The sequence below is a fragment of the Perognathus longimembris genome, chromosome 5 (genome assembly GCF_023159225.1).
Source record: "Perognathus longimembris pacificus isolate PPM17 chromosome 5, ASM2315922v1, whole genome shotgun sequence".
NCBI lineage: Eukaryota > Metazoa > Chordata > Mammalia > Rodentia > Heteromyidae > Perognathus > Perognathus longimembris.
This window is the reverse complement of record NC_063165.1, coordinates 61,205,808-61,273,675: the sequence shown is the minus strand read 5'-3', so window position 1 is coordinate 61,273,675 and position 67,868 is coordinate 61,205,808. Positions and strand designations below refer to the sequence as shown.

At 41.2% G+C, this 67,868-nt stretch overlaps 1 protein-coding gene across 3 annotated transcripts; it reads left to right on the top strand.

The window, feature by feature from the left end:
• The first annotated feature begins 23,264 nt into the window (after window positions 1–23,264).
• Senp2 (SUMO specific peptidase 2) lies at window positions 23,265–66,049 on the top strand. Of its 3 annotated transcripts, XM_048347007.1 has the most exons (17): window positions 23,265–23,561; window positions 26,126–26,181; window positions 32,696–32,829; window positions 33,337–33,403; window positions 34,442–34,532; window positions 40,860–41,025; window positions 43,018–43,121; window positions 44,580–44,674; window positions 45,531–45,582; window positions 46,162–46,225; window positions 47,075–47,251; window positions 48,965–49,096; window positions 50,975–51,178; window positions 51,859–51,938; window positions 59,683–59,767; window positions 62,617–62,712; window positions 64,758–66,049. In XM_048347007.1, exons 1-17 carry the CDS (start codon window positions 23,461–23,463, stop codon window positions 64,818–64,820), a joined length of 1,767 nt encoding a protein of 588 aa, XP_048202964.1. In that variant the 5' UTR covers window positions 23,265–23,460; the 3' UTR covers window positions 64,821–66,049. The 3 variants fall into 3 exon arrangements, with proteins under 3 accessions (XP_048202964.1, XP_048202965.1, XP_048202967.1); XM_048347008.1 differs by lacking the exon at window positions 64,758–66,049 and having other exon boundaries at window positions 59,687–59,767; XM_048347010.1 differs by lacking the exon at window positions 26,126–26,181 and having other exon boundaries at window positions 23,338–23,561.
• Window positions 66,050–67,868: the final 1,819 nt, after the last annotated feature.

Here is a 67,868-nt window from a genome sequence, read left to right as displayed (position 1 = left end):
GCCACAGCGCCACTTCTGTATATGTGGTGCTGGGGAATCGAACCCAGGGCCTCATGTATACGAGGCAAGCTCTCTTGCCACTAGGCCATATCCCCAGCCCTACAAAACCACTTTTTATGTTAATTTATAGAGGGTAGCCCTAGATTTTTATTAAAAGTATTTCATTATGCCTAATTATACTTGCAAAATATATCTATGCTTCAGATTAAAAAAAAACTTTTTTACAAGTGATATTAGTTTGTCTTTCCTTTTTCATTTCCTTCTTTTCTCTTTCTTTTCTTTCTTCTTTTTGTTCCCTCCCTCCCTCCCTTCCTTCCTTCCCTCTCTCCTTTCTCTCCTCCTACTCCTCTTTCTCTTCCTCACACATCACAAGGGTTGTTAAGTAGACTAAATGAGAAAATATAGCTGAATCCTTAGTTTCACACATACTATCAAGGTAAGGCCTCACAACCACAATATCCCCTCCTCTCAGAAGGCAGGCATCTGAGGATTGAAGCTCAAACCCAGCCTTAGCAGACAAATCTGAGAGACACACGGTCAATAGCTATGGAAAAATAACAACAAAGCAGGAATAGATGGCCCTGAGTTCATGTCTCAGAATACACATGCACAACACACAACTCTCCCCCTACTCTCTCTCTCACACACACACACATGGGCGCGCGCACACACACACACACACACACACACACACACACACACACGGCAGGCAGGCAGGTGACAATGTTGATAGGAGGGCTTCAGATTGGGTTTGAGGATTCCTTGAAGTTAGGATGTTTCAGGTGAGAGACTTTGGTCTACCTTTGGTTTTGTGTGTTGTTTTTGTTTTTGTTTTTGTTTGGAGAAATTAAGGGAATGTAAATAGGAAACTCAAATCCATACTTTGCCAAGCTTTTTTTATTGCTAGATGGGCTAAACCTTACTGATTTGAAACAACCCTCTGATTCAAATGAAAACTTGTTTCACATTCCTCTTAGGGAGTTGTAATGGACTACATTGCTTCCTGTTTGTCAGTGTACTTATCTGACAAATATTTGTTGAATTCCCATCAGTTTTTACTACCATATCAAGTGCTTATTGTAATAGGGAGGTCAGATCTGGCCAGTGCCATCATTAACTGTGGAGGAACTTCAGATGACTCCAGTTCAGCTTAGAGCAGAAGCCAACTCCATCTTCACTAAGATCTCCCCCACCCTATCCAGGGAAGTTCCCCTTTTCTGTGATAAGATTGTGTAAACTGCTTGACCACCTGAAGCTTGGGACGTTCAAGGTTAAACCTGTGCCCTCCCATGAGTAGGCGTAACCTGCATCATGTGAGCCCCGCCAAATCCATGACCCAATTCTAACTAGAATGATAGGTTGGTTCAAATAGATACTATGAGACAGACTGTAACTCTATTGGCCACGTGGGTGCGGCCTAGCATGCTTTGTAAGTATTGTATCTTCATTGGTCACCTGCATGTGGCAAGTTTGGCTGTGATGTTTGCCTTATAACCAGGCTGGAAGGCCACATGGGCACGCGGTTCCAGTTCCGAGTCTGGGCTGCGATCAAGACCGGTCGGTTCACTTTTTGTTCACTTTTTACTTCCCCAATAAATCTGTCTTTTTGTCATCTTGTAGCTGGAGACTGTGTGGTGAACTCTTGGGGGAACTAGGAATCCCCTCCCTTGGCGAACCCCCACTCTACTTCACTTATCTAGACAGAACCAATGACCTTTCTTCCTTCCTTCCTACCTTCCTTCCTTCCTTTCTCTTATTTTCTTTCCCTCCTCTTTCTTTCCCTCTCTTTCTTTCTTTCTCCCTTTCTCTTTTTCTCTCTTTCTTTCTCTCTCTCTTTCTTTCTTTCTTTCTTTCTTTCTTTCTTTCTTTCTAGCCAGACTAAAGCCATTTTGAAGTCAGGCCCCACTTTACCACACGAACCTGAGATAAGCAGGCCCTGTGAGCAAACCCAGGACAAACCTATTAGGGCCCAGCCGGCCAAGAACTCTAACCACCTGGGAATGCTTAACTCTAACCTCCCCCAGAATGCCTCGAGTCCTGAGCCAATCAGATTAGGACACGGGTACAAATTTGTACCCGTGTCCTAATCTTGCTTGCTTGAACACCTGATTGCTGTAACTTTGTTTTTTGTCTTGCTTGAACACCTGATGGCTGTAACTTTGTTTTTTGCCTTTATAAGCCCTGTGCAATCGCAGCTCGGGGCGCAGCTCGGGGCTTCCTCCTAACCTCCGCTGTGTCGGTGGGAAGGACAAGGCCCAAGTTGCAGCTTGCCTGAATAAAGCCTTGCTTTTGCATTTCAGAACGTCTGAGTCTCGGTGGCCTTCTTGGTGGTCTTCGTGTGACTTGGCATAACTCTTTCCTTTCCATCCTTCCTTCCTTCCTTCCTTTTCTTTTGGTGGGGGGAAACCAGCCAGAATAAGAATCACAGTCAGATGCCAAAGGCTGAAATCTGAGGATCTTAGTTTGAAACTAGCCCTGGCAGAAAAGTCCATGAGACCCTTATCTCCAATTAATCAGCAAAAAGCCAGAAGTGAAATGGTGGCTCAAGTAGCAGAGCCACCAGCTTTGAGCAGAAAAGCTAAGAGAAAATGCTCAGGCACTGAGTTCAAGCCCCAGTACTGGCACACACACACAAAAAAGAATGACTCATTCCTGTTTGGAGGTCTCTTCATGCTAAAAATTAATGGCCAGTGCACACACATTATCCAAACCTTCTTGCTGTGTGCTTCTTTCTTCTTCCAATGTGCACAAAAACAGCATAGAAATTAGGGACAGAACCTTTCCCTTCTCATTTCCATTAGTGGAAATAGTATTTATTCTTAAAATAAATATAAGAAAAAAAATTCGCAAAGGGAGAGGGGAAAAGAAGAATGGTTCTGACTGTAAAGGATTAACACAAAGAACTAGGTGCTAGTGGCTTTTGCTATAATCCTAGCTACTCAGGAGGCTGAGATCAGAGGATCAGGGAGGAAAGTTTGTGAGACTCTTAGCTCCAATTAACAACCAAAAGCCAGAAGGGGAACTGTGGTTCAAGAGACAGAACATCTAGCCTTGAACAAAAAAGCAAAAAACCAAACAACAACAACAACAAAAACCACCCAGCAGCTAAAGGACTGGCACGAAATAAGTAAATAATTATTTAAAAAGTTCAATACAAAGAATCATAAAGTTTTACATACCAGTGTTTTCCAGTGCTGTTGTTGTTTATCTAATCTATGGCCTCAGGCATGCAGTGTAAGGGCTTCACCTTTGAGTTACATTCCTAACCACCTAATGGGAGAGTTCTGTACCTTAATTGCAGTGGTGGCTACAGAAATCTACACAAAGCAATAAGATCACATAGAACTATTCACACGCATACATATAAGCATAACATTATGTTATGCTAATAAAATGCAAATAAAGTCTTTGGGTCTTACCAATGTCAAAGTTTTTGTTTTTGAAAGTACACTACCAGTTACACAAGATGTTAAAATTTGGGGAATCTAAGTTGGACATAGGACCTTCTTGTACTATTTTTGCAACTTCTGTGACCCAATAATTATTTCAAAATAAAATATGAGTTTAAAACTCCAAAAAGAGGTCAGCTCACAGTCATTTGGAGAACATTTCTTTGAAGATATTCTGAGGTAATTGTTTATCTGCTTCAAGATTATCTCAATCCTACACCCTTGATAAATGAACACAGTTCAAGAATGTCACAATTTCCCTCATTTTCAACCTAGTTATGATGTTCTGGCTTCCCCTCCTGTCTTGTGTTTTGTTTTGTTTTTAAACTAGAAATCACTGGTCACAGACATCAGAGTAGAAAGTGGGTAAAAAAAGCTTCTAAATGAGTGGACAGGAAAAACAGGTATGGGAATGAAAAGGAACAGAGGAGGTGTTTTTATGACTGTGTGGTTTCCACAGCAGGGAAGGGGACCTTTGGCCCTACCTGCCTGGTCTGTTGCTTTGTGCTCCGAGCAAACTCTCTAAAACACCTTTGTTCCATGAATCCAACTTTAGTACAATACCTGTTTCCTCAATTTATATCCTACAAGGAAATTAGGGAAACTTTCCCTGAAACCATCCCCTTTTCCCCCATTTCTTTCATTCATGCATGCTAGACAATCTCTCTACCATTGAGCAACCTCCATAAACCTTTAAAATTTTTATTTTCAGACAAAGTCTTGTTAAATTGCACAGGCTGGCTTTGAATAGTTGATCCTCCTGCTGCAGCCTGAGTAGGTGGTATTACAGGCATACACCACCATACCTGGCTTGCTTCATCATTCTTTTTTTTTTTGGCCAGTCCTGGGCCTTGGACTCAGGGCCTGAGCACTATCCCAGGCTTCTTCCGGCTCAAGGCTAGCAGCTACTCTGCCACCTGAGCCACAGCGCCCCTTCTGGCCGTTTTCCATATATGTGGTGCTGGGGAATCAGAGAGATTCATGTGTAGGAGGCAAGCACTCTTGCCACTAGGCCATATTCCCAGCCCCTCATTCTTTCCTTTGTGTACATTTCTTGACTTCCACCCCTTTAAAATAAGTAAATAAGGAAAAAGTAGGGCACAGTGTAGAGCCAGATCCCTTTCTGTACCTGACTGACCTTACCCTAAGTCCTACCGCCCACCTCTCACTTTCCAGTAAAGACCATATCCAACCATGAGTTATGAGTGGAATTTTCAGTAATTAATCGTGAGTGTAATTTCCAGTATTTGTGAGAGGGATTTCCAGTATCCAATTGTGAGTGCAATTTCCAATATCTAATCAAAACCCTGCAGCTGTGCACACATCCCCCCCTTGCTACACCTCTATGGCTTAACCAATCAATTTTAAATGCGTTGTTCCCTTGAATTGACCAATGACCCTTTCCAGATTCCTTCCCGTCACCAAACGCGCCAAACAGGCTTTAGGATTTTTTAATTTTCCCGCCGTGTGTGTTCATTTGTTAAAAGATGCTATGATGTATGCTAAGTCCCTGCCTTCCCCCAAAAATGTATAAAACAACTGGGAGCCCAAGGCTCAGGGCCTCTTGCGTCACCAGCGTGCTGAGTGCATGGAAGACTGAGCTAGCTCGAAATAAATGCCCTTTTTGCTGCTTGCATTGGTCTTGGTCTCTGGAGGTCTTTCGGGGGATCCAAACTCGAGCATTTCAACAGTTCCTTATTTCAAGGAGATGATTACATCAATAATGATTGGGTGGTGGTTTTAATTAGATAGTGTTCCTAATGTTTCAAGCAAAAAAAGTATACTATACCGTTTGCAAAGAAATGGATGGACCAGGAAAAATATGTTGAGTAAAGTAAGTCAAGCCCAGAAGACAAAGGATACAAGTTTTCTCTCAGATTTGGAAGTTAGAACAGTAAGATTGGCCCCAGGGAGGGCTCCATGCAGATGAAGCCATGCCCCTTTTAAGTCTCCACCCAGTACCTGCGTTACCTAGGTAACTGGCACACCAGGAGGCAGTTAAGTCCCCCTTCTCTGAGGTCACTTTTGAATCCACCTGGCCACACCTCCCAGCCTCTGCCCTCCATAAGGTATGGCCTGGGGTGGTTCAGTCTCTCTGGCGGCAAGCAATAGTGGAATAAGCTTTTCTTTCCTGCCGGAATATCACATGATGTTGTTGATCATAGGCTGCCTATTTTAGTAACGCTTACAAGAACTAATTTATAAATATATAAGTAAATACATACAAGGTTGTATGCAAGTGTACACAAATGTATCAGCTGAAGTACAGTACTTGCAGGGGAGAATTCAAATGGTGTAATTCCTTACAAAAACAAATTCAGAGTCCAACAAAATAAACACCAGCAACCTGGTAATTAAGAGGCATTGGGGGAGGAGGTCTAGAGGAAAGAGATGGATGAATGAAGAGAGGAAGGTAAATGCACTCATAATATTCAATGCATGTCATGCCCTGTGAAATTTAAAAAATTGAGGGGAGGGGTTGGGTTGGAAGGGAAGATATGAATGATGAAAGGGTGATATCAATCAAGATGCATTGTATTCATACACCAGTTTGTTGAATAGTAACTCCTTTTTACAACTAATTGAGAATAATAAAAATATAATTTTTAAAAAGGTATTTAAGAGGGTGAGGGAAGGAGTGACATTGTCAAAAAGAAAAGAAATATATTCTTTACCTGACTTATGTAACTGTAACACCTCCGTACATCATCTTTATAAAAACAATAAAAAAGTTAAGAAAATGATTCAATATTATCCAATAAAAAGATTTTAGTAAAAATAATGTTTTAAAAGATAAAGAATTGAGCAAAACACCAGGAGTAAGGAGAGAAGCATGGGCTTACTGAAACTAAGAATCATGGAAATGTAATAATCTGGGAGGAGGAGGGAAGTCCTGCCCCCATATTGTCATCATTGCCACCCTGAAGTGCCAGACTTTGAAGTCAGGCCCCACTTTACCACGCAAACCCCACTTAACCACGTGAACCTGAGATAAGCAGGCCCTGTGAGCAAACCCAGGACAAGCCCATTAGGGCCCAGTCGGTCTAGAACTCTAACCACTGGGAATGCTTAACTCTGACTACACCCAGAGTGCCTCGAGCCCTGAGCCAATCAGATTTGTACCTGTGTCCTAATCTTGCTTGCTTGAACACCTGATAGTTGTAACTTTGTTTTTTGCCTTTATAAGCCCTGTGTAATCACAGCTCGGGGCTTCCTCCTAACCTCCACTGTGTCGGTGGGTAGGACAAGGCCCGAGTTGCAGCTCGCCCGAGTTGCAGCTCGCTTGAATAAAGCCTTGCCTTGCTTTCACATTTCGGAATGTCTGAGTCTCCGTGGCCTTCTTGGTGGTCGTCTCGTGACTTGGCACAACAGCCCCACTTCAGGACGTAAAAGGCCCCTGCCCCCCACATTGAGGGTACCGGAACCACCGCCCCCAGACTGCAGGCAGCTGTGGCATATAAGAGGGTGGGCTTTCCGGGAGAAGGGAAAAGAGGCGCAGAGAAAGCAAGGTGGCCAGGAGGTGCCTTGTGGAGCTGAGCAGCGGCCGGAGCCCCGAGCCTGTGGTACAGAAAGGCCTGACCCGGGCCTGCGAACAGAGGAGGCCCCAGTTGGGACCAGTAGTGGAGAGAAGCCCAAGTCTGGACGAGCAGCACAGGGAGGCCCAAGCCCAGGCCTGCAGAGAATGGAGGCCAAAGTAGCCTAGCTCTGGGCCAAAAGAGAGGAGAGGCCCACAGAACCAAGGCCTACTGAGAGCTAGAGGCCCGAGGAGAGCGGACAGAGTGGATTGGATCAAAGCAGAGCGTAGTGGAGCTCAGCCAGGCCTGTTGGAGGAGTCAAGTAGAGCTGAGCCTGAGGCCTGCGAAGGAGCCGAGCAGAGATGGAGCAGAGCAGGAGGCCCGTGGAGAGTGGAGGCCCATGGAGAGCCACGTGTAAAGTGGAGGCCCTCATAGATAGGAGAGGCTTGTGGAGAACAAGAGACCTGTAGAGAGGACAGGAGACGCCTGCAGAAAGGAAGGAAAGAAATTTGTGCCCTGGAGGCTGCAACTGCTCCTAGCTCTGGGGTGGGGGGGGAGGGGCAAGGCAGTTGCAAACTGACTAATAAAACTCATTTTTCACCGTTAACAGTGCTGGGTGGATTTTCTCGCTCAACAGAACACAACAGAAATAGGCCTATAAAAGATTGCTAAAAAAAAAAAAAAAAAAAGATTGCTCCAGGCACTAGGAATATGTCCCAGTGGTAGAGTGCTTGCCTCGTATATACATGAAGTCCTGGGTTTGATTCCTCAGCACCACATATATAGAAAAGACCAGAAGTGGCACTGTGGCTCATGTGGTAGAATCCTTGCCTTGAGCAAAAAGAAGCCAGGGACAGTGCTCAGGCCCTGAATTCAAGCTCCAGACTGGCAAAAAAAAAAATTGCTCCAAGCCCCGCCCCCCCAGGAATGTGGTCTAGAGCAATTTAAGGTTGATTTATGTTGATGGGAGGGCTCAAGGTGTAAGAGATAGTAAAGTAGACAACCAATGATGGAGAACACCACATAGTATTCGAGCAGAAGAGAGAACTTTATTGGCCAACTGCTGGCTGGCTTGGTGATGCCTGATATCTAGGGCAGGCGGAGGTGTATCTAGGTGGATTAGAGTGTGTCCAGGTGGATTAGGGTGTGGCCTCAGAGAAGGGGGAGGTAACTGCCTCCAGGTGTGCCAGTTACCTGGGTAACTGGATTGAGATTTAAACAGGTGGCAACTTCTGCATGAAGCCCTTCTGGAGGTAGACCTTACAAAGGATCTCTCACAGCAGAAAAGCCATTGTTGATGGACAGTTTTGAGGGGCCAATTGTGATTATGTAAAGTTTTTCAACTGTGAGCCCATTCCCATAATGCATTCTGTTTTAATGATACTAAGGATGTGCCAGGCATTAAAAAATAAGGCTCTAATAGGGGCTTTTCTTGAAAAGTTGTGTGAGGACATAGCCCTATCCTTTTGGCATGGGCCTTTGTGAGATGCTGTTTTATTTAAAAATTCCAGTTATCAGAATATGGTGCCTGTAAGGCTGACTACAGATTGGCACACATAAATTTTTTTTCTCAGACTTGGAGTTGTTTTTTGTTGGTCATGGGGCTTGAACTCTGGGCCTGGATGCTGTCCCTGAGCTCTTCAGCTCAAGCCTAGTGCTCTACCACTTGAACCACAGTGCCACTTCTGATTCTCTGGTTCTTAATTGGAGATAAGAGTCTCACAAACTTTCCTGCCCTGGCTGGCTTTGAACTGCAATCCTCAGATCTCAGCCTCCTGAGTAGCTAGGATTACAGGCATGAGCTACCAATGTGTGGCCAGAATTGGAGTAGTCTTTTGGGGTGATTCTAAGGCATTCCTTAAGCAGGGGCTGATCTAGCAACCATAACTCTGCTCTTTCTGCCTATCTCAATAATACTAATAGAAACCTGGGCACCAGTGGTTTATCCCTGTAATCCTAGCTATTCAGGAGGCTGTGATCTGAGTATCAAGGTTTGAAGCCAGCTTGGGCAGAAAAGACTATGAGACATATCTCCAGGAGCAGAACTGTGGATCAAGTGATAGAGCACCAACAGAAAAAGCTAAAAGAGAGCATCCTGGCCTGACTTCTACTCTCAGTACTGACAAAAGCACACAGACACACACACGTTTTGTGTGTATGGGTCTTAGGGCTTGAACTTGGGGCCTGGGTGCTATGAGCTTTTGTGCTCAAGGCTAACACTCTACCACTTGAACCACAGCCTCATTTCCACCTTTTTGGTGGTCAGTTGGAAATGAAAGTCTCACAGATCTACCTTGCTTAGATTGGCCTTGAGTTGGATTCTTCAGATCTCACCTTCCTAAGTAGCTAAGATTGCAGGTGTGAGCCACCAGTATCTGGCTCTCAGTAGGGTCTTATTCACGATAAGACCACTCAAAACAAAACAAAGCAGCAGAAAATTCTCCAAGATGTTGAAAATCAATGCAACAATTTTCAGTAATCCGGTCATAGAAAAGATAGAAACTGAATTTATAGATTAACTTTTCCTAATAAATCGGAATGACAGCCTAACTTTACGTTTCCTTTACAACAACCAAAGACAAACAAGAAATAAGAGACAAGGAAAGAGAGCATCCGGAAAACAGTGTAGAAGGAAAGAGCAGAAGGGAGATGGCAGCTTGTGGTATGACAAATGATGGACAGAACGAGCAGATCTGTGGAAAATGTAAGCTATCAAACAGCTGAGTTACTTATTAGATATAAAAAGGGAGAAAAGGAAGAGGAACACTAACATGTACCTGGATCTTGCCTAGATCTTCACCTGCATTAAACACATTAAATCAGCCTACAGATCTGAGAGACATTTTATAGACCAGGAAGCAGGCCATTGGGTAGAGCCTGGTGTTATTTCTCCACAAGATCCAGGCTAATCCATTTGCAGCCAATATACTAAAGTGTTGTGGTGAAATCTAAGATTAGAAAGGAGTGGGAATATGGCCTTGTGGCAAGAATGCTTGCCTCGTATACATGAAGCCCTGGGTTCGATTCCCCAGCACCACATATATAGAAAACAGCCAGAAGTGGTGCTGTGGCTCAAGTGGCACAGTGCTAGCCTTGAGCAAAAAATAAATAAATAAAAGAAGCACTGACCTGCGGGAGAGATGGGGAAGACAAGCCCTAACCAGACAAGCCAAGAAAGGAAAGGGTCGACAGACCGCCCGCAACCCAGCCCTCCCTCACTGGAGGACAATCAGATGCATCTGGGAGTCAAGTCAGTGCAAGATCTCATTTATTGAGGGGAACACATGTAACTAATATAAGGCACAAGAGCCAATCAGATCAAAGATCGGCAGGAAGGGGAGGGGTGTATGTGCACCTATCTAGGGACTGTAAGGGGAGGCATGAGATGTCCATAAGGGTGGAAGAGTCCTGGACCAATCCTAGAGGTGGCCAGATTAGCCACACGTGGCCCAAGGACTGAGAAACAGGCGGGGCCAGCTAGTTGACTTCCTCTTTCTGATCCAGGTGTGTCCCACAGGAGTGCACTTACTTTGGGCTGGTTAAAGATTAGCTGAGTACCCATGGTCATTTAACCACATTATTCTCTCCCCTTAGAAGACAAATTGGCTGGGCAGCTGTGGCTCCTGCCTGTACTTTTAGCTACTCAGGAGGCTGAGATTTGAGGGTCATGGTTCGAAGCCAGCCCTGGGAGACAAATCCAAGAGACTTAGCTCCAATTAACCAGCAAAAAATCTGGGAGTAGAGGTGTAGCTTAAGAATTAGAACACCAGAGGAGAGGAAGATGGCACTGCCACAGTAGGGAAGCACCCCAACTCGCTCCAACTGAAAAGCAAGCTGGGAACTCCAGCACCCAACACCCCATCAAGAACCCAGCAAACCCAGCAGCCAGAGGCAATAGAGAAACGCAGGAAATGAAAAAGAACAAAAAAAGAAGAGCCTATAACCTGCACGGAGCCGGAAAATCTCCGGGGTACCCTCCCCCCACCCGCCAACCCTGGCCCGAACAGGGCCAGGCTGGGAAAGGGGACCCGGGGCCAACAAACCGACTGCCGAATAGTCAAGCCAGGAGTGCAGAGTCCAGACAGCAGGACTCCACGGACCCCAGAGGGAGCGTGAACCAATTGAGACAGACGGCGGCGAAGGGAGGTGCGGGACTGCACGGCCAGGATCAGACGAGTGGCGAGGGAACCGGGCAATGCAGAAGGGGAGAACTGGGGCCGCCACCACCAAACGACTGATCACCACACCCCAGCATCCCACCACCGAAGGGCCAACAGCAGCGTGGGACACATACACAATTCAGGACCAGTAAGTTCCCCATTACCCCCTCCTCCAACGGGAGACCAGCTATCAGAGACCCAAACCCTACAAGGAAGCTAGAGCTCCCTCCCTCCTCCTCCCCACTCCGAGGGAACAAAGAACTCCCAAATCAGGGGGCAAAAGGTCCCTTCAGACTCTGGGAGGAGCTAGCAGGGGCAGAGCAGCGCCAAGGCAGCAGAGGAGCCTGAGCCGGGCCACACGAGCCCCGCCCCCCTCCCCAACAGGGGCCCAGGGACTGGGAGGCATTGGAAGCCCCACCTGAGGCACCTGGGCCTCATGGACTTTTTGAACAAAAGTCACAGGCAATACCAGCCCAGCAGGGACACCTGGTCCTGATCACACACCCCCTCGCAGTGGAGGTGCAGTCTGTGGGCGCGAACCTGCGCCCAGACACTTGATCCCACTGGGGCCCACACATACCGCCCCCAACAGCAAACTCACGGGAGGGCACAAGCACACCCCAACAACCCTGGGCTCACTCTGGTAGGCGGATCCCGCACAGGTGGGCAGAGCCCCCAAGCGGCAGTGCCCACCCAGATTGGCGCATTTCGCACAAGTGGGTGGGCTGCCCCTCAACAACACCGGCCCCGGAGCAATCTACACAGGAGGGCGAACTGCCTGAGAGGTGAGCTCCTCTGACCAAGATACCAAGTGGAAAAAAGAACCAAAGAAGAGAAAAGCGTCCACACCACACTGAATCAGCGACCAGCAAACCCACACCAGGGGCACACTAGGGTCAGCACAACACAGCGGCAGGACACTATCCCACAGAGAAAGACACAGATCCTACCCACCCCCAAGTGCAGTGAGGGTGACCACCTCAGCAACAAGCAAGACGGTCACACTCACCCATTGGGCAGTAAGGTTCAACAGCCAAACTCAAACCCAGAGCCAGGACACAAACAAGTCTCCCACTGATGGACCAGCAGGAACCAGAACAAAGCCAAACCAGGAAAGCCACCCACAGATCTCCAGATGCGCAAATCACAAAGAAATATAACATTTCATCAAAGGTCAAGCCTACTTGCCAGCTCCAAAAAGCAGCACGACTGAAGAGGAGTTGGAGAATAAAATACAACTGAGGCTATGTTAACAGAAATGATGGAAAGCCTCAGAAATGAAATCAGAAAACAATTCCAGGAGTTTAGAGTGGAAGTCTCGAAGGACATCCAGGAAGCCAAGGAAGAAATGGAAGCAAAAATGGATACACAGTGCAAACCTCCGTTAAAGAAGACCTTAACATCCTGAGAAGTGAAATGCATGAAAAAATAGATCTAAAATACAACTCTTTTTTTTTTTTTTTTGCCAGTCCTGGGCCTTGGACTAGGGGCCTGAGCACTGTCCCTGGTTTCCTTTTGCTCAAGGCTAGGACTCTGCCACTTGAGCCACAGCGCCACTTCTGGCTGTTTTCTGTATATGTGGTGCTGGGCAATCGAACCCAGGGCCTCATGTATATGAGGCAAGCTCTCTTGCCACTAGGCCATATCCCCAGCCCTAAAATACAACTCTTTAAAGGAAGAAATTTCCACGATCAGAGCTGATCTGGCAACCATAAATAGCTCTCTGACATCCATAAACTCCACACTTGAATGCACAGCACAAAGAATTGACCATATTGAAGCCAGAATCTCTCTCTTGGATGATGATGCAGCCGATAAGCCCCAGAAAATTACCACACTCCAAGAAACGGTAAAGCTCCAGGGCAGACTAATCCAGGGGCTAGTGGACAAAGACAAGAGATATAATCTGCGCATAATTGGAATAGAAGAAGGAGCTGAATACCAGAGCAGAGGGCTTCAAAATATTCTCAATAGAGTGATTGCAGAAAACTTCCCGAATCTCACAAGGGACCCCATCCAGGTAACCAAAGCCTATAGGACACCTGGCAGACCAGACCCCAGAAAAGCCACGCCAAGGCACATAATATTCAAGACTTCAGATCTCAAGAATAAAGAGCAAATTTTGAATGCAGCCAAAGCGAAGAAAGAAATTTATTACAATGGGAAGAGGATCCGAATAACAACAGATCTCTCCACACAAACCTACCACGTGCGAAGAGAATGGAAGAACACCATCCAAGTCCTACAGGCCAACAATTGCCAACCTAGAATAAAATATCCAGTGAAGCTGGAGTTCATATTCGAGGGGAAAACCAGATCTTTCCAGAGCAAAGAGGATCTAAAGGAGTATGTGAATAAAAACCAGCCCTACAGCGAATTCTAAGAGGGGAACCCCACCCAACAGAAATTGTACAGGACACACAGACAGAAACAGAAAGAAACTACAATAGCCAGAGCCCAACAGAAAGAGCAGCTCACTAAAGACAAGAAAAAAAAAAGGAAAAACAGCCCAACAAGAAAATGGAAGGAGAAAAAACACTCTTATCCTTGATCTCTTTGAATATAAATGGTATAAACTCTCCGATAAAGAGGAGCAGACTGGCAGAATGGATCCGCAAACAAAAAGTTGCCATCTGTTGTCTACAAGAGACCCACCTTACAGCAAGGGATAAAAACAGGCTCCGAATGAAAGGATGGAGCAAGATCTTCCAAGCAAACGCACCTACCAAAATGGCAGGAGTAGCCATCCTGATCTCAGACAATTTGGACTTCTCATTAAAATCAACTCAAAAAGACAAAGAAGGTCACTACATTTTAATACATGGAAAAATCCAGAATCAAGACATCACAGTGATAAATGTATACTCACTGAACAAAAGAGGCCCTACATATGTCAAGCAAATTCTCACAGAACTACAGAACAAGATAGACCAAACACAATCATAGTGGGTGACTTTAATACACCACTCTCTCCAAGAGACAGATCCAACACCCAGAGGATTAGCAAGGGAGCTGAGGACCTAAGTAACACAATATCCCAAATGGATCTGACAGATCTATACAGAATCTTCCACCCTACAGACCCAATACACCTTCTTCTCAGCAGCCCATGGATCATATTCCAAAATAGACCATGTCATAGCCCACACAAAGAACCTCAGCAAATACAAAAGTATTGACGTCATCCCATGTATTATATCCGACCACAGTGGATTAAAGGTAACCCTCAATAACAACGGTTAGCACAGAGGCTATACACATTCTTGGAGGCTAAACCCCACACTGTTATCCAACACTTGGGCCACAGACCAAATTAAAGATGAAATTAACGAATTCATAAGCCACAATGACAATGAAAATACATCACAAAGAAACCTATGGGACACAGCTACGGCAGTACTGAGGGGCAAGATCATGGCCCTCGGCACTTACATTAAAAGAATGGAAACAGGAGCTGGGAATATGACCTGGTGGTAGAGTGCTTGCCTCGCACACATGAAGCCCTGGGTTCGATTCCTCAGCACCACATATATAGAAAAGGCCGGAAGTGGCGCTGTGGCTCAAGTGGTAGAGTGCAAGACTTGAACAAAAAGAAGCCAGGGACAGTGCTCAGGCCCTGAGTTCAAGCCCCAGGAATGGCCAAAAAAAAAAAAAAGTAAAAGAATGGAAACAGAGCAGGTGAATAACCTCATGATGAAACTAAAACAACTGGAGAAACAAGAAATGATCCAATCTAAAATGAGTAGGAGGAGAGAGATCACAAAGATTAAAGAAGAGATAAATCTGATTGAAAGTAGAAAGACCATTCAACAAATAAATAAGACTAAAAGCTGGTTCTTTGAGAAAATAAATAAAATTGACAGACCCCTCGCAAGACTTACAAAAAAGAGAAGAGACTCATATACGTAAAATCAGGGACTCCACCGCAAAAATTACAACAGGTACACACGATATTCAAACAATCATAAGGAACTATTTCCAGAACCTCTACTCACTAAAAAACAATAATTTTTACAGAAATGGATCAATTCTTAGAGAAGTATAAACTGCCCAAACTGAACCAAGAAGAAATAAATCAACTAAATAAACCAATAACTTACAGTGAGATACAGGGGGAAATCAAGAACCTCCCAACAAAGAAAAGCCCAGGCCCAGATGGATTCACCAACGAATTCTAAAAAACCTTTAGTGAGAAGCTAATACCATTCAGTTTGATAATAAAAATATATATATATATATATAAAAAGAAGCTAATACCAATACTACCCAAACTCTTCCGTGAAATAGAAACAGAGGGAGAAATCCCAAACTCATTCTATGAAGCTAATATTATACTCATTCCCAAACCAGGCAAAGACCCAACAAAAAAAGAAAACTACAGACCAATATCACTAATGAACACAGACGCATAGCTCCTCAATAAAATATTAGCTAACAAGATCCAGAAACTGATCAAGCAAATTATACATCATGACCAAGTAGGCTTCATCTCACAGTCACAAGGATGGTTCAACATCTGTAAATCAATCAATATAATTCACCACATACACAGAACTAAAATCAAGAATCACATTGTTATCTCAGTCGATGCTCAAAAAGCCTTTGACAAAATACAACATCCATACTTATTAAAAGCTCTGGAGAGAACAGGAATAGATGGAACATTCCTCAAAACAATAAAAGCCATATACAACAGACCAACTGCTAACATCATATTAAATGGAGAGAAACTTAAATCATTCCCCCTAAAATCAGGAATACGACAAGGATGGCCACTCTCCCCACTTCTTTTCAACATAGTGCTGGAATCCCTAGCCATAGCAATAGGGCAAGAGGAGGACATCAAAGGGATCCACATCGGCAAGGAAGAAATCAAGCTATCCCTATTCGCAGACGACATGATCTTATATCTGAAGGACCCAAAAAACTCAGTCCCCAAACTCCTAGACCTAATAAACCATTTTGGCAAAGTAGCAGGATACAAAATCAATCCACAAACGTCAGCAGCTTTTCTGTACACCAGCAATGTACAAGCAGAAAAGGAAATTATGGAAACAATTACATTTACAGTAGCCAAAAAAAAAAAAAAGTACCTAGGGATCAACCTAACCAAGGACGTGATGGACCTATTTAATGAGAACTATAAAAATCTAATAAGGGAAATCAAAGAAGACACAAGGAGATGGAAAGACCTCCCATGCTCATGGGTAGGCAGAATCAATATATTGGAAATGGCCATATTGCCCAAATTGTTATACAAATTCAATGCAATCCCTATCAAAATCCCAGTTACATTCTTCACTGAAATAGAGAAAGCAATCCATAAATTCATATGGAACAGCAAAAGACCTAGAATAGCCAAAGCAATTCTAAGCAAAAAAAGCAGTGCAGGAGGTATCACAATACCAGACTTCAAGCTCTACTATAGGGCCATCATAACAAAAACAGCCTGGTATTGGTATAAAAACAGACCAGAAGACTAGTGGATTAGAATTGAAGATCCAGAAATAACACCGCACTCTTACAGTCAGCAGATATTCGACAAAGGAGCTAAAGACATACAATGGAATAAACTTAGCCTCTTCAACTACTGGTGCTGGGAGAACTGGGCAGCCATATGCAGAAAATTCAAAGTAGACCCAAGCCTATCACCATGCACCAAGATCAACTCAAAATGGATCAAGGACCTCAATATCAGACCTGAATCCTTGAAACTACTGAAGGACAGAGTAGGAAAGACGCTAGAACTTATAGGCACAGGAAGGAACTTCCTGAATATAGTCCCAGGGGCACAACAAATAGGGGAGAGACTCGACAAATGGGACTACTACAAATTAAAAAGTTTCTGCACAGCTAAGGACATAGCCACCAAAATAGAAAGACAGCCAACCACATGGGAAAGGATCTTTACCAGCACAGCAACAGACAAAGGCCTAATATCTGTCATCTACAGAGAACTAAAAAAACTAAGCCCCTCCAAGCCCAGTAAACCAATTAGGAAATGGGCAAAGGAGCTAAAGAGAGACTTCACAAGAGAAGAGATAAAAATGGCAAAGAAACATATGAGGAAATGTTCAACATCCCTGATAGTAAAGGAAATGCAAATAAAAACAACCCTGAGATACCACCTCACTCCAGTTAGAATGGCCTATACTCTGAACTCAGGCAACAACAAATGCTGGAGGGGTTGCGGGGAAAGAGGAACCCTTCTCCATTGTTGGTGGGAGTGCAAATTAGTACAACCACTTTGGAGAACAGTATGGCAGTTTCTCAAAAAGCTCAATATAGACCTACCCTATGACCCAGCCATACCACTTCTGGGCATCTATCCTGAACAGCAGGTCCCAAGATATCAAAAAGACATTTGCACTTCCATGTTTATCGCTGCACAATTCACAATAGCCAAAATATAGAATCAACCCAGATGCCTCTCCACAGATGAATGGATCCAAAAAATATGGTACCTATACACAATGGAATACTACATAGCGATTAGGAATGGTAAAATATTATTATTAGCAGGGAAATGGTCAGAACTCAAACAAATAATGTTGAGCGAGACGAGCCTAGAACACAGAAAACAAAGGGGCATGATCTCCCTGATATATGACTGTTAACAAAGGGAGATGGAGAGATAGTAGAGACCAGGTCTGTGAAACCAAAAACTGCTTGTCAAATAGTACTTCCCACAGGATTGGGGCAGCGACCCAACAGTATGTAACTAAAACCAAACAATTACTCAACACATAAAGGTCAAAAATTGACCTCTCAGGGGAATACAATAGCTCAAAATCTGTATATGTACATTCATATAAGACTACTGTCGACATATTGTCTAAAATCGACATTGCATTTAAAGCCCTAGGCGAATTTTCTTGGGCGCGGCCACGTGGCTACCGTACATGTTCTTGATACATTATATATATATATATTTAGCCAGTCGTGGGCCTTGGACTCAGGGCCTGAGCACTGTCCCTGGCTTCCTTTTTGCTCAAGGCTAGCACTCTGCCACTTGAGCCACAGCGCCGCTTCTGGCCGTTTTCTGTATATGTGGTGCTGGGGAATCGAACCTAGGGCCTCGTGTATCCGAGGCAGGCACTCTTGCCACTAGGCTATATCCCCAGCCCCGATACATTGTATATTGTATATATGTCTACCTGACCTAGAGGAGGAAAAGAAAAACAGGGTGTAAGATATCACAAGAAATGTACACACTGCCCTACTATGTAACTGTACCCTTTTTGCACAACACCCTGTCCAAAAAATTTGTGTTCGATTAATAAATAAATTAAATTTTAAAAAAAGATGGGGTGACAGGGAGACAGTAGAGACCAAGTCTGTGAAACCAAAAACCTCTTGTCAAATGGTATTTCGCATAGGATTGGGTCAGCAACCCAACATTATGTAACTAAAACCAAACAACTACTCAACATATAAAGGTCAAAAATTGACCTCTCAGTGGAATACAATAGCTCAAAAGCTATATATGTACGTTCATATAAGACTACTGTCGACATATTGTCTAATGTCAACATTATATTTAAAGCCCTAGGTGAATTTTCTTTGGCGTAGGCCAAGTGGCTACTATATATGTTTTTGGTACATTGTGTATTGTATATATGTCTACCTGACCTAGGTAAGGGAAAGAAAAACAGGGTGTAAGATATCACAAGAAAAGTACACACTGCCCTAGTATGTAACTGTACCCTTTTTGCACAACACCTTGTCAAAAAAATTTTGTTTAATTAATAAATAAATTACAAAAAAAAAAAGAATTAAAACACCAGTCTAGAGTATAAAAGTTAAGGGAGAGTATGAGGCCCTGAGCTTACTGTGCATGCATGTATGCATATATGTGCTTGCACACACACACAGACACAGAGAGGCCAAGGTTATTATTCAATTGAGTAAGATCAAAGTCATAGAATTAGGGGACCATATTTTATTCAAGTATCAAAGAGTTCATTAATCTTCAGGGTGATCTATGACACTGGGTTTTAGGAACATTAAGCCCAAACCAACTAAACTTTATCCTTGGGGACCTACACTCTTCTAAGGTTCTAGAGATGAATGTTTCAAAAGGGAAAATTTGTAAATCTAAGAAATGAACTGGGGTGGGGGGTGCTGGGTCTTCACTTTTTCTTAGCGAGGAGGCAGTGTTGAGAAGGGTCAGGCCAGTCAGGCTATACTTGAAGGGGAGGATCTCAGTGGGAGCTGTTTTAGATATCCTGTGCAAGCTTTTGCTTTCATACCAGTACCCCACTGGTATAACCAGATTTCAGGTTAAGCTGAATGGAGAAGCCTCAATGTTCCCCACTTCTTACTGCCTTTGGATTCTCCCAAGGCGCACCAGCCAAGAGTTCCTGGGTCCAGGCATGACTGTGGCAGGGGATAACCCCATTCTTTGGGCAGTGGGTAGGCTGTAGCTAATGCTTCTGTGGACTACTGCATGGCATTGAAGGCACTTATTGGCAAAGAAACAAAAGCTAAGGGTGGGTGTAAGAAGGTATCTCCTTTACTTTGTCCCTAAGGGTACTAAGGACATGGAGGGCAGTGTGTAAGGGTGTCAGGATGAGGGCTGCCATACTTCCTTTGTTCATTATTTGCTGGTGAGACCTTGGGATTTGGATCTAGGTATGTAATCCCAAGGTCTTGAAACTATTATGGTGAATAACTAATGTTTTGATAATTCTTGTGCTTTGATGTTGTACTGAAGTGCCAGACTTTGAAGTCAGGCCCTACTTTACCACGTGAACCCCACTTTACCACATGAACCTGAGATAAGCAGGCCCTGTGAGCAGACCCAGGATAAGCCCATTAGGGCCCAGTCAGTCTAGAACTCTAACCGCTGGGAATGCTTAACTCTGACCACCCCTGGGGTGCTTCGAACCCTGAGCCAATCAGATTTGTACCTGTGTCCTAATCTTGCTTGCTTGAACACCTGATTGTTGTAACTTTGTTTTTTGGCCTTTAAAAGCTCTGTGCAATCGCAGCTCGGGGCTCCCTCCTAACCTCCGCTGTGTCGGTGGGTAGGACGAGGCCTGAGTTGCAGCTCGCTTAAATAAAGTCTTGCCTTGCTTTTGCATTTCGGAATGTCTGAGTCTCGGTGGTCTTCTTGGTGGTGGTTTTGCGATTTGGCACAACAGTACTAGAGTATTATGAGATTTGATTCGGATGTATCTTAAAGCTTGGTGGCCAGACCTAGAATAAACTTCTATTCAAAACCAGCTTGTGATTTTATGATTTGTTTGATTGAAAATTGGTCTTACAATTTGAAGAATCTGATTCCAAATTCTTGATGATCTTCTTGATTTGGCTACTTCAAAAACAAACTCTTAGTGGAGTTGAAGGCTCAGGCCTAGGTAAGCTGTTCTGCATAATAACACCATTTGTTTTCTTCTTCAAGGTCCTGGCTCTTCCATATTCTGGAAGACTAACTTGAAAGTGGTAGAGGTAGAGATGAAGGGGAACTTCCATTGTGTTGGAAACTTGTCTAAATTGTCGAGAAGGAAGGACCCCCCTGACTTTGTTGGGGAGGGGGGTCCTTGGGTTGGGGACCATGGGCAAGGGGCTCTGGATATATCTTATCTATTGCTACTTTTAAGTCTTCTCAGCTTTGTAACGGGTGCTCCAAGTATTATGCCCCTCCTCTCTCGAAGTATATTCTGTGATGTATTTTCAGATTGTTCTTTTGAGAAATTGCTGCCAGGATTAATTCTAAGAGCTTATCCCTTTACAAAAGAAATTTACATGTAGAAAGTAAACTTCAAGTGGATGTGAATAGACCTTTAAAGTCTGTTATCGACTCTTCTGCCTAAGAAAGATCTTTTCATGAGAAGAAAAGATTGGGAGGTTGAGGGCATAGCTCAGTGACAAAGAATACTTGCTTAAGCCTGGTGACTATAATCCTTGTTTCTCAGGAGGCTGAGATCTGAGGATCAGTTCAAAGTCAGCCTGGGAAGGAAAACCTAAGAGACTCTTATCTCCAGTTAAACACACACACACACACACACACACACACACACACACACACACACACACACACATTTCTAGCCTTGAGTACAAGAGGTCAGAGACAGCACCCAGGCCTTGAGTTCAAGCTTCAGGACAGGTACAATTAAAAAAAAAAGAACGGGCTGAGAATGCAGCTTAGGGGTAGAGTGCTTGCCTTTCATGCAGGAAGTCCTGGGTTTGATTCCTCAGCACCAAATAAACAAAAAAAGCCAGAAGTGGCACTGTGGCTAAAGAGGTAGAGTGCTAGCCTTGAGCAAAAAGAAGTCAAGGACAGTGCTCATGCCCGAGTCCAAGCCCCAGGACTGGCAAAAAAAAAAAAAAGTCTTGCTTAGCTTTTTCAAAGCCTTGGGTCAAGTCCCCCTCCTCACCTAAAACAGAAGGGGAACTGGACTTGGACACAGTGTACTCTCTGTATCTGCCACTACAACTAAAACCTCCCTATCCCCCACCACCTCACCTTCCTCTAGAGGCCCAAGCTCCTTTTCCCATTGATTAAGTTCAGTCTAGCTTTACTTTTATTTTTTCCTTTTGCCAGTCCTGGGGCTTGGACTCAGGGCCTGAGCATTGTCCTTGGCTTCTTTTTGCTCAAGGCTAGCACTTTTTTTGCCAGTCCTGGGCCTTGGACTCAGGGCCTGAGCACTGTCCCTGGCTTCTTTTTGCTCAAGGCTAGCACTCTGCCACTTGAGCCACAGCGCCACTTCTGGCTTTTTCTATATATGTGGTGCTGAGGAATCGAACCCAGGGCTTCATGTACACGAGGCAAGTGATAGAGCACTAGCCTTGAGCACAGAGAGGCTCAGGGACAGTGCTCAGGCTCCCAGTTCAAGTCCTAGGACCAGGGGTAAAAAAGCAAGAAAAGAAAAGAAAACCTTTGAGGACTGGATTTTTTTTTTCTATTGCTAAACTGGGTAGGACTTGTAGTGGGTAATTAACTAGAAGTGTAACATCTAGACGTTACAGGAAGAATGAGAATTATGCCAGTCCATAGGAAATAAATGTATTTGCCAGTCCATAGGTGATGAAGTGTATTAGAAGGCCACAGGTTCGTTTCTTTCTTTCTTTTTTCCCTGGTGGTACTTGGACTTAAACTCAGAATCTCATGCTCTATCCCTTGGGCCATATCTCCAGCCTTCACCCAGTTTCTATGAAACCCTCCTTGGGACCTCTTTTTCTCTGCTGTGTCCTCACATTTTCCTTTGGTTTCACTGCATTTTGCACAGTCCTTTAACCCAGCAATCCATTATTCAGTATTATCACTTGTAATTATCTATATACTTATCTCTCCAGCAGACTGACCTCAAGGGCGTGGGACTGGCTCTGGTACTCAGATGTGGGTTCAAATTTCAACAAATGTAGAGCCTGGCTTTGTAATCTCAGGAAAATTTTAATTGCTCTACACCCAGTTTCCTTTATGGTCATGGGATATCCTACAGCATTAGTTTGCTGGGAGACTGAGTGAAAATACCAATAAAATACGGGAGCTGTAAGGTCTGTCCCCAGTGGCCTCCATGCAGATGCTCCCCATCTCATTAAGTCTCCAGTTACCTGGGTAGCCAGCATACCTGGAGGCAGTTACCTCCCCCATCCCTGAGGTCACATCCTAATCCACTTGGCCACTACCCCCTGCCCTTTCCCTAGATAAGGCAGGGCTGGGTAGGGGTTGCCCTTTCTCTCAGGCCATGCATCACCTCGGCCACAGGCCAGCAGTTCCCTAATAAACTTTTCTCTCCTGCCTGAATACCGCGTGGAGTTTTCCTTTACCAGCTACCTACTTAAAAAACCTAACAGGAGCTGTATGCAAAATAAAGGGCTATTAAACTCACACATATTTGTCAACCGTGATCTATCTTTATCGCTTGCATTCAGCACTAATGGAACTCCGGACACAAAAGAACTCTCCCTTCAGACCCCAACAACCGCACACGCGATCCGTGGGCCTTGTCCCTCCGGCCGAAATAGGATTGGCTGGGCTGAAGAGAAACCCCGCCCACAGACCGCCTATTCTCATCATCAATTGGCTGGAGACCGTCGGGTAGGCGTTCTTCCTGGGCTCACGTGCTGAGCGAGGTACCAGAGTGCGCACGCGCGGGTTGGGACTGAAGCCTTCCGGCGGGGAGGGAGGAGGTGACGTTGGAAGTGGTGGCAGGGCGGGGGCCTCCCGTAGTTGAGGGGACGTTGAATGTAAGGGCCCTCGGGTCGCGTCACCAGCCAGCGACTGAGGCTTGGTGGTGGTGGCCGAAGCGGCGAAGGCGGCAGCGGCGGCGACAGCTCTGGGGTTTGCGTCTCGGGGTGTGTCGGCCGCCGCTGCTGCTCCGGCCTGGTATGTACAGATGGCTGGTTAGGATTCTCGGCACCATTTTCCGTTTCTGCGACCGGTCGGTGCCCCAAGCTCGGGCGCTCCTCAAGAGGCGGCGCTCACACAGGTGAGGCGGGCATGTGGGGGGGCTGGACGCGGACTGGGCAGCTCCGAACTCCGGCCGCGGAGCGTGGGTCTGGCCCCGCGGGCCCGGCGAGCGGGAGCGCGCCTCCGGGATGGAGGCCCTTGGGCCGCGGGCGCCCCAGTGACGTCGCTGCTCCGCGCAGTCTCTTTGGAGTAGCAGGTGATGGCCGCGCCTTGAATGTGCTTATGCAAAGTCCAGGCTGGTTGCCGACAGCAAATGAGGTCGGTGTGTCGTGTTTTATAGGTGTCAGGGCTAAAAAGAGAATGAAAGGAAGTCGGCTTGGTTGTGATGTAGGGTTTGCAGAACACGCTAAGTATCATCTGCGGGCTGTATACCGGCAGTTAAAGACGAGCGAGGTTCGCAGCTCTCCCAGAGTCGTTTTGACTGCAAGTACTGTTCTCCTAGCACCAAGAAACAGCAGCTGTCTTGTTTTAAAACAGCTGTCCAACAGTGTGTGCTTGGAGTCTGAAGGGGGCGGGAGAGTTGTTCTGTGCCTTAGACTTAGTGTTAAAGGGGGAAAAAAAGGTACTGTGCTCCCTTTGAGGGATCAGTAGTATATACATTAAAATTCTGTTACAGTTTTCGAGACACTACGAATTGTTTCTTAGCACCGACTCCTTCGCTTATCTCACCTATTAATCTAAAAAAAATAAAACATACAAATTCTGCACACTGGGCAGTGAGGTGTGCGTGCGTGTGTGTGTGTGTGTGTGTGTGTGTGTGTGTGTGCTGAGGTTGGAACCAGGGGCTTTGTGAATACTGGCACTCTTATCACTGAACCAAGATCTCCCTATGTAGAGGAGGCTGGCCTTGAACCAACTGTGTAGCCCAAGCTGTCCTGGAGTTTGAGAACCTCCAGCATCAGCCTCCTAGTGCTGAGATAACAGGCCATTAGGGCTGTCCCTCCCTCCATCTCTCTTTATTAAGTCTCAAGATCAAAGGTGATGGATAAAGGTTGGGAGAGCTTGAGAGAACAAAATGATTACCACATGAACCTAAGAATTTAAATATGAAATTAGGTATCTAAATTGTAGTATACTTCCCAGAACCTCATGTTTTCTACCTTTCAACAGGGTTGATCATTTGAGAACATCATTAAGTGCCTAAACTACTGCTTAATGTAAGAGTAATATTTGTTTATTCTACTCTGTTTTGTGCAGGGTCTGGTACATGATAAACATTTGGTACATATTTATTGAGTTGGGGTGCTAATTCTCTTAAACCTACCCATTCATTTTTCTCTCATTTATTTGTCTCCCCCTCTTGACTGGACCTACCCCCACCTCTGATTTTGAGTCAGGCACTCTGGCCTTGAACTCCTACTGCCTGCGTTTCTCGAATGTTGAGATTACAGGCTTAATCCATTGTGCCAGGCTTTATTCTTTTTTTTTTTTAATGTAAGTTTTTTGCTAGTCTGGGAAGTTATGGTTTGGAGATAATCCCTATTCTTTACTACAGTTTAGGTATTCATATTCATCTAATATCTAAAACAACTTTTTTTGTATGTGTGTGCCAGTACTGGGGATTGAATTCACACAGCCTTGTGCTGTTGCTTAGCTCTTTCTGATTAAGGCTGATGTTGTATCACTTGAACCACACCTCTACTTCTAGATTTCTGCTGATGAGTTAGAGATAAGAATCTCACAGATTTGTCTGCTCTGGCTGGTTTGGACCCTTGATCTGCAGATCTCAACTTCCTGAGTAACTGTGATTATAGGCATGAACCACTAGCACCATTAAAATAATTCTTAAAGGCTAGAGGTATAGTTCTGTGGTAGACTGTGGTAGACTGTTGGCCCTGGTTTCTGTCTCCAGCATTGGGGAAAAAAGGAAAAAGCAATTATATAACACCTTTGTCTAGTTAAGAAGGCTGCTTATATTGTCAACTGAAGTAAAAAAAAAAAAAAAAGACTTTCTTGCTAGGTTCCAGTGGCTCATGCCTGTATTCCTAGCTACTCAGGAGGCTGAGATCTGAGGATCATGATTTGAAAGCCAGCTGGGGCAGAAAAGTCTATGAGACTCATATCTCCAATAAACTACTTAGAGTCCTAACACTTTTGAGCCACAGTGCCACTTCTTATTTAGAAAAAGAGAGAAGTAGTGCTGTGGCTCATGGTTAGAGCACTAGCCTTGAGCACAAAGAGGTTCAGGGACAGTGCCCAGGCCCAGAATTCAAGCCCCCAGACTGGAAAAAAAAAAAAAAAGACTTTCTTTTGGGGATCATTGTTTCAAGAACAAAGTATTTATTCAAACTTTAATAGATTATAGATTATTATGTGGTAGGGAATTTTGGATCTCTCTCAAGTAGTTGAAACTATAATGTTAAATCCTCAAATGCTAAATGTCTTACTGTGGAAAAGCATTTACAACATCAGTTGGATATCATTTTATGACAAAGTTGATGGACAAAGGATGTTGTATGACTAATAGTTTGATTTTTGTTTGCCCAGGATCCTTTACATGCTAAGCACATGCTCTACAAGTACTCCCAGCTCTGACTAGCAAATTTATTTATAGAAATAAAGATACCTTTTTTCTCTTTTCAGCACTGTGTTTTCTCCAGTCGACACTGATGAGATACCAGCTAAAAGACCAAGATTAGGTACTAAACTTTATTTTTATTTTATTTTTGCTACTATTAGGACTTGAACTCAGGGCTTTGTGCTCTCTTCTTGTCTTTTTCACTCAAAAACCTGGTGCTCTCACTTGAACCACACCTCTACTATTGGAGATGAAAGTGTCTTGGATTTGTCTGTCTGGGCTAGCTTTTTTTTAAATTTAATTAATTTATTAATTGAACACAAATTTTTTGACAAGGTGTTGTGCAAAAAGGGCAAAAAGGGTACAGTTACATAGTAGGGCAGTGTGTACATTTCTTGTGATATCTTACGCCCTGTTTTTCTATCCCTTCTCTAGGTCAGGTAGACATATATACAATATACAATGTATCAAGGACATATACAGTAGCCACGTGGCCACGCCCAAGAAAGTTCGCCTAGGGCTTTAAATGTAATGTTGATATTAGACCATATGTCGACAGTAGTCTTATATGAACGTACATACATAGCTTTTGAGCTATTGTATTCCCCTGAGAGGTCAATTTTTGACCTTTATATGTTGAGTAATTGTTTGGTTTTAGTTACATACTGTTGGGTCGCTGCCCCAATCCTGTGGGGAGTACTATTTGACAAGCAGTTTTTGGTTTCCCAGACTTGGTCTCTACTGTCTCTCTGTCTCCCTTTGTTAACAGTCATATATCAGGGAGATCATGCCCCTTTGTTTTCTGTGTTCTAGGCTTGTCTCGCTCAACATTATTTGTTTGAGTTCTGACCATTTCCCTGTGAATAACAATATTTCACCATTCCTAATCGCTATGTAGTATTCCATTGTGTATAGGTACCATATTTTTTGGATCCATTCATCTGTGGAGGGGCATCTGGGTTGTTTCCATATTTTGGCTATTGTGAATTGTGTGTCTGGGCTAGCTTTGAACTTTAGATATCAGCCTCCTGAGTAGTTAGGATTACTATTTGGACACTAAGTTTTAAAAATTGAGTAGCTAGGATTGTATCAGCATCCCACTTAGGTACTAAATTTTAAACATTAGTTGTTTAGAAAAAGTATGTGTGGAACAAAATTTAAAAGGTTAAAAAAGAATGTGTGTAATGAAAACTAAGAATCTTTCCTTCTCTGTTGTCTTTTCGAGGTGCACACTTTATCAGGGACTTGGTCTCTTCCCAGATAAATAGATCTATGTATTGGATTTAAGATCTAGGCCCTTTCCTTAGAAAAAGATGCTGTCTGTCTGTCTGTCTGTCTATTTTTGTGCTGGTCCTGGGGCTTGTCAAGGTCTAGGTGTTGTCTCTGAGCATTTTTTGCTTAAGGCTAGTGCTCTGTCACTTGAGCCATAGCTCCACTTTTGGATTTTTTTTTTTTTTTTTTTTGGCCAGTCCTGGGCCTTGGACTCAGGGCCTGAGCACTGTCCCTGGCTTCTTCCCGCTCAAGGCTAGCACTCTGCCACTTGAGCCACAGCGCCGCTTCTGGCCGTTTTCTGTATATGTGGTGCTGGGGAATTGAACCTAGGGCCTCGTGTATCCGAGGCAGGCACTCTTGCCACTAGGCTATATCCCCAGCCCCACTTTTGGATTTTTTGATGGTTAATCAGAAATAAGAGTCTCGGTCTTTTCCTGCCCAGGCTGGTTTTAAACAGCAATCTTTAGACATCAGCCTCATGAGTAGATAGGATTATAGGTGTGAGCCACCAGCGCTAGGCTGAGATGCTTTTCATTTTTAAGGTGGAAACATTGTAAAAATCAGTTCAAACTGAGTATTCAAGTTTAGTTAGCTTAACAAACCAATCTAATTTGTTGTAACAAACTTTTTACATCCATATATGTGATGGCTTAGGACAGTAAAGCTAGATTAAAGGGAAAAGGCACAGTGAAGTAATATATTCATCTTTTTAAATGGTGATGCGTTTTAATCTACTTCAGATGGGATAGTTGGTTATGGGCCCACGTGTGTGTGTGTGTGTGTGTGTGTGTGTGTGTGTGTGTGTCCTGGGGCTTGAACTCAGGGCATGAGCACTGTCCCTGGCTTCTTTTTGCTCAAGGCTAGCACTCTGCCACTTGAGCCACAGCACCACTCTGGCCTTTTCTGTTTATGTGGTGTGAGGAATTGAACCCAGGGCACTAGGCCACATTCCCAGCCCTTGATATTAATTTAAATCCAGTGAGTACTTGATCCAACATGTTTTGATGCAGGGCAATATGTCCTACAGGAAATACAAAAATGAGAAAAATGTGGTTATTATTTCTAAGGGCCTTGCTTGCATGGCTGTCTGGCAGGAGATGTAAGCAATCTGATGTCAGTGAAGACATGATAAAATAGGGAAGGTAGTAACAGAATCCTATTCAATTTCCAACTGCTTGAAAGTCTCAGTAAATGTTTGATGAAGGACTTAATATGTGAGATGGATCTTGAAGGATGGATAGGATATCAAGAGATTGATAGAAAGGGAAAGCATTTGAGGCACAAGGAACAATATGAACAAGTTGTAAGTTCAGAAAATAATAGAGCTCAGGGGAAAAAATTAAATGAAGGCAGGTCAAATTATACATTCAGAGCAGGAATTTATGCAATATTTATACAATATTCATTATGACAGTATTTTCCATACGAACTCAGGAAATGATTTTAGAGAACACATATTCACAACATGTTATATTTAGATTAAGATTATATACTAAGAAAGTTGTATTTTTTCTAATTATTTTGAGTAAAAGTAATATTTTTAATACTTGCCAGATATATGCTGATCTCTTATTTTTGAAGTAAGCCCAGTCAAAACTTAGTATGGGTTTGTATGTGTGTGCTTGTGCACCTGTGCATCCTTTTTGCAGTATTGGGAACTGACCTCAGGACCTCCCTTATGCTAGCGAAGAGCTCTTTCATTTAAACTAAGCCCTTAGCTCTTTTGTGTTTTGTTTTTGAGATAGAATTTTATCAACTTTTTTCCTGGGCTGACCTTGAATTGATCCTCCTATTACTGAATTACAGGAATATGCCTAGAAAAATTTTCATTTCTTTATAAAGCAAATTATGTTGGCTTCTTATTACAGTTGTAAGTTAAAATGATCTTTTAAATGTATTTATTTAAGGTAAAAAAAATAAGTCACTTTAAATGATAAATATTAGCTTTTACTTGTAAATAGTTTAAAATTTTTGATGGTTATAGAAGGTTCTTGAAATAATTATTTATAGTAATCACCTATTTTATGTCTTTGTGTCAAAGATCACTCACTCCATTATTTCCATAACTGTTTATAAAAATCATAGTCTGTAACTTAATATTATATATTTTCTCAATGGCAAACTGAAGAGGGGAGTCTGAGACAATGAAGAAGTAATAGGTAGCAGAGACAGTATATTTGTAAAGGTCTGTTAATTCTGACCAGTATATTGGCTGGCAAGCACAGTTTTCACTCAAGGAACTGAATTTTTTATTTTAATTAATTTAAAGAAAATTTCTATTTAATTACACTTGGCTGCTGGCTATCTAGCTCCTGCTGGATAACGTAGTAACTTTTGCTAAACTAATTGTTTTATGTTTTGCAGCATCTCAGATATTTTATTTTATTTTACATTTTTTCCAGTCCTGGGGCTTAAACTCAGGGACTGGGCACTGTCCATGAGCTTCTTTTGCTCAAGGATAGCACTCTACCACTTGAGCCACTTCTGGCCTTTTCTGTTTATGTGGTACTAAGGAATTGAACCCAGGGCTTCATGCATGGTAGGCAAGCACTCTATCACTAAGTCACATTCCCAGCCCTCAGATATTTTATTAAAAAAAAATAAATTGCTGGGTGCTGGTGGCTCACGCCTGTAATCCTATCAGGCTGCTGAGGTCTGAGGATCATGGTTCAAAGCCAGTTCGGACAGAAAAGTCCCTGTGAGACTCTTATCTCCAATTAACCACTCAAAAACTGGAAGTGGTTCTGTGGCTCAATGTGCTAGAGCAGTAGCCTTCAGCAAAAGAGCTCAGGGACAGTGCCAAGGCCCCCGAGTTCAAGCCCCATGACTGACAAAAAAAAAAAAAAAGTAAAATTTACAATTCTTAAATTCTGTTTAAAAAAGTCATGATGAAAGAAGATAAAGAAGACCTTAGATTGTCCATTTATTATTTTATAAGTGAAAGGGATGCTTAGAGATTACTCTCAGGAAAATAACGTACTTTTGCATTCATTTAAAAAAAGGTGGGTCTGATGTGCATGCCTGTAATACTCAGAAGGCTGAGGCAAGAGGATTTCAAGGTGGAGGCCAGCCTGGGTTAATTACATAGCAAGACCCTATATGAACACACACACACACACACACACACACACACACACACACACACACAGAGTGAGGTATTCTGATATAATTTCAGGACAAACTCATTTTTGGACAATAATAAAACTTAATTTTATTTATTTGTTTATTTTTTTGCCAGTTCTGGAGTTCAAACTCAGCTCAGCTTGCTTACCCATGAACTCAGGGCCTGAGCACTGTCCCTGGCTTCTTTTTGCTCAAGGCTAGTGCCCTACCACTTGAGCCACAGTGCCACCTTTTGCCTTTTCTATATAGATGGTGCTGAGGAATCGAACCCAGGGCTTCATGTATATGAGGCAAGTATCTTGCCACTAGGCTATATTCCCAGCCCCAGCCCAGCTTTTTGCTAGTTATTTTGGAGACAATTTAGTGAACTTTTCTGCTCAGGCTGGCCACCAACCTCCTTCCTCTGGATCTTCAGCTCCTGAGTAGTATGATCCACTGGTACATCATTTGCAATACTTTTTTTTTTTTTTTTGATGAAATTCTTCTTCTTTTTTTTTTTGGCCAGTCCTGGGCCTTGGACTCAGGGCCTGAGCACTGTCCCTGGCTTCTTCCCGCTCAAGGCTAGCACTCTGCCACTTGAGCCACAGCGCCGCTTCTGGCCGCTTTCTGTATATGTGGTGCTGGGGAATCGAACCTAGGGCCTCGTGTATCCGAGGCAGGCACTCTTGCCACTAGGCTATATCCCCAGCCCTGCAATACTTTTTAGTGGCTAGCTTTTACTGTACTGTCAAGAGAACCTCATTGTTCTGTGGCTTCTGAGTAACAGTCTGTGGCTTATAAAAGAATCCCCAATGCTCTTTCCCCCTCACTTAGAAAGCCCAACAGAATATATGATAACCACAACAACTTTGAATTCTTTCTGATTTCCAAAATGGAAAACAAATTATTAGCAAACTTTGATAGTTTTGTGTTTTTTTCTCTTTGAGAAAGTGTTTCTCTGTGTAATTCAGGCTGGCCTCCAGCTTGCTATCCTACTTGCCAACTCTTAAGTATCAGCCTCCCAAGTGCTGGGATTTCAGACATCATTATATCCTGTAAACTCTGGTACTTTGATTACTGAGTAGGAAATTACTTCAAGTTGGATTTTGTTTACCTGGATAACACATTATTTTATTCCCCAAGTTTTTCTTCATTTGTTCTCCAAGTTACTTTCTTCTTCCAAAGTTATTCCCTTATTTTACTGAATTATGTTTTAAAAATTTTACATATTCTGGAGTTCTTACTGCTTGAAGCCATCTCAGGCTTTTTTTTTTTTTTAAGTAAAAGCTAGTACTTTTGCAATATCTGTAATTAGGACATAGAAAGAAAATTGTGGACAGCTCAGAGGAAGTGCAAAAAAAGGTAGTTTTGTAAAAGGAGGAAGTGGGGAAGCACTAAAGTCTCTCTTTATTTACTCTTTTGTTTTATAGTCTTTGTTTTTAATGGCAGGAAGAGATAAGTCTGAATTCATTGGACATTAGTCAGTAGGTGGTAGTCTTGATTCTTCCTAGGTGCTTAGGAACTGTATATTTTATCATTCACTTAGCCAAGATGTAACAGAATTTAGTAAGCATTTGTTAAGAGCAACTATTATGTTACCTTCCTGGGAAGGAAGGATGAACCTGTAAGAAAATGGCAGTGTATCCTATAGGATTCAGCCATCCCTAGTGATACTTTCTCCTTGTTTAATTATGCCTGCATCTCTCTTGTAAAAATTCACTTTATATATTCTGGAAAGCTTACTGCTTAAAACCATAGTTCATTGTTAATCAGTTATGATTTTTGTAGCATCTCATTTCACCAAAAAACAAAAATGATAATACTGTTAGTATATATGTATATTTCTCTCTCTCTCTCTCTCTCTCTCTCTCTCTCTCTCTCTCTCTCTCTCTCTCTCTCTCTCTCTCTCTCTTTCTCTCTCTCTCTCTCTCGGGCTTGAACTCAGTGCCTGGGCACTGTCCCTAAGCTTCTTTTGATCGAGGCTAGCACTCTACCACTTGAGCTAGAGCTCTACTTCTGGCCTTTTCTGATTATGTGGTACTAAGGAATTGAACCCAGGGCTTCATGCATGCTAAGCAAGCACTCTACCACTGAGCCACATTCCCAGCCCAGAAAAAATATTTTTATAACTGCCTTTTTTTATTTCGGTATTTAAAAATAGGATTTTAGTGAAAATTCAGAGTGCTTCTTCCCAAGATATAACCTAACTTTTTTGCTGGAGGTTTATTATTCTATGTTTATAGTTTGTTAACCCTTTTTAGATTGCTTTATTCACCAAGTGAAAAACGGTCTCTACAATGCTGCCAGTTTATTTGGATTCCCATTCCAGCTGACCCCAAAGCCCATGGTGACTTCTGTTTGTAATGGAACACGAAATGTGGCCCCTTCAGGAGAGGTCAGTATTGAATGGGAACCATTGAGGTTATTGGTTTTATTTTTGTTGTTGATGGGGATTAAACCTAGAGCCTTGTGCATGCTAAGCATAAGTTCTATCTGAGATACACTTCTAGTCTCTAGGGCTGCTGATTTTTGTACTTAATCATTACAGTTAATTTTAGAAATATTCTGATACTCTCTTTGATAACTTGTTTCTTTCCAGAAACTTCCATGACTTTTTTTTTTTGCTGTGTTTTATAAACGTCAGGATAGTCAACATTAAACATTTAAAAAGTATTTATAAAGAATATTGTTGCTTCTGCTTTTCTTATTTAAATATGTGTAAAGAACCTGGAATTAGCTCATTTTTTACATCTTTAATGAGTTCTGACAAATATTTTATCTGAAATTCCATTTCAATGAGCTGATTAGGAAAATAATCACCAATAGAGTAATCTTTTAAATTAGTTTCTTTAGCAAATTGAAAATTTTAGATGCTACACAGGTGATTCTGTTTGATTTTAAGGTATTTTCGAACTCTTCATCTTGTGAACTGACAGGTTCTGGATCCCGGAACAATATGCTGAAACTGGGTGAGGTGGTCAAAAGTATTTTTTGCTTCACTGTACTTCCTTCTGCCCTTTTCCCTAAGTTTTGAGAATATGAAAGGAAAACACCAATTTGGATTGGGATGAGAATAAGTCCATATTCTTTCTACCATTCTAAAAAGCAAATACAGGCTGAGTAAGTATTTTTATGTGAAATGCTTTGGACCAGAAGTATTTCAGGATTGGGAGTTTTTTAGGTTTCGGTATGTTTGCATTTCTGATAAAAAAATTTGAAATCTGAAATTAGAAACTTTGAGCAGATTTTCTGATAAGGCATGCTCAATTTGTAGATTTTCTTATTGTCTTACTGATGTGTTTTCTGTTTTACCACCAGTGTTGTTAATGTGGCTTAGATCAAGTTTCATCCATTAAAAAAAATCCTGATACTTTATTTTATGCCAGGCACAGTGTAAGTTATTATCAGGAAAACAATAAAACTATATTCTTGCCCCTGAAGATTTGATCATTACTTTAGACAACTTTAGTTGGCATTTCTTACAGATTAGAGACTAGAGATTTCTGTATCATCATTAGGACTTGAGATGGAATTATAATTATTGTATGTACAAAAGACATGATGGGGAAAATGGGAAGAAGCCAGAGTTCTGAAAGATGTAATGTTTGCCATTCAAGTAGGCTTGAAAAGTTTGAGTGGAAAAGGAAGAAGTTAGTGAAAATGTTAGAGAAGGAACCAAAGAAATGACCAAAGAAATGATTCTCAAACACTTATATACTTCTAGTGGCAAAGACAAAGGAGAAGAGACACATGCCTTGCGTCTTGTCTTGCGAATCTCATTCCAAAGACCTTGGAGTAAAAATATAGTACTTTGAAGGTTTAATTCCTACCAATGATCTACATCCCCAGCCCTTCTTTTTGCTTTCCATTAACTTTTTTTTTTTTTTTTACAACATGCGGAGTTCTTTGCTATTAATAGAATTTGTATAAACTCATAAATTTTGTATCCTAATGCAGACCATTCTCATGAGATTTTTTTTCCAATTACAAATACATTCTTAAAATAGGTAATAAATCTCCTAATGGAATAAGTGACTATCCAAAGATCAGAGTGACAGTTACCCGAGACCAGCCACGTAGAGTCCTGCCTTCCTTTGGGTAAGTATTACATTCTGCCTTTCCGTGGGTGGAAACTTAGCACTTACTAGGCACTCATTCTTCTTAGGCATTCTCATTTTCATTCTGTTACATAATACTATTAATACCTTGAGGAGGTTAATGACTTGCTGAATAACATGGCTGGTTAGAGACTTGAACTGAGGTTTTTTGTTCCACTATATCCTCTGTTCATAGTGTGATTTTATTTTGAGAACTTTTAAACATTTCTTCCTTCCTCCACTTCCTCCTCTTCTCTTCCTCCTCTTCCCCTCCTTCCCTTTTTTTCTCCCTCCCTCCCTTACTTTTTTCTTTTTGGCCAGTCCTGGGCCTTGGACTCAGGGCCTGAGCGCTGTCCCTGGCTTCCTTTTTGCTCAAGGCTAGCACTCTGCCACTTGAGCCACAGCACCACTTCTAGCCATTTTCTGTATATGTGGTGCTGGGGAAACGAACCCAGGGCCTCATGTATACGAGGCAAGCTCTCTCACCACTAGGCCATATCCCCAGCCCCCTTCCTTTTTTCTTAAAATTTTATTTATTTTTTAACAGTATCTCCATGTAGCCAAGGCTGGGCTGGAATTTGCTATATAACCCATATTGGCCTGTAATTCACTATGTAGTCCAGGCTGTTTCTATCTCTCAGTTCTTTTGCTTCACTAAGCATCCTGAGAGCTAGGATTATAGGTATGCACCACTATGCCTGGTCTGGTATTATTTAATGCTTACAGTTTTTAAATTATAAAATTTCGCTTTCCTTTCTCCCTATTGTTTTTCTTTCTGGAAGTACCTTGTTCTTATAAGGATACAATGTCTTTTCTTTTTTTTTTTTGGCCAGTCCTGGGCCTTAAACTCAGGGCCTGAGCACTGTCCCTGGCTTCTTTTTGCTCAAGGCTAGCACTCTGCCACTTGAGCCACAGCGCCACTTCTGGCCGTTTTCTGTATATGTGGTGCTGGGGAATTGAACCCAGGGCTTCATGTATACAAGGCAAGCACTCTTGCCACTAGGCCATATCCCTAGCCCACAATGTCTTTTCTTATCTTAAAAGCTATTTATCACTTCATTTTTTTCCCCCCAGAAGTGTGGCTTGAACTAAGGATCTCCTACTCCTGTCATCTTAAGATTTCTCTTTTTTTCTTTTCTTTTCTTTTTTTTTTTTTTTGCCAGTCCTGGGCCTTGGACTCAGGGCCTGAGCACTGTCCCTGGCCTCTTTTTGCTCAAGGCTAGCATTCTGCCACTTGAGCCACAGCGCCACTTCTGTTTTCTATATATGTGGTGCTGGGGAATCAATCCCAGGGCTTCATGTATATGAGGCAAGCATTCTTGCCACTTAGCCATATTCCCAGCCCTCATCTTAAGATTTCTTGACTGGTATTGTCTGTTTTCTGTGAGTGCTCTTCCTACCCGCAGCACTCCCTTGGTTTATTTTGGTATTATCTTTCAAGTTAGACTTTTGGTTCAAATATCTGGCAACCATTGGCTTCTTACTTGTATCTAATAATGAGATGAGTGACTAGTTGTAAAATTAGGGGGGAAATACAAAATGAGGTGGGAATATCTGTGTCAGAAAGGAAAAGAGGCTCAAAAACTGCTGAGATGCTAACCTGACACAGATGGAACACACTGGGCATAAAGAGACAGGGTTATGGACACTAGTAATAAATACTATGCAGAAGAAAAGGTCTTTATTGGAGAATGTTAAGTAAAATTACAAAAGGAATGATAGAAAAATCACTATTAATCATTGATAGAAATCTCAATTGAGTTGAAACTAATAAGTGAAAAGTTAACAAGTTAGGATATATTTACATGAAATCAGAATCTCCACAAATTACTTACAAACGGGAAAGAGAAAAAAATATTTTTTATGAGAAACCTGTCTGATAGTACATTAACTAAGGAATCAAAGTTAAATTAGCCAGGTGGATACTGGTGGGTCATGTCTGTAATTTGGGGTTGAAATCTGTGGATTGTGATTCAAAACTAGCTTGGACATGAAGGTTTGTGACATTTTTGTTTCCAGTTAACCACCAAAAAAAGGTACTAGTAGAGCTGTGCTTCAGGGGTAGAGCACTAGACTTGAGCACAAAAGCCCAGGGATAGTGCCCAGATCCCGAGTTCAAGCCCTAGAACCAGCAACCCCCAAAAAAACAATATAAAAAGTTAATAGTGGGATGAATTGACATCGTGGCCTTTGAAATGTACTATCCTGCGAACAGAATCATCATTTAATGTAGTATTCCTGCAAAAATGAAATCAACCTATGAGGAAGTTGATTTGTTAAGATCCATTCTACAAAAAGTATGTACTCTTCAAAAGATAAAGAATAGTCAGCTACTTGGAGACTGAGGTCTGAGAATCTGATTCAAAGTCAGCCAGGGCCATGAAATCCAGGTGGGAAGTGGAGTGAGTGGTGGCTAAAGTACAGTGCTAACCTTGAATACCAAAGCTCTGGGACAGCACCCAGGCGCAGAGCTTAAGCCCCAAGACAAAAAAAAATCTGACTAAAGGAGATCAAATATAGTAACAACAAAATGTAAAAGGAGATCTTAGATTTTAGAACAACTAGGTTATTTTTTAAAGATTTGGAGAAATTTAAGTGTTTACTGCATGTTATTCTTAAAAGTTCCTTGATTTTGATGACTATAAGAAATACATTTTTCTGGAGAGATACTTAGAGCTAAGTTAATTTCTTTTTTTCCTTTTTTCTTTTTTGTGCCAGTCCACATACTTGAATTCAGCACCTGTGCACTGTCCCTGAGCCTTTTGCTCGAGTCTAGTGTCTACCACTTGAGCTACAGCTCTACTTTTGGCTTTTCTGGTGATTAATTGGAGTCGCATGGACTTTCCTACGCAGGCTGGCTTTGAACCCAGATCCTTAGATCTCAGACTCCTCAGTTGCCAGGATTACAAGTGTGACCTTAATTCTTTAAACATTTAATGCTGTCAGTTTTCCTATAAATAATTTTAGCCACATCCTCAAATTTTGAAAGTTTGTTTTTAGTTTGAAATATTTTCTAACTGATATTTTTATATCAGTTAGGCCTGTCATTGTGTAGAAGGCTAGGTGTATTGGACATTCCAGTAATTGATTTCTAGTTTAATTACTTTATGATCAGAGAATACACTTTGTATGATTTCAACTCTTCTTTTTTTGGGGGGGGCGCTCATGGGGCTTGAACTCTGGGCCTGGACACTGTCCCTGAGCTCTTCAGCTCAATGTTAGTGCTCTACTACTTGATCTACAGTGCCACTTCCAGTTTTCTTTTGGTTAATTGGAGATTAGAGTCTCAAGGCCTTTCCTCCCCCAACTGGCTTTGAACCATGATCCTCAGATCTCAGCCTCCTCAGTAGCTAGGATTACAGGTATGAGCCACCCACTGGCCCTTGGGTCAACTCTTTTGTTGTTTTTTTTTTAAACATTGTGATGCTTAATTTTTTTTTCTTAGCATACAAAAATATAAACATATGCATGAAACAGTGGTTACATTATTTACAGAAATATCCTTTTTTACACTTAATAAAAGTCTTGAACTGCTTTCCTTTCTCATTATATAGCTTTCCCTTTTATATATTTTATTTATTTTTATTTTTTTGTGCCAGTCCTGGGGCTTGAACTCAGGGCCTGGGTGCTATCACTAAGCTTTTCTTGCTCAAAGCTAGTACTCTTATCTAGTACTCTAGCCATAGCTCTACTTTTGGCTTTTTTTTTGTCTGTGCTTAATTGGAGATATAAGTCTCAAGGACTTTCCTGTACCCACTAGCTTCAAACCTCGATCTTTAGATCTCAGTCTTCTGAGTAGCTGGGATTACAGGCATGAGCCACCAGCATTGGTACTGACAATTTTATATATCTTAACTGCCCAGACATATTTTATTGACTAGATATGCCACAATGTTACAATAATTCTAATACAATTCATATTTTTATAATTTTAAATGTTTTCTTTGGTTTATACTGCATAAAACTACAAAAACTATAAAATTTAAAATACACATCACATTTTTGGCAACTGATGCCTCTCAGCAAGCAATTCATTGGGAACATGATTTCATGATAATTTTTATAATCCTAAAACGAGAAAGAGTCAGCAACTTGACCTGATATTAAAGGCCACATTTCCAGAGCCCATTTGTGATAGATTCCATGTTATGTCAACCTACTGAATTCCTATAAACTGCAAAGTAGTTTTGGGGGTTGTGGTCTAACCATTCCTACTGTGTATAAAGTCGATGTTGTTACCCCTTCAGGAGTCAATTTTCTCACCTCTGTTAGTTCACAATCTTTTATACATTTCTCCCTGAGGCTCAACATAAAGTGTATGAGAATATCAAGTCAATTTGTAGAAAGGCCCGATATGATGGTGGGATGACTGTCCAGTTACTAGAGAGGTGAAATTTGTTTCTTACAAGTTCTTTGGGATTTGGGCAATGTAACACAGGACACGCAGAAAGATTACCTAGGCTTGGCGCCCTAGGAACGGCGAGCACAACGGTACCAGCACCATTACCAGTACCCGTATTTAGTACTGGCTTCCCAGAGATGCCTAGCGCGGGCCCCCGGACCAGGCTGGCCACCAGGGGCGCTGCTCGCGCTCAGAGCCGGTTGGGGCCCTGGCTGGGACAGCGCAGCCACTGACATGCGCACGAGTGGCGCTGCCATATCAGCCTGAGGCTTCATGTACTTGAACATTTGTTACTTGGTTTGTAGTACGAGGTATTTGGATGTTCAATGTGTACTCGAGAAGAATACTATTATTAATTAAGGTGGTGTTCTATAAATGTCAGCCACAGCTGATGATTTTTTTTTTTATAGATCTTAGTACTTTTTTGGTCTACTTTTTTTTAATTGATGAGTGAGTTTTGGAATTTTTTTTATTGTAATTTTGAGTCAATTTGGATGATTTCTCCTTTTCTTCCTTACCTCTTTTCCCTTCATTATTTCTTTCCCTTCCCTTTTAGCCAGGGCCTTACTGTTGTAGCCCAGGTAACCTCAAAATCCAGATTCTCCTCTCCTTCTCCCTCAGTGCAGGCTATAGAGGCCTGCACCATCACATCTGGACAGTTTATTTCTTAAGAATGAGCATATTAACTGGGTGCTTGTGGCTCACACCTATAATCCTAGCTACTCAAGAGACAGATTGGAGGATCTTGGTTCAAAGCTAGCCTGGGCAGGAAAGCCCAAGAGACTCTTCAGTAACCACTCAGAAAAATCTGGAATTGGCTCAGTGGATGAAGTGGGTAGAATGCTAGCCTTGAGCATAGAGAGGCTCAGGGACAGAGCCCAGGCCCTGAGTTCAAGCCCCAAGACCATCAAAAGGAATAAAAAAGCATATTGATTTAACATAATGTAAGTTTCAGGTCTTTAAATTTATCATTTCTTCACCTCCTGAACCAGGAACCATGGAAGGATTTCAAATTCCATTTATTTTACATGTCTTTTTGTTCTGCTTTAATTTTTAGGCTTTATTTTTAGTGGCATTAATATTTTAAATTTTGTGTGATAATTAACTGATGGGTTGCTTCAGATTGCATAATATTTTTGTAGACATACTGTGTAAGTGGTACTGTATCTTTTCCAAAGCATCGCATCGGAAGTATGTTATCAGTTTGCTACATTATTGGTTATGTCAGGAAAGACATAGTTTTGTCACCAGCAAGAGTGGCTAGGGTGGAGTGAAAGGCTCCATGGCTAGTTTCTTAAGCACTCATTTTTTTTTTCTTTTTTCTTCTTTTCTTTTCCTTTTTTCTTTCCTTTCTTACTTATCAGTGCTGAGGATTGAACCTAGGGCCTAGCAGATGTTAGGCAAGTGTTCTGTCATTTATCAATACCTTCCTCCCCCCTTTTATTGAGATGGATTCTTGCTTCATCACCTAGATATTTACTGAGTGCCTATTGCTTATGTCCTATAGTAGGATATAGTTGTGGAAAAATGTAATCTCTCTTTTTGCAAAATTTAAAGTTTAGTGCATGGTATAGACATTAAGCAAATAATAATTCTGGTGGTGCCCAGTGACTAAAGGAACTGTGTAGTACAAGGGTAGGGCTAAGTGCATCAGGAAATCTAGACCTGAGGGAGAGGGTTTCATGCGGCAGCCCTAGTGACTGGACACAGACATTCTATAGTGGAACACTAGGATGTCCCATATAGATAGATTTACTTTTTCAAAGAGGCAGCTGTCTAGTACCTAGCAAGGTTAGGGTAAGGCAGTTTAGTCACAGTGTGCTTGTCTCTAGGAGCTTGACTCTTAGCACCTTAAGCAGTTTGGTGATAGATTTCTTTTCTTTTCCTTTTTTTTTTTGTGTGTGTGTGTGTGTGTGTGTGTCTCAGTTTTACTTTGAAATCAGAAGGTTATAATAGAAGACCAATTGGCCGTCGCCATAGCAGAGGCAATTCAGAGAGTTGCTTAACGTGGAAACCTCAAGAACAGGGTATAACAGAGATTTCGGAAGAGGGTGGCAAGAGTCTGAGGCGTCCCCATTGTACTGTAGAGGAGGTAAGCCCTTTTCACCTCATTTTTTTTTTTAAGTATAATGAATTTGTGTGCTATGGTAAAAAGAAAAATCACAGAGTAGCGAATGGGAACACGGTGACTGAGTTTCCTAGTGTCCTCCATACTTAGTCTTCATCACCCAATTTGATTCTTAGGAAGTAACCCCTGTTACTGTGCACATCCTTCTAGAGAGATTCTGTACATACAGAAATTATTAGTCAGTTCTGAGATATAGTTATTTTCACTGTGAAGGGAAAAGTAATCCTAGTAGGAAGAGATGAGTATAGATTCTTTTGGGGTAACTGAATTATTTGTTTCTTTTGTGTGCCAGTCCTAGGGTTTGAAATCAAGGCCTGGGCATTGAGCTTTTTGCTTAGGGCTAGTGCTCTATAGCTTGAGCTGCAGCTCTACTACCAGCTTTTTGGTGATTAATTGGAGATAAGAGTCTCATGGACTTTCCTGCTTTGGCAGGTTTTGAACTGTGACATCAGATCTCAGCCTCCTGAGTAGCTAGGATTATAGGTGTGAACCACTGACACCCTGCCTAGTTTGTTTCTTTTTTAAACTATAGTGACTGTGACTAAGTGAGCAAAGTAATTGGTGTGCCTCTCGGCTTTTTCTTTCCCCTTTCAGAGCTCTTAGCATGGAGAGATAATCTTCATTTCATTCTTTAGGTCTTCCACTTGTTCCAAGGAAATTGAAGATTATTTTTGCATTTGGCATTACCCAAGACCATCAGCTGTTTCAGTTTGCTAGATGGTTTTCAGAGCCACTTATTTAGTTCATAAAAGAAATATTTATTTGAATTCCAAATATTGGCCTAATTGTCAGTAACTCAAGCTTGAATGAACAGTGGTCTCTGTCTTATAGGATATTTTACATAAATGTAGTTTGACAGACAGGCAGAGAGGAATGGGACACAGCCCATGATGGGGATTTTAAATAGGCTTCAATCTCTTAGGTAAGAAATCACAGAGACAGGACTGAGCAATTGTCTGTGAGTATTACACAAAGGATGCATTCTAGAAATACTGGTATGTAATCTTAGCAAGATATTTTTATTGATTAAGTGTGATATGACATACAGGGAAAAACCTGAGTTCCAGATTTTGGTCTTAGTTAAGTATGTGTCACTGACCAAGATACCCTATGTGTTTAGGGGGAAGATGATGACTTCATTTTTGGACATTGTTTAAAGTGCCTGTGAAACATGCAAGAAGACTTCCACTGTAGACTCTTGGATATAGGTGATGGGAGTTTTGAGAAGAAGGCAGAGTTAGACACATACTCTTGAATTTTCTCCGTATGGTTATTTAAATCAAGGGAGCTGATGAGATTATTCAGAGAAAGAATGTAGCATAGGAAAAGAGATAGGCAAAACCATCAGCATTATGGCTGGAACAAGAAGGAATAATCTTCAATGGAGACTGAGAAGAAAAGAAGAATTACAAGAGCTTATTGTCCAGGAAGGCAAGGTCAGCTAGGTGAGATGGTGAAGGGAGATCACATAATATAAAGGCTGAAAAAAGGCAATAGATTGGATATGGTCATAGAAAGCCATTGGTGATTTTGGTAAGACCAATTCTGTTTTGGAGGCTGCAAATTCAGTTATCAAGAAGATTATTATTATATCTTGTAGTATCGTGCATTCTTTATTTCAGCATGGCTAACCTAGTTTTTTGTTAACCTATTTGTTAGAAATATAGATATTGTTAAGATCTAGCAGGTAACATAAATAAGGTGGGATGGAGAGCATGACTCATCTAAAAAGGATAGACCCGTGTAGTTCTAGATTGTTGATCCAATTTTTCAAGAGACCAGGTTTTAGATTTTTTCTTTTAAGTATAAAATTGGTAGTTAACTGAAAATTAAAAAAATTTATACTAGCAAGTAAAACACATCTATGGAGCTACATTTTATTTGTTAGTCTCTGATGATGATTTATTTTTAAGTCTAATATGCTAGTTCTTATCTAACCTACTTCCTTTTATGCAGGGTGTTCAAAAAGAAGAAAGAGAGAAATACCAAAAGTTATTGGAGCGAATTAAAGAAAGTAGCCATGGGAGTTCTGTCCCTCCTGTAACTTCATATCATTATAGGTATGAATGAGCAAATTAGATAAATGTCTTATTTGATATCTATTTCTTTGTGTTTGGAAAGGGATTAATGAAAAGGACTTATTGAAGAAAAGTTAACATTGAAAGAAGTATTCCTGCAATTTACCTGGACATGATAGCTAGTAAAGAGCAATGTAGAACAGTAGCTTTATAGAATAGAGTTTTCTGTTAGGTTTAGAATCCTTGGTCCAAGTGAACTCAATTCTCCTGCCTCAGCCTTCCAAACGCTGAGATTACTGATATGCACTATCATGCTTAGCACAAGGCACAAATGAACTCATACTTGAAATTTTGATCTAAAAAAGTATATCATTGCTTAAAAGAGTTTTGAGGGACAGAGATTTTCCAATCTCCCAAAACCCTCATTTTCCACAATCTCTCTGCCTCTTGTCTCCTGCCCTTCTGTTTCCTTCCCCCCTCACACATACATTTTTCCTATTCTTTTTTTCCCTTATCTATCTATCTATCTATCTATCTATCTATCTATCTATCTATCTATCTATCTATCTATCTATCTATTTACCAGTCCTGGCGCTTGGACTCAGGGCCTGAGCACTTAAGCCACAGCACCTCTTCTGGCCTTTTCTGTGTATGTGGTGCTGAGGAATCGAACCCAGGGCGTCATGTATAAGAGGCAAGTGCTCTTGCCACTAGGCCATATTCCCAGTCCCTTTTTCTTTTTCTTTTACCTCAAGTTTCTCTATTTCTTTTCTCTTTCTTTCTGCCATATCTCCACCCTAATTCCATCACACACAGTCCCTGAGGCATCTTAGGGCTTGCATTTTACCAGTTGTTTCCACTTTAGAGACAAGATTAAAGACATCCAACTCATAAGAATTTTCCTTATGAGATTACTTGTTAATTAAGTACTCCGATAATTTAAGTAGATGAGAGCAGCAAGAGGAGGTGGTGCTTAGCTTTATATTTGCTTGGGGAAAAGGAACAAAAATGTGTGAACACAAGATTCAGGTTCACTTTATAATTCTAGTAAGTCTTACACAAATGCACAGAGCCTGTAATTTATTTTTATTTTTTGTGAGTCCTGGGACTTGTGTACTTACTATTCCTGAGCTTCTTTTGCTCAAGGCTAGCACCCTACCACTTGAGCCACAGAGCCACTTCGGACTTTTTCTGTTTATGTGGTACCGAGGAATCAAACCCAGAGTTTCATGCATACTTGGCAAGCAGTCTACCACTAAGCCACATTCCCAGCCCAAGTCTGTAAATTATGTAATAGCTCTTTTAAGGTAGAAGAGTAACAAGACCGACTAACTTATTAGGTCAGAAAGAACAGATTATTTGGGAATTTTAACTGGTTTAATTTTTTTTCTCCTTCCTAGAGTCTTTTAGTGTCATAAGCTATAATGTTAGTACTATCTCCATTTTGACTAGATACTTTGCTTTTGTAATTGATCTTCCTCACTTTTTTATGTTCCTAAGTTCTCAAAGAAGTCAGATGGAAACATTAAAGACCAAAGGCTGGGTGGAAGAGCAGAATCATGGTGTCAGAACAACTCAGTTTGTTCCAAAACAGTGTGAGTTTTTTTCTTTTTCTTCTTTGATTTGTGCCAGTGCTGGGGCTTGAACTGGGGCTTTTGCACTCATGATAGGTGCCCTGCCACTTGAGCCACAACTCCAAGCTTTTGGTGGTTAATTGGAGATAAGAGTCTCATGGACTTTCCTGCCTGGGCTGGCGTTGAACTGAGATCCTCAGATCTCAGCATTCTGAGTAGCTAGAACTACAAGATTGAGTCACTGGTACCTGGCTTAGCCACATATATTGGTCTCAGACCATGTTAGAGTGTATTCATGAATTGAAAATTGAGAGGGAGTGAGGAATCAGAAGACATTGTGCAAAAGGTAATGTATTTATTATCTGACTCATGTAATTGTAATCCTTTAGATCATCTTTATAATAATAAAGTAAATTAATTTAAATAAAAAAGAATATTAACAATGAAGTGAAAGGTGGTGTACCAAACCTCAGTAACTTCATTAAAAAGCAGTCAAAATAAAGTAGAAAAAAAAGTAGATTCAGAAAATGTATCTTACTATTCCTAGCTTCCTAAATAGTAGCATTATTTTGAGTCTAAAATTAATTTGCTTACATTCCTCATGTTAATTTCCTTATATATCTCTGTGAATTATCCACTGAGTGACTACATCATAGCTTATCAAATGAGCAGATATCAATCAGTTATGCTGAAAGATTATATTTAAAAAACAAAGACTGTACTGTATTTTTTTAGACTAGTTTGGATGGATTCACTTTAGCATTCGGGATTCACTTTAGCATTTCAGTGTGAATGAATGTCCTGATACTTTGTGAGTTGATATTCTAACTTAAAAATCAATTGATTAATAAAGATCTTTTCTTTGTGGTCATCACAGATAGAATTGTTGAAACAAGGGGACCTTTCTGTCCAGTGAAAAATGAAAAGAGGTACATAGTTCATTTTATTTTATGTTTTCATTTACTAAACTTTCCAATTGGTATTTATGAATAACTGTGTCTGAGGAATTGTGAGCTCACTTCAGCTCTGCTACCTAGCTAGCCTATGGCACCTAAGTAGTTCCTAAATCTGGTACCTTACCCTCTACTGGGAGGGTGTTCTTTACCTCCAGGGCATCAGGGCTTAGGAAGTAGTGTTGGTGAGTGACTATTTAATGACTGCTGTCTTTAATACAGAACAATGAAGGTAGTTGACCTTGCCTTAGAATTTTGGATGATGGTTACTTCATAGGAGGGTTTGTCAGCAGTGGCTCAGGGGCCAAATCTGGACCATTTGCCTTGTTTTTGTAAAGTTTTATTAAAACATGACCTGCTTATTCAGTTAAGTGCTGTTGTGGCTGCTTTCTGAAACTAGTGTAGTAAAGTAGAGAAGATGTGACAGAGGCTTCAAAGCCTGCAAAACCTGAAGCATATCCTCTGGACTTTTTCAGAAAGATTTCTGAAACTAGTTTAATAGTACTAGCTTACAATTAGTAGAGGTCTGTATTCTCTTATTTTTTTTTTCCTCAGATGTTCAAAGGGGAAAATTTCTGATATTGAAAAGATAGCTGTAATAAGACCTGAAATTGACAATGTAAGTAGAAATCCTAAGTAAATTTTATATCTGTTTTATTCACTGTGTTTACATTTTGATGCCCATGGAATGAATAAGAAAGATGATATATATCATATATTTCTTTGATTTCTAGTTCCATTATTTCTTTGAAAAAGGAGCAAACTTAGAGGATATACAAATTTGTCTATTGAGTTGCTGTTAGGCAAGGACTCTAGCACTTGACCTTTGTCTTTAGCCTTTTTGCTTTTGCTACTTTTCTAATAGAGTTTTGCTTTGTGCCCATCATCTTCCTATTTACATTTCCCCACATAGCTGGGATGAAAGGCATGCACTCAGATTTTTAGTGATTGTTTTGTCCTCAACATGAGAAGATTATCACATATAAATGTTCATCTCTCTCTCTCTCTCTCTCTCTCTCTCTCTCTCTCTGCCAGTCCTGGGGCCTGAACTTAGGGCCTGAGCACTGTCCCTGGCTTCTTTTTGCTCAAGGCTAGCACTCTACCACTTCAGCCACAGCACCACTTCTGGCCTTTTCTGTTTATGTGGTGCTGAGGAATCGAACCTAGGGCTTCTTGCATGCTAGGCAAGCACTCTACCACTAAGCCACATTTCCAGTCTGCCACATTATTTTTAATTGATATAGAAATTGGAAAAACTTCCTTGCTAGTTAATGTGTCTAATGAGCCTTAACTCTTTGTTTTCTTTTGCAGAACAGACAGATATGCTAAACCTGTTTAACTGAGTTAGGGGATTCACTAATTCTTTTTATCTTTCAAGATAATAGCACTGTTTTACGTTTCATTTGTAATATGTGTTGTATGTGCACAATCAAACATGTCAATAGAATATAGAACCTTTTGTCATCAGAAAAAAGGACATCAGCTGGAACCTGACCTATCAGAAGAAGTCTCAGCCCGACTCCGCTTGGGGAGTGGAAGCAATGGCTTACTCCGGAGGAAAATGTCAGTAGTTGAGGCAAAGGAAAAGAATTTCTCAGGCAAAGAGAAGGACAGACGAACAGATGATCTCCTTGAACTTACTGAGGTAGTGTTTCTTGTATTGATCGGAATTAAAGTGATTTCTGTTTCTCTGAACTTGAATGCATGGTTTTTGTTTTGAGTTTCAAAAGGTGAAGAATAAATGTATATATAAAAAAATGAGGCTCGAAGTCTGCTCACATCAACTACATTGATCACAATGACTATGTCTCTACCCTTCAGACATGTTAAGTCATATAGTAGGGCATTAAGAATGAGTGTGTTGTTTTATGTTAATCTTTTTTTTGCTCATTTTCAGGTTTGAACTCGGCCTCTCACTTTTAAAAATCATTCCAAAGTATGTCTTAGCCACTTGTATGTAGCTAGAAATACTGATGCCCAGATCATTCCATGATTTTTTTTTTTTGATGGCTCATGAGGCTTGAACTCAGGGCCTAGGCACTGTTCCTGAGCTTTTTCACCAAAGGCTAGCTCTCTACCACTTTGAGTCACAGCTCAACTTCTAGTTTTTCAGGTGGCTAATGGGAGATACGAGTTGACAGACTTTCTTGCCTGGGCTGGCTTCAAACTACAGTCCTCAGATTTCAGCCTCCTGAGTAGCTAGGATTACAGATGTGAGCCACCAGTGCCTGGCTTGTTCCCTCCCTCCCTCCCTCCCTCCCTCCCTCCCTCCCTCCCTCCCTCCCTCCCTCCCTCCCTCCCTCCCTCCCTCCCTCCCTCCCTCCCTCCCTCCCTCCCTCCCTCCCTCCCTGCCTCCCTCCCTCCTTCTCTCCCTCCCTCCTTCCCTCCCTCCGTCTCTCCTTCCTTCTCTCCCTCCCTCCCTCCTTCCCTCCCTTCCTTCCTTCCTCATAGTTGTACAGAGGGGTTTGAATTCCAGAAGTTGGGTTAGTAGCACAATGCTTGTTTTGTTTTGAAAAAGGTCTCATGTCTTCCCAGGCTGCCTCAAACCATAATCCTCCTCCCATTCTCAGTCTCCACAAGTACATAGGATTATATGTGTGAGACCCTGGCACTTGGCCTTCAAATCCTTTTAAGTATGTAGGTGGTCATGCATATTGGGTCATTCTCTGTTGTTTTCTTGGTAGTGGTGATCCTAATTAATGAATATATCTTGAGTAGTTAATAGTATATTTGGCATGGAAGTGAGAAAGAGCCATAAATAACAAAAATAAATACTATGTAGAGAAACAGTAGTCAAAATATTTGAATGAAAGAAATTTTGGTTGAAATTTACAGGTTCAGTTTTGTACTTAACTCTTGTCTGCATAGTTCTTTATAATAATGAAGCCATGGAACTAGGAGATGGTCTTTAGTAAGGCTCCTCTGTGGTTGTAAATTTGAATATTGTATCCTGTTTAATAGGTTTTAGTATAACTTTTTTCTCAGGTGTTGCTGATAGGAAAAGCTCTCTCTCTCTCTGTCTCTCTATCTCTCTCTTGCCCCCCCTCTCCCTCTCCCTCTCTCCCTCTCTCTTTCTCTCTCCCATTCTTTCCTTTTCTCTTTTTTTGGTGCCAGTACAGAGGCTTGAACTTAAGGCCTCACTTCTGGTTTTTTTTGCTGGTTAATTGGAGATAAGATTCTCTCTGATTTGTCGGCCTTTGAACCAGCATTCTCAGGGCCTCTATCAGCCTTCTGAGTAACTAGGATTGCAGGCATGAGCTATTAGGGCCTACTTGTTTGTTTTCTCTTTTTAGTCTTAAGTTTTCACTATTTGGTAGTGGTTCTGTGTAAAGGAGCAGCCTCTTACTTTCTAATTCAGGACATGGAAAAGGAAATCAATAATGCCCTAGGCCATGGCCCACAGGATGAGATCCTAAGTAGTGCTTTCAAATTGAGAATTACTCGGGGAGATATCCAGACCTTAAAGAACTATCACTGGCTCAACGATGAGGTAAGTTATCTTTTATTTCCCCTTGGATTATCATTATGTTTAACTATTTACTATGGATAACCAAAGCGATTTTGACCCAACTATGAGAGGATGGTAAAGCAACTTTTAGTTTTTGTTTTTTGTTCTGCCTTCCCACCACCCCAGTTTTAGGGGTCGAACCCAAGCCCTCGACTACATGCTAGTCGAGTGCTTGGCCACTGAGCCACATCCTTAATTTACTCTTTCTTCGAAGCAAAAACATCCTGAACCTTAAATAATTTGTTACTTATTGTTTTTGCTATAGCAGTTGCCTATTGTGCATCTGTTCTTATGCATCCCTTCATTTATTAGTCTATACTTACATTTTCATAAGCTCAAGATAAACTAAGTAAATGGAAAGTTGTTTTTCAATTTGAATGATGTCTTAGACCATTCCTGCTGCTGTAACAAAACACCTCAGTCTATACAGGTAATTTAGAAGCAATAGAAATTCACTTCTCCAAGTTATTAAGGCTAGAAAGTCCAAAATTAAGGTACTCACCAATTCATTTGTTGTCTGGGAGGTCCCTTGCTTCAGAAATGGTGAGAAGGCAGCACACTGAGTACTCTTGCATGGCAAGAATGACTATGGCTATCTTCCTTCAACTTTTTGTTCTTGTTGGTTGTGGGGTTTGCCACTTCCGATTTCCTGGTGGTTAATTGGAGGTAAGAGTCTCACAGACTTTCCTGCCTGGGCTGGCTTTGAACCGTGATCCTCAGATCTCATTCTCCTGAGTAGCTACGATTACAGGCATGAGCCAATGGTGCTGGCTTCCTTCAACTTTCATAAGGGCTCGGCTCCCTTCCATGAGGGTGCAGCAGTCAAAGCATTCACTTTCCAAAGGGCACGTCTCTTAGTACTGTCCCACTGGATATTAGATTCCAGTATAAGAACACATACATTCAAATTATAGCATCCTTTATACAAACTTGACTATTCTAACTTGTGTCGTTGTTGCCTATTCAGGAAAAAGTCAGCTCTTAGTTCTTGCCAATTTTCCAGGTGGTCTTTTTCCAACCTGTTCGGTTCTTGCATTTTTCTCCCTTTACCCTTATGCCCCCCACACCAGGCCTATTTACCAATAAATAAATCCTTTTTAAAACTAGGATGTTTTGGGGCTGGGGATATGGCCTAGTGGCAAGAGTGCCTGCCTCATATACATGAGGCCCTGGGTTCGATTCCCCAGCACCACATATACAGAAAATGGCCAGAAGTGGCGCTGTGGCTCAAGTGGCAGAGTGCTAGCCTTGAGCAAAAAGAAGCCAGGGACAGTGCTCAGACCCAGAGTCCAAACCCCAGGACTGGCCAAAAAAAAAAAAAAAACTAGGATGTTTTGTTTCATAGAAAATTTTGGAAATATGGGGAAAGTAAGTTATTAAAAATTCTATAAATATTTTTGCATATCTTGTAGGTAATATGTTTGAGTTTCTGTAGCTTTTGCTTATTACCTATTTTTTGTGTGACACGATTGTATGCACCTTTTATTATTGCACAGACATGTTGGCTCCTACAGTGTTCTTCTTATTCTTCAAAAGCACAATCACATTTCTTTTCTTCCTTTTTCTTTTGTGTGTGTGTGGGTGGGGGGGGAAAGGAGGAGTTTGTGATGCTAGGCACTGAACCTAAGGCCTTGCACATACTAGGCCAGTGAGCTAAATCTTCACCCTTTTAGTCCTTCTTGATTTCTGCCATTTTGCTCAGTTACATTTTTTGGTATCCTTGCATAGACAATCCTTGTGTTTGCTTCTTTAGGACGTCTTTCTCCTACATATCTCATTTTCTAATTCATACTAACTAGTATAAGTTTAATTTTGACAATACCCTTGCCAGTTCCAACTTTTACTCTTGGTGTTCTACAGGTCATTAATTTTTACATGAATCTTCTGGTGGAAAGAAATAAAAAGCAAGGCTATCCAGCACTTCATGCATTCAGTACGTTCTTCTATCCTAAATTAAAGTCTGGGGGTTACCAAGCAGTGAAAAGATGGACCAAAGGGGTAAATCTCTTTGAACAAGAACTTATTCTGGTGCCTATTCATCGGAAGGTACATTGGAGCCTGGTGGTGAGTTGAGAGGATTAATAGGTGACAACAGACTATCTTTCCTCCCCTCCCCTCCGCTTTCTTCCCTCCTTTTTTTAGGGTTGATCTTAGGACTTCAAATATACTAAACAATTACTGTACCACTACAGCCCCAAGACCAGACAATTGACTTAAATGTCTAGTGGAACACCAACAGTATGTATGAAAGACATCCTTAACAGAATTCCTCCTCAGGTCTTGAGATACACAACATAGAAATCTGGAAGACATGGTTTCTGTACTGGGAGAACTTTCATTTTCAACACCAGAGTTTATTCAGTTAGTTTTGTAAGATGGTACAGGCTTATTGTAGAAAGGCAAAGGAAAGGAAAATCTCATCACATTGAAAGGATGATTAAGGTTTTGGTAAGACTTTCCAGGCCTTTATCTTAGAATAGCAATATATAATACTAAACTGATACTTGCTAACTTATAACTTGCTAAAAATCATGTCTAAATTCATTCATGTTGGCTTATGAATTTTTAAACAAAATATCTTTGTTAATGTTTAAGATGTTTCTGGCTGGACATAGTGGTACACTTGGGCAGGCTGAGGCAGGAGGACTGTGAATTTGAGGTTAGCTTGAGTTTATGGAACAAGACTTTGGCTCAAAAATGGCCCCCCAAGTGATGTTTCTATATGTTGCGTTTTCCTACTATAGGTGATGGACCTAAGAAAAAAGTGTCTTAAGTATCTGGATTCTATGGGACAAAAGGGCAGCAAGATCTGTGAAATTCTCCTGTAAGTCCAGGCTGTAAAACTTCACTGCTGTTTTACTATACCTTTGTTAGATAACCTCCCTTCTATTTAATCCTAGGGAGCTCTGGATGGTAATTGGCTTTTAGCTTTTGTTGTTTTGTTTTTGCTTTAATCATTTTGTTTTCTTTTTTTTGGCCAGGGTCTTGGACTCAGGGCTTGAGCACTGTCCCTGGCTTCTTTTTTGCTCAAGGCTAGCACTCTGCCACTTGAGCCACACCGCCCCTTCTGGCCGTTTTCTGTATATGTGGTGCTGGGGAATTGAACCCAGGACCTCATGTATACGAGGCAGGCACTCTTGCCACTAGGCCATATCCCCAGCCCTCGTTTTGTTTTCTTAAAATCTATGTAAGTAACTGATTTTGGTTATATGACTTTTTTTCTTGTTGTGGGGCTTGAACTCAGGGCCTGTGCACTGCTTCTGAGCTCTTTAGTTCAAGGCTAGTACTCTACCATTTTGAGCAACAGCTCTCCACGTCTTGTTTTTGAGTGGTTAGAGATAAGAGTTTCATAGGACTTTTTTGCCTGGGCTGGCTTCAAATCACAATCTTCATCAGATCTTGGCCTCTTAGGTAGGTAAAATTACAGGCATGAGTGACTGGTACCAGGCTGGATATATGATTTTGACTTTAGATGTATACTTTATGTTCTTTGAAAAAATTTTATTAGCAAATATTAACTGTCTAAAATGAGTTTCATTATAATATTTTTATACACATATTTATTATGTACTTTACAAAATTCTTCCTTCCCCTGTTACTTCCTCTGATTCCTTTTGGCCCTCCTGCTGGTCCCTTTCCTCCTGCCACATAGTCCCCTTTCTACTTTCATATCTTTTTTTTAACCTAGATTTTATATAGAAGAGGAAACGCAGGATAAATCTTTCTGATTTTAGCATATCATACTTAACATAATGATCTCTTATGTCATCCTTTTTTCTGCAGATAATACAATTTTGTTCTTCTGTATGGTTGAATAAAACTGTATTTTGTATATATACACATGCACATACACATTATATTTAGGCACATAGGCTGATTCCATAACTTGGCAATAAACATGGGTGTGCATGCCATAAGTAGTATAGATAGATCATATGGAAGTTTTCTTATAGAGTGGTGTGTGTGTGTGTGTGTGTGTGTGTGTGTGTGTGTGTGTGTGTGTGTAGAGGAGTTTGAACTCAAGACCTTGTGCTTCCTAGGGAGGTATTCTACCAGTTGAACCATTCTACCTCCCTTTTTGCATTGGTTATTTTTTGAGTCTTGCTTTATGGTCAAGCCAGCCTAGATGTGATCCTCCTATTTGTATTTCTTTATGTAGTTGGGATAAGTGGCATATACACTGTCACACCAAATCCCCACTCCCTCCTGGATTTAAGGTTTGTGAGCACTGTGGGTTTTTCCTTTTGCTCAGGCTGCCAATCTCACCCCCAGGCCTACCTGCTTACCTTGTGGTTGTAGCTTCAGCCTTGCTTCTCCCTTGAGTTGGGGTTACAGTTGGTGATGGTTTCTTTTTCTCCCCTGTAGCCTTTATGTTTCTTTATGCTTTCCAGTTGTCTTATCATTTCTTTATTGATTCCTGGTAGTTTTCCTCTCTTTCTCTCTTTGTAATACATAGTCTATCCTTCATTATCTTGACTTCACATTCATGGAATAGGGTATAAAAAGCTTTTAATGTGCCAGTTTACCCTGGAAAAAAGATTACAGCCTTAATGTGTGATTAAAGCTGTCTTCTCAGGATTTCATTTGAATCCCTTTTTGTCTCAAAACCTAATATATGATCTTACCTGAGAAGTACTACTTGATGCTACTAAATAAGAGTACATTATTGAAGTTTGTCATGTGTTGTAATATGAAATATATCCCATTAGAATCCTGTTATTTGAACTAAATAGCTTTGGGATTGATAACATCATTGAAAGCACTACAATGTCAGCTGGGAGTAATCCTGTAAATTCTGAATTATTCATTTCCCCATACTTTACATGATAGCTGGGTTCATCTTGTTTATTTGTTTTGTTTTTGTTGCCAGTTCTGGGGCATGGACTCAGGGCATGAGCACTGTCCCTGGCTTCTTTTTGCTCAAGGCTAGCACTCTACCTCTTGAGCCACAGTGCTACTTCTGGCTTTTTTCTACATACGTGGTGCTGAGGAATCGAACCCATGGCTCCATGTATACAAGGTGATCACTTTACCATTAGGCCATATTCCCAGCCCCTAGCTGGGTTCATCTTATGGAACTCAAAGTCATTTTTAAGTTAAAATAACATGGATTGTAGTCATTATTCAAAAAATGGTAGTTCACTCTTTGTATCCAGTATGTGTTGCAAGTGGATGCTTGAAACTTCAGATTATACAGAACCATACATATACTATGCTTTTTGTGTATTCCAGTAGCATTGTCACATACAAAAATCTCTCCTCTATCATATGCTCTGGAGATTTGTTTCCATCATTACTCTTGCCCTTGCAGCCGTTAGTAGATAAATAATTATTATTTGAATACAAGTACTCTAATACCACACTCTGATAACCTAGATGGCTATCAAATGCAAGTGAGGAGTGTATAGAGTATGGATTCCTTCAATTAAAGAACGGATCATATCCTAGGTGGAATGAAGCAACAACGTAAGATTTGTTCACACTATTTAGAACACATGCAGCTTAAATTTTTTTAATTACTGTGGCAAGTGCTGGTGTCTCACACCTATAATCCTAGCTACTTAGGAAGCTGAGTTCAGAGGATTATGGTTCAAATCTATCCTGTGCAGAACTGTCAGTGAAATTCCATCTCCAGTCAACCAGCAAAGTGCTAGACTGGAAGGCTGAGAGCATAGCTCAAGTAGTAGAGCACCCTCCTAATCCAGCATAAGGCCGTGAGTTTAATTTAATCCTAGTACTGCAAAAAATACCCAATGGACTCAGCAGTAGCTCAAATAGTAGAGAAACTGTAGCTCAATCCTCACTACAGGACTGGAGGTGTGCTCAAGTGGTAGAATGCCAGCTGAGGAAGACAGCTGCATGAAAGCACAAGGCCCTGAATTCCAGCCTTGATAGCAATACACACAGAGAAAAGCTTTGGAATTGTTTATTCCTAGAATTTTATCAACTTTTTTATACAGTTAGTAACCAAAACCACAGAAACCAAAATTATACAGAAGAGGGAACTCCTGTGCTAATTACAGAAACCTGTTAGTAAAGTGTAAGCCATTTCTTAGCTGTATAAATTGGTTATGTGAATCTCAAAGTAAATGAGCACCTTGGTACGATAATTCCCTTTTTTTGTGGCCAGTCCTGGGGCTTGAACTGGGCACTGTCCCTGAGCTTTTTGCTCAAGGCTAGCACTCTACCACTTGAGCCACAGCACCACTTCCAATTTTTCTGTTTATGTGGTACTGAGGAATTGAACCCAGGGCTTCATGCATGTTAGGCAAGCGCTCTACCACTAAGCCACATTCCCCGCCCAAGATAATTCCCTTTTAAGACTTATATTTACTGGAAGCAAACATAGGCTCCTGATTTAAATTTTTTTTTTTTCCAGAGCTGAGGATTGAACTTAGGATCTTGCACTTGCCAGGCAATGCTCTTTCATTGAGCTAAATCCCTAAATCCTCAACCCTTGCTTTTAATTTTTGTAAGGATGAAGAACCTACTAAATGAATCTTTTTTCCTCTTACAATTCAATGGCTTTTAGCCAACTTTTTTGTCAACTTACTTTCTTTTCTTTTTTTTTTATTATTAAAAAGGTGACGTACACAATGCCTAATGTATGAAACTGTAACCTCTCTGTACATCACTTTGACAATAGATAAGAAAAATTAAAAAAAAATTTTAAAAAGGTGATATACAGCAGGGTGTTACAGTTACATAAGTCAGGTAAAGACTACATTTCTTTTTGGACAATGTCACTCTTGGTAAATGAATCTTTCTTAAAAAGTTATAAATGGTAGCTCATTACTCTTTCCCCCCAATGCTATTTTCGTATATAATATCCTTTTTTTTTTTCTTGTGCTGGAGATTGAACTCAAGATCAAACAGGCTAGGCAGCTTCTCTAGCACTAAGCTACATCTTCCAGTACTTTGGAAGATCTTTTATATTTGTAGTTGTTTATCTTAGAAAGTGTAAGCTAGGTGCTAGTGGCTCATGCCTGTGATCCTAGCTACTCAGGAGACTGAGATCTAAGGATCATGATTCAAAGCCAGCCGCAGAAGACAAATCTAAGAGATTCTTATCTTCAGTTAACAGTAGAAAGCCAGAAACAGATGTGGCTTAGGTGGTAGCTACCACCCTTGAGTGAAAAAGTCAAGTGACTGTGTTAGACCCAATACTGGCACAAAAAAGCAAGTTTAGGGAAGAGGTTGTGGTAGGACGATCCTGAGCTCAAGACCAGCCTGGGCTACATGGTGAGACCACCTCAAAAACCTAACTCCAGGGGCTGGGGATATAGCCTAGTGGCAAGAGTGCCTGCCTCGGATACACGAGGCCCTAGGTTCGATTCCCCAGCACCACATATACAGAAAACGGCTAGAAGCGGCGCTGTGGCTCAAGTGGCAGAGTGCTAGCCTTGAGCAGGAAGAAGCCAGGGACAGTGCTCAGGCCCTGAGTCCAAGGCCCAGGACTGGCCAAAAAAAAAAAAAAAAAAAAAAACAAACAAAAACCTAACTCCAAAAGGATAGGGAAGACTTTTGTTTGTTTGTTTTTTTGTTGTTGTTTTTTGCCAGTCCTGGGCTTGGACTAAGGCCTGAGCACTGTCCCTGGCTTCTTTGTGCTCAAGGCTAAAACTCTGCCACTTGAACCACAGCACCACTTCTGGCCATTTTGTACATATGTGGTGCTGGGGAATTGAACCCAGGGCTTCATGTATACAAGGCAAGCACTCTTGCCACTAGGTCATATTCCCAGCCTGGAAGACATTAAAAATTTTTTTTTCTCTTATTTATTGTCAGAGAGGTTACAGTCTCATTCATTAGGCATTGGATACATTTCTTGTACTGTTTGTTACCTCCTCCCTCATTCCCCCTTCCCTCCCTTTCCCTTTCCCCCCATGAGTTGTTCAGTTGGTTTACACCAAACAGTTTTGCAAGTATTGCTTTTGTAGTTGTTTGTCTTTTTATCCTATGACTCTGGATTTTGGTATTCCCTTCCACTTTCCTAGTTCTAATACCAGTATATACAGTTTCCAATGTACTCAGATAAGGTACAGTGATAGTGTAGGTACAACCACAGGAAAGGGATACAAGAGGATCATCAACAATAGAAGATACAGTTTCACATGGCATGTTGAAAGTAATTACAACAGTGACATATCACTCGTTTCCATAACCTGGAGTTCATTTCACTTAGCATTATCTTATGCATTCATAGGGGCATAGCTATTAGGCTCTTGTGATCCTCTGCTGTAGGGAAGACACTTTTTAAATTCAGGAGATACATCAAATTATTTGTATTCTTTGAGTCTTTCCCATGTAAGATATGCGTGTATTGTTACACAGGTTTCTTACTAAAATCATAATACAGAATACTTTGTAGACTGCTTATAAAAGGTACAAAAAAGTCATAGTTCATTACATTCATGTTTCTTTGGTTTTTTCCTTCCTTCCATCCTTTTGAAAGGTTTAGTTCTTGTGGGCATCCAAGTCCACTTTTTCAGAATGCTCTTAACCAAGTTTGTCTCAACATATTTATCACCTCCTCTGGGAGAAAATTTTAATTTTCCGTAACAAGGAGAAATAATACTCAAGATAATAATACTCAGTAATACTCAAATAAGATTTATTTGTGACCAGGCACAGCGGTACATGCCGCTAATCCTAACACTTGAGAGGCTGAGATAGAATTATAAGTTTGAGGCCAGCCTGGGCTATGTAGTGATATTCTGTCTCAAACAAAAAGCAAACCAAAACAACAAAAAGACTTATTGGTTGGATTGAGTTTTATTGAGAAGGCTACAAACTGTTGAAATATTTCAGATTTTTACCTTTTGTGTGTGTGGTGGTGTATGTGTACAGGTCCTAGGCTGCTTTTTTCCCCCTTAAGGCTAGCACTCTACCGCTTGAGCCACAGCTCTACTTCTGGCTTTTTGGTGGTTAGTTGGAGATAAGAGCTTATTGACTTTCCTGCCCAGATGGCTTTGAACCTGCAGTTCTCAGATCTTAGTTTCCTAAGTAGCTAGGATGATAGGCATGAGCCACCAGGGCCTAGCAGATTTTTTTTTTTTCCTTTTAGGAGGCAATAATGTCCCTCTAGGGACATTCATAGTATTTTATAGTATTAATAGTGCTCATTAATAGTATTTTTTGTATTCTAATACAGCTTTATTTTTACATGTGAACTAGGTTAACTGGTTTGTTTAAATTTAGATAAAATTAATCATTCTTAGTACCTTGGTAAAAAAAATCTTTTAATCAGGGCTGGGGATATGGCCTAGTGGCAAGAGAGCTTGCCTCGTATACATGAGGCCCTGGGTTCGACTCCCCAGCACCACATATACAGAAAATGGCCAGAAGTGGCGCTGTGGCTCTAGTGGCAGAGTGCTAGCCTTGAGCAAAAAGAAGCCAGGGACAGTGCTCAGGCCCTGAGTCCAAGCCCTAGGACTGGCCAAAAAAAATCTTTTAATCATATATAGTACAAAGAGTAAGGAAAGAGTAAGGAAATTATCCTCCATAATCACAATTGTATTATCACACTTAACGAAATTAATTATCAGTAAAAAAAAAAAAAAATCAGTAAATGGTCCATATTCTGATTTCTCCAGATGTCTTTTATAGTCTTCCCCAGCCCAGGAGCCAGTCAGGATTCATATATGTACTTTAATTCACAGCATTCTTCTTTCCTATTTTGTTTGTACTAGTCATGGCTTTGTTGTTGTTGTTGTTGTTTTGGCAGGGGGAAGGGCTGCGAGGGAGAGACAGGCCTCAAACTCGCCTTCTTCATGCCTTTATCTCCCAAGTGCTGGGATTATAGGTTTTCATTACCATGATGACTATTGAGGTATTTTTTAGCAGACTACAATATCTGGTTTTTTTAAATTGTTATTGCAAAGGTTATGTACAGAGGGGTTACAGTTACATAAGTCAGTTAAAGAATACGTTTTTGTTTTGTTTTGGTCAGTCATGGGGCTTGAATTCAGGGCCTGGGTGCTGTCCCTGAGCTTTTTTGCGCAAGGTTAGCGCTCTGCCACTTTGAGCCACAGCGCCACTTCCAGTTTTCTGGTGGTTAATTGGAGATAAGAGTCTCATGGATTTTTCTGCCCAGACTGGCTTTGAACCAACAATTCTCAGATCTCAGCCTCTTGAGTAGCTAGGATTACAGGCATGAGTCACCAGTGTCCAGCTTCAAAGAATACATTTCTTTTAAGAAAATGTTACCTCTTCCCTCTCACTCTCCCAGAAAATATCTGTTTTCTAATTCTGTGCATGGAGGTGTTAGAGAGAACTAGAAGAGTACACAGCATATTGGTGAAGACTTGTGGACTATTATTACATATGTCTTTTTTTATAGCATTTTAGACATTTTAACTTTTTAAACAAGCATATACAAATTGTATTAGCAGAGAAAGAAAACTCCACAAATTACGTTAAAAATACCTAAGGCAGTCACAGTTTTGAAAAGGTTGTAGACATGGGTTTGAGAATGGTGTATTTGTGAAACAGCACACAGTCTTTTGTAATCATGGTCTCTCTGCTTAAGAATCGGTGATACATTCATTTTTTTCTATTGTTTTCTTTAGTCAGTATTTACAGGATGAAAGTAAGACCAAAAGAAATGTTGATCTAAATCTTTTAGAGTGGACCCACTACAGCATGAAGTCACATGTAAGTGGTGATCATCTATTTCTATTTGACTGACTTAGTTGCATTTACTGACAGTATCATATTACTCAGACTTTGCTTCCTTCCTTCCTTTACTTCAGTCATTCCCTTTTAAGCACAAGAATCCATTCTCTCCTAAAGTACATCAGTTGCTTTTTGTTGTGGTTGCTGTTACTGAGAATTGACCTTAGGGCCTCCTGTGTGTTAAACATACAGTGTACCACTGAGCTAAAATCTTCATCCTAAGGAATGCATCTTAAGTGTTACCTACTTCGGAATTTTTAGTCATAAATTTAACCAAAATAGTTGCTTCTTGGCTTTTTTCTTTTTGTTTCAAATATAAATATTAACCAGGAAAATGCAGTCACCAGGCTTGACTGGCCAAAAGGTGCTATGAGACTAAAGAAAGGCATAAAGTGGAGGTATGTCCCACATGGTAGAGGGCCAGCCTTGAGCGAAAAAGCTAAATGAGAGCACAAGGCTTAATGCATACACACATGGGCATGCACACGCATGTGTGCACACAGACACACACATATGTACAAGTAGATCAGGATTGTACACAGTCAACTTATTGGTGTCTTACTGACAGAAGCATGGTCGTGGGTGACATTAAGCCCCCTGCAACTCCGTGGTTTGGGTGAAAAGAAGAACTTACAAAGGGATTAATTAGGACATAAAGACTTCATCAAATCCAGAATTACTAGAGATAATATCAAGATTTGAGGCACATTCCTTGAACGTAATGCTCCAACAGAGCTGTAAAGCTCTAGATACCACTCTGATGTTTTCAGCCATTTGTAAGTGTGCTGGGAAACTATGTGGAAGAAAAATCCAGAGGAAATTATGATGAGTACAAGATGGCTGTGATCATATCAAGCTGAATTCCTACATATCTATAGCACATCTCCCATAGAAGTGAAAAACAAAACAGAACAATAATTCTAAGGCAACTATTTTTCCTGGTTGGTACTAAAAAATGTCTGAAGTTTTGCCCAAAATTTAACTGGGGCCTTATGAATCAACGCTTAAGCATGCTGATTGTGAATGTACTTTTGTCTCTCACCAGATTTGAATCTCAATTCAGGGTTTGCAAATGTCTCCATCTTTGCATCCTAATGGTATCCCTTCAAGTCACATGAATTCAGCTTTAGCCTTAAACCTGAATATAACAGCTCAACTATCTTCATCTAAAAACATTTTCATTTCCAATTAAACAATTGAAAGTGATGTCTTGAAATTTCCTGAGGAAAGGACAAATAGAAGTAGAAGCTAAGAGGATGAATACTGAGTTTTGGTATGGGAAGTGTAATTCAGAAAACATTAGAAGTTATGGTTCTGTCTTCTCAGAGTTCTGGCTTTGGGAGAAAAATATAAGAAATGTAGCACCTTGTGAGTAGTGTGCCACTTCCATCTTTTCTTATAATCAAATGCATTTCTTGTATTTATTTATTGTGGTAAAGTTTTACACTTACTAAACGAGTGTTCTACCACCTGGGCTTTGAACTGCATTTTTGTGAATAACAGTGGAGCCATTGTCAAGTGTGTTGTTCAGTGGTAGGCCTGGGCTGGGGGTGGGGAGGTATGTTGGTTTGGAACCTACCACCTTTCACTTACCTGGCTTCAAGTTCTGTTTCTGCCCCAGGACAGAATTGAGCATCAAGGCAATGTCCTCATTGCTTAAAGCCCATCAGAGGCCTTTGTGTGTCCTACTTGAAACTATGAGGCCTCAAGCAGTCCATCTGACTGGAAGTTAGTGGCTAACTTCTCATCCCGAGCAGTTCTCCAGGCTAAATTTGAGAAGTTAGCCTTCACATATTGAAGTGGCATGGTTAGTTGCATTTTAAGCACATCAGATTCACCCATACTTATTCTCCCTCCCTTTTCTTTCCTCCTCCTCCTCCTCCTCCTCCTCCTCCTCCTCCTCCTCCTCCTCCTCCTCCTCCTCCTCCTCCTCCTCCTCCTCCTCCTCCTCCCCCTCCTCCTCCTCCTCCTCCTCCCCTCCCCCTCCCCCTCCTCCCCCTCCTCCCCCTCCCCCTCCCCCTCCCCCTCCCCCTCCTCCTCCTCCTCCTCCTCCTCTTGTTGTTGTTGTTGGGCTTGAATGCATGACTTGAATTCAGGCACTGTGCCTGAGCTTTTTTTTTAATTTTATTTTTAATATTTATTTTTTAACTTTTTTATTGTCAAAGTAATGCACAGAGGGGTTGCAATTACATACGTAAGGCAGTGAGTACATTTCTTATCAAACTTGTTGCCTCCTCCTCCTGATCTTCTTTTTGCTCAAGGCTAGCACTCTACCACTTGAGCCACAGCGCTATTTCTGGCTTTTTGTGTGTGTGTGGTACTAAGGAATTGAACCCAGGGCTTCACACATGCTAGGCAAGCACTCTACTGCTAAGCCACATTCCCAGCTGCACTGAACCCCTTTTACAGTTGACTACAGCTTCTGAAATAATTTGGGCTAGCATTACTATTTCTAGAAATATACCGACCATTTAGGTTTCTTGTCCTATTTTTCTTTTTTGCTCCAGGGGTTATACCTAGAGAGGAATGTATGCTAGGCTTCTACTGTTCAGTGGAATCCCCAGCCCTTGGTTTATTTTCCTTGAGAGGTGGAACCCCTACTTGCTCTTGTATTCTACAAAATATTTTCTATGTAGTCACATATCCTATAACATTGTTGGGATTTTTTTACACTACACGGATGAAATTAATTGTGTGTGTGTATGTAGTAACAGATTTAGCATATACCTTTACCATACTATTTTACTGCAGTGATACTTAGGAAAGTCTAAGAAATTTATATTTAGTGATATTCTTTCCCTTTCTCCCTTTCGGTTTTACAATTTTAGGAGATTCCTCAACAGTTGAATGGGAGTGATTGTGGAATGTTTACTTGTAAATATGCAGATTATATTTCTAGGGACAAACCTATCACATTTACGCAGGTAAGTGAAGCGTCCTCCTCATGAAACATTTTGTCAGTGCCTGGCACACTTCTGGCTCTCGGTTAAGTACTTGCCTCACTACAGTGTGATTGCTGTGAACCTCGGACATTACCTTGCTCTTGAGCTGGTCATGGCATCTATCTTTGGTGGTGAATGGGGTCATTTGCTCGTCTGTGACCTCCAGTGTTCACTGGTTTCTGAGTATTACTATTATTATTAAAGAAAGAATATGTACCAGCAAGGAAAATGTCAGGCTTTGTAAGGAAGGGCGGAAGCCACAGGTTTGATAGGGGACTATGCACACTGCTTTTAAGCCCTCTTTGTTCCGCTTAGTGTTTAGGTTCTCCATGGAGCTACATTTGAGTGGAAACGCAAGAACGTTGCAAACTCTTGAGGATTTCTGTATGTAGCCACACATTAACTCTTACTAAAATTTTTTCTTATCCCCAGGCATTGGTGGCTTACACATGTAATCAATCCTAGCTAGTTAGGAGGCTGAGATCTGAGGATCACAGTTCAAAGCCAGCCCAGGCAGGAAAGTCCAGGAGACTTATCTCCAATTAATCCTCCCAAAGCTGGAAGTGGCACAGTGGCCCAAGTGGTAGAGTGCTAGCTTTGATCCAAAAAGCTCAGGGACTGTGCCCTGGAACTGGCATAAAATAATAATTTTTTCCCTCATTATTGGTTTTCAGTTTGATACAGACATACTGAATTTATTGAGTAGTAAAACTGAAACTCCATTCTATGCTTTAGAGGAACATGAAGTAATTAGGGTCCTATGCTAAAATCATATAATTCTAAAAATAAAGCTTTTATTAATAATCTCATCCCTTTACTCAGAAGAAGTGTACAGTTTTTAAAAAATGTTTTGAACTGTTTAAATCTTGACTTTTTGCCTCACAGAACTGCTAGAAACTCACTAGTAGCATATCAAGCTATTTGTAATGATTCATCATGAATATCTTAGGATGTGAACTTCTGATTTCCTCAAAATCATAGGTGGAGGTGACAGTTGAATTGCAGGTAGTTTGGATGTTGTCCTGTGTTTTACTGGTCCATGCAGTGATTTTCAGTAAAAGCAATAATATACAAGCATAACATCTTAATTTTTTTTTTTTTTGGCTGTGCTGGGAATTAAACCCAGGGTTTCTTGCATGCTAGGCTATTGCTCTACCACTTGAGCTATGCCTTCAGCATTTTTGCTTTTTTTTTTCCTTTTGAGACAGCTTCCTATTGTACCTTGAACTAGCTTCAAACTTATGATCTTCCTACTTCTGCCTCCCGAGTACATTAGTGATTATAGGCATGTACCAGCCACCTGCTTAACATCTATTACTTGATGTTGCTAAGTATACATAGCAAGGAATTGATTCTTCTCTGGCCCTAATGACATGAGATTTCAGGGGAGAAGCTTTTTTTTTTTTTGGTGTTTGGGATTGAATCCAGGGCCTATCAAATGCTAGAGAAGTATTCTTGCCTTCCATTGAACCATACTCCCTAACTACCAGAGGTCTCTGTCTCCTTTTTTTTCTTTTTTTAATGTTTTGAAAGTACATGTAAGCAGAAAAACTACCTATTTGGCCACAACTTGGACATTTCCATTTGGAGTATACATTTTTGCTGTGAAATGGTATATACAATTTGAATGATTATACAATTTGAATGGTTATACAATTTGAATCCTGCTTTGGCTTTTAACATGTAAAACTGCTTTTGGTCCATAAAATGTAATTGTACACATTAAAGTTGGGTGTAGTAGCAACTACAGTCCTAACAGTCGGGAAGCAGACAGGATTGAAAGTTTGAGGCCAGACCACCCTACATAGTTCCAAGCTAGGCTGAGCTACATAGTGATACCCCATCTCAAAAACAGAAAACAGACAAAAAACCACTATGCTTTGTTAGTTCATACCGCAGTATGAAAAGGTCAATGATGACATGTAGGACATAGGCATCCTATTTTATTTGCATGATTACACCTGAAGATTGTGGTGAAAAAAAAATGCACGTCAGTGTGTAATACTGCATTGTGGGGATTCTTCCAGCACCAGATGCCTCTCTTCCGGAAGAAGATGGTGTGGGAGATTCTCCATCAGCAGTTGCTGTGACAGTGCCCTGCCTGGCCTTCTTGCTGCTGGCGGATCTTCCATGGATATTTCCATATACCTCATGCATTGTGGGTTAAAAGTCCCCACCTCATTTCTGTTCGCACAGGTACTGAGCTGTCAAAAGTGCATGAAGGCCCTCTGCCCCAAGTCCCGGTGGGGTGAGGAGCTGCTTGCAACTGCTCTGCAAGGCTGTGCCTGCTCGGAGCCATGGACTGTTCAACCCACGCGAGAACAAATGCTAATTGATAGTTTTTATTTGTTTTAAAGAGTTATTTCCCTATGAATGTGGGAAATGCAGGATTTAGTCTATGAATTGTTTTTTCCTGTGTGTTTGTTCAGTTATATTCATATTCTTTTTCTCATTCATTTGCAAACATAAGGCAGTGACCATTTTCTATTGCTCTTTTACAATTAACTCGTTTGAACTATTTATTTCTGAAAGAAGTGTTAATCAAACTGCCACTCCTTGCTGAGGATCGGAAAGGGATGTCAGCCGAAGGAGGAAGGAAGTTTTATTAACTTCTCTAACGCTGGAGTAGTAACTGCCAACTTGAAGTTAGGGGTCCTTTTTTTTTTTTTTTTTTTTTTTTTGAGGCTTGAAAATGCCAGAAGAAATGCGAATGGTGTGTGCAGGTCTGGTCACCTTCTAAGGAAGTCAGATACTACAGCTTTGGCACAGTGATGTGGAAACGGTGGTCAAAGCACTGGCCATCCACACATGTCAGGAGCGTCACTATCATCTTAAAGAGACTTTCCTTTCTGGAACTGAGCTGACTGGCTCACTGTTGAAACTGGATTCGAAGTAACTGTAGCCCAAAATCTTCATTTTTGTCCCTACTCTGGTTGAATATAAACCTCAGAATTGCAAGAGCTATCCCAAGCTGTTTATTTCAAAAGATGCTATTCAATTTAAAGCTATTTTTCCTCAAAGTTTTTTTTTAATATATATTAAGCTGAAATTAAGTTTTGTACTCATTACCATTCTCTCTCTCCACCCCCTGCAATCTGGAAGAAGACTTAGTACCTGGCTCTGAGGTGCAGGTTATACAAAATTCTATTTTGCATATGAGAGTTTGTATTTAACTTTTTTTGTTCATTAAAATCCTTACAAATGTGGTTATACATTTTTACTTTCAGAAAGTTTAGAGTTGGTCAGAAAACATATTTTGCAAGATCTAGTGCCTAGTGTTGCTTTTCTGATGTAATAAAAGGTTGTCTGGCAGAACCAATATGCTGACATGATTCTCATCCTTTTGCTTCAGCCATCTGAACTTGTCCTGCACGTAAAAACAAGGGGTAAACTGGAAAAATTGCGTATGTGTGGGCTCACATCTCCACTCCCACCTCTTCCTTTTCCGGTTCCTGGCTGCTGATTGCAGAGGTAACCTGGTTGAGCTGCTTTCTTTGATACTTGCTATGGTGTTGGAGATATGGCGTGAAACTGCTCTGCCTCCTGGTGGCCAGACCCAAGACATGCGATGATGCCTTAGGGGAAAGCTGATTGTGCCACTCGGTCAGGGCCCACTCCGGCACCTCTATCCTTTTCCTGGACCATCTACATCTGGACCAGTGAGTTCTGGGATTGGGCAACTAGGACAGCCAGAAAAACCTGGAGGTTGACTGGGTCCACACTAAAGTTAAGTCCTGATTCTCGTCAGGCTCCGAAGTGTTTCACTTCGGACCTTGCTTGATTAAGACCTTGCTTGATTAAGTTAATTTGCTCCAGGTTGGGTAAGTACTGTTTGGAATGGTGGCTTAGATTCTGCCCAAGTGATGCTAGGGTTGATGTATTTGAGGGACTTTTTTTTTCTTTCAGTGCTGTGGGTTTGAACTTGGCCTTGTGCTTGCTAGACAGGCACAGTTCCATTTTAGTCATGCTCCAACCCTCCAGTCCAAGAAACTTGTTAGAAATGACACCCTTCACATGTACTCTTCAGGGAGATCTTAAGAAGCTTCCAGTATAAAGAACTTGATGAGTGCAGCATGCTGAGCTGGAGAGGCACGCTATCAAACTTTCTCAGTGGAAGATGATATGTTATAGACAATGGTTTTTCTAGACACTGCATGCCTCCATGTGTGCAAGGACGTGTGGACAGTAGAACTTTGCCAACTGTTACGAGGAAAGTGGTCAGCTAGTTGGTGCTGGTGGCTCACACGTGTCATCCTAACTTCTCAGGAGGCTGTGACCCAGAAGTTCGACATTCAAAGTCCTCAAGACTCTACCTCCAGTAACCATCATAAAGCCAGATTGGCGGTGTGGCTCAACTAGTAGAGCACCAGCGGGAGAAACCAAGTGGAATGAATGTGAAGCCTCGAGTTTAAACCTAGTACCAATAAAAATAAACAGTGACCAGGGGATGAAGAAAACAGTAGTGATTGTGTCATTAGCAGTATTAGATAGAACCAGTGATTTACTTTTTCTTAAATGGTAGTGGTTTGTGTCCCTGAAAAAAGTTATAGTGAAGAAGCTGAGGAAAGGAAAGTCTGTGAGATTCTTATTTCCAAGTAACCAGCAAAAAACAAAACAAAACCAGAAGTGGAGCTGTAGATTAAGTGGTAGAGCCTTTGAGTGAAAAAGCTAAGGGATGGTGATCAGGCCCTGAGATTTTAAGTTCCACATCCACACACATGCACAAACAATCAGTTTTTTAAAGAGACCATTTACTCATTGTCCAAAAATAAATGTACTATTTACCTGACTAATGTAACCGTAACCCCTTTGTATATCACCTTTATAATAACAACACAAAAATTTTAACATCAAAAATTTTAAAATTTTACTAAAATAGAACAATGGGTGACTGCATTTTTTTCCCTTTTGAAACAAGGCCTACGTAGCCCCAAGCTGGTCTCCAAATATCCATGTAGCCCATCTCAAACTTGCCATCCCCTTAACTAACCTCCAGAATGCTAGTATTAGAAAGGTACCACCATACTCAGCTTCTTACAAGTGTGTGTGTGTGCATGTGTGTGTGCACACGCATGCGTGCTATGCCAGGCCTTGAACTGAAGACCTCAGTCTTACTCCACTTTTTTGCTCATGGCTGG

Excerpts from the sequence above, each read along its gene's own strand:
- Senp2 (XM_048347007.1), top strand. The coding sequence starts at position 23,461 with ATGTACAGATGGCTGGTTAGGATTCTCGGCACCATTTTCCGTTTCTGC. Across the intron at positions 23,562-26,125 it reads AAGAGGCGGCGCTCACACAG|CACTGTGTTTTCTCCAGTCG; the intron begins GTGAGGCGGGCA and ends TTCTCTTTTCAG. Across the intron at positions 62,713-64,757 it reads AACCTATCACATTTACGCAG|CACCAGATGCCTCTCTTCCG; the intron begins GTAAGTGAAGCG and ends GGATTCTTCCAG.